Source organism: Mercenaria mercenaria, chromosome 16, assembly GCF_021730395.1.
Source record: "Mercenaria mercenaria strain notata chromosome 16, MADL_Memer_1, whole genome shotgun sequence".
Taxonomy (NCBI): domain Eukaryota; kingdom Metazoa; phylum Mollusca; class Bivalvia; order Venerida; family Veneridae; genus Mercenaria; species Mercenaria mercenaria.
Genome location: NC_069376.1, coordinates 43,530,033 through 43,590,980, shown reverse-complemented (window position 1 = coordinate 43,590,980; position 60,948 = coordinate 43,530,033). Strand labels below are relative to the sequence as shown.

Below are 60,948 nucleotides of genomic sequence, written 5' to 3'. Positions count from 1 at the left end.
TGTTGAAATGAAAATAAAAAGCCGAAGCTGTGTTTCTTAAACAGACCAGTGTCAACGCTTTTAAATTTTACATTTAGATACATAGGTCACGGGCTTCGTTTCCATGGTAACATCAGTTCAATTCAAGAAACCACAAGTTTCTACTGAAATTTGAACAATTTTAGATTTTAGTTTTAGTACATAAGTAACAAATTATCAACGGAACCGGAAAAATAGGTATTACAAATCAAACTGTTAGATTTTTTATTTGAAAATGTCTGTAACAAGTAATCTTTCACCCAACTATATTCCAAATAATATTGCTTATCATCATCCATTTTCTTACATTCCGCATAACATTTCAATATAAGTACATAAAAGAAACAAAATTTTGATTATTGTTTAGAGCAAAAGACTCATAATAAATATTTCAGCAAATAATGGTTATTTGAAAATAGTTAAAATAAAGAAAATGCACAGAATTACGTACTTTCAGGATAAAAGCTATTAATTTTGCGCGGTAACTGACACGTAATGTCATGACGTCAATGACGTCATTTTAAGGTAACATTGTTTTGAAGCGTTTCTGCGGCAAATTATTCATTATTTCTGCATTATTAAACCATAAAGCATCAGATCGAAGACAGGTTCATGATTTGTTTTCAGAAGAATGAATATACAAACACATTTAGTTTGTCGTAAACGTCGTCGTAAATCGTCACGTAAGCTTCCGGTTGGACATGTGCACATACAAATATGAAGGTAACCTACCTCCTTAAGGTAGTTCTGCACGTTTGATAAACCGGAAGTGATTGCGTAACGTCATTTATCCGGAAAACGTATAATAAAGCCTGGATTCGGTGAACGGAAATGAAAATCATTTTATGAATTAATGGCAGCCTGTGACTTAATTTATTACAATGGCTCTGTTACTAACTTTCTAAAGTTAAATAAGATATTAAAACATCTGACACGTTAAATAATTCAAAATAATGTCTTAAAATCAGCGTGAAATGTGTGGTTCACTTTCATCCTGGTCAAATATTTCAAAAATAAGCACACGGACCTATGCATTTTATTTCACCACATTTTAGGCCACATCTTTTTTACAACTGTAGGAAGTTTCATTAAAATCTACAGTGTAGAAACAATTCTATTCACGAAAATGTTATGAAAGCTATGATTTTGCCATAGACTCCTATGATGAAAAAATGCGTGAGGTCCAAATTTTTCAAATCAGTCTAGCAAAAAATCAAGCACACGACCCTGTCTTTTTTATTTGCTCAATTCTCTTGATGTATTATGAAGCTTTGAAAAATCACAGTTTAATCAAATTCTACATTGTAGAAAAATTTTTGATCCAAACGTGCAGAACTACCTTAAGCGGAATTTCGAGGTAAGAGAGTTTGAAATAACCGAGTTTCGACTGTATATCGAAATACGTATACGAGTACGTAGTCGTGTACATTTCCATTTACGCCGTAAAGGTCTATTTGAACACATCGGATAAAACGGTAGAAAGGACAAATACCTATGTAGGGTACTGATATCGGAAAATGACACGAAAACCTTTCAGACATTATCAAAATATTTTCTACACACTAATTGCCTATTTACCGTGTTAAGGTAGGCTTTAAAGGCTACCCAAGGTGTTATGACACGCTCGTATTCACAAATCATAAACTATACATACACAACTATATAATGTATATGGTTTGTATACAACTTTCTTAAAGGAATTTGAAACAGAATCAAACATGTCAGAAACATAATCGAAGTCAAAACAATACTAGGAGACCTTCTATGACATGTTGTTCCTACTGGTTAACGTTTTCCTTCACTTTCATTTCACACTATGTGCATGCCTGCGAGGAGGGCATCATAACGATGCGGAAATGCAAAGGCACAATGAAGTTCTTTCCTGTAAATTTTCCGTTTTGTCTTAAATCCGATTTGGTCTCATTTGTCTAAAACAATGATATCAGTATGCTTTGAGAGTCTTTCTTGCTTTTGCTTTTGAATGATCGAAATAAACTATTAACTAATGAATTAACATATCTTTATTTCAAGTTTGCAGTTATCAATTCAGTTATTTAGATTTATTGTACCTTTCGATATATGAAATCAATAACTTTCAAAAACTATTACATGAAAGTAAAACAGTTTTTCAAAAATCAATCAAAATGAAAGAAGCAGATCCGATAAATAGGTATTTCCCGCCGAATGTGTTTTTTATTGAGGAATGGCAAAGAAATATACCCGGTAATACGTTAAGAATGTTACTTAGAAACAAATAATTTCAACACATTTGAACTTAAAAGAACAGAAGTCCTTAAAAGATCTGGAACGTGTGTGGTGGCAGGGGGTAATGTTTACAACTTCACATATTGATTAATAATCATGGAATGTTTGAAAAAATAAAAAAGTAATGGTTTTTTACATCTCTTTGTGGGAGTTGGGGGCTGTGACCTTGTCTGATGGTGGGGTGCATAACTGGAGTGGTGGAGGTGACTGAGTGGAGGAGCGAGGTGGGATGAGGATACAACATTGCACGATGATAACTATTCATGGAAGGTTTAACATTAAAAATAAGAAAAAGTTAAAAAATGGGATGAGGTCGGGCGTGGGGGGACCAGGGTGGTGGAGTGGCCGGGTGTGGCTTCACATTTTCACATGTTGATAATAAATGTTCATGGAAAAACATAAAAGAAGTTAAGAAAATACCACTGATTGGTTAGTTTGTTATGTACAAATTTATGGATTTTTAAACAGTTAAAGAGATATAACTCTTTGTGTCCTTATGTTACATTTTATAAAGCAGAAATTGATGCGTTTATTGCACCCTATAGAGTTAACACTTGAAGCTACTAAGGGCCATAACTCTGATGTTACTCAGGCAATCTCACTGAAACTTACTGGGCCGCATTTCTCTATAGTGGTGAAATGTGTATGAAATTTTATTAAAATATTCAAAACCACTCCCTAGATTTGGGTCCGGACATACGGACGGACAGAGATACAAAGCTAAAACTATCTTCCTCCGCCTTAGGCGGGGAATAAGAAATGTTGTCAAATATCTACTTATTTTATATTACTAACATAAACTACGTGATGTGGATATAATTTTACGATTCATAAGGAAAACGTTCACATCTTTATAATAAATTAAAGATAAACACTATACACATTCACAAGGTCGGCCTCCAATAGTCAGTCGCAACAAAACTCGCATATTTTACACTCTGTCAGTAGCTGCTGAGTTGAACAATAGCAATTTACATTTCTTTTACAAAATGATCATTGTTCGTAATAAAATGGTAACTTTGTTATTTCGTGCAATAATCGTTTCCTGGCTCGCCGTGCAATAAATGTTTTCTGGCTTCTCGTTCAATTGTAGTATCCTGGCTTGCCGTGCAATTAGTAATGCTGGGCTTGCAATTAGTGTCTCCTGTCGTTTTTGAAGTTCATATTGGCCAATTAAAGATTGATATTCAGACTGCATTTTATTACCAAAAATACACTTCACCCTAAAACTTTACTATGAACTCAGTCGTTTAATTTGTGGTTTACAGACTAAGAATAAAAAATACAGCAAAGGATAACGATACTATACAAAATATATGCTACATCTAAAAGCATAAAAAGTTTTAATGAATGTAGCGATTAATGTATTCACAGAGATTTTTTAAGTAGTTCAAGTTCAGTTCAGCTTGAAAATTAAAGCAACGATAATGTTTCTGTATTTACTTATTTTAACTTACATGCTTCCACGTTCAAACAGGAAAAATGTTGTAACATAAAAAAGTATTTTAAAAAAACCCAAAGAGTTTTTAATTGCGGCCCATCACAATATCGGAAATTGATTTGTATGTTCCCTTGATGCTTGCAAATGAAAAAGACAATTCTTCACTATAAGTATCATAATCAATCGTAAAGTCTGCCTTAATTTTTCTTCCATGCGTACATGATGAACGTGCATATAATCGGATGGTATCCCGTAGTCTCATCAGTATGATTGTATTGCCTTGGATTCCTGAAAACATCACACACAGATTAATTTTACATTTCCCCGCCAGGATGTATATATTTCTTCAAATATGCACACCCTTGTATCACTTAGTAAAATAATCTAGAAATGATAGAACAAAACATTCATTCTCTTTTACAGTTGAATTTTCGGAACTCCAAATCAGTTACTATTTCATAATTGGTCAACTGTATCATACCAGCGAAGTAATAATTCAGGCAATGTTTCACATATAGCTTACATCATATACTATAAGAATGTCGGTAAGTAGAGCCTACACTCTATCTTTTCTCATTCTGTTTATGTTCAACATAACTTCTGTAGCCTCTTGATTACTAAGTCAGGTCAAAGGCTTTTGCATATTATAATATCATTTTTTAAACACAAGGTATACTTGTACTTGACAATTTTGTTACTCTATGACTATACATATTGCAGTCCAAAATGAGCACTGTTTACCTGTAGTACGTTCCATTGCTTTTCTCGTATAGCCATACTCAGAAAGTATAATTGTGTAACGACTTTCAACTATCTCTGAAGCCTTGGTGTATTCTGACCATATATCATAGCTCTGCAGTTGTGATTGGAGCTCGCTTATAAATTTGCTTGTAAGCGTATCTTCGAGAGGGCATACAATATTCACACTATCGCTGTATTCTAAAACAAAACAGCTACGTTAAAATAGAACATGTTGAATATATTTCTTATTAAGTGTATGTATCTATTTATATTGTTTCTCTCAATAATAAGAAAAGAAGTCTCAATCAAAACAAAAAGGCTATTTTCCGAAATTAACAAAAGGAAATACATATTATTTCAATTCATATGCATTTGTGCCGTAAGCATTTATTAAAATTACATACTTTTTCATTGCATTCAGTAGCAGCCCCCTTTCCCAACCCCCTTTGAAACTGTTGTTCTTTTATGGAAGACCACTTGCAACAAAACTTTTACGATTGCATTCGTAAGAATTAAGTCGTCTACGAAGTCATTAGCCTTTGGAATATACAGTAGGGGCTCTGCAAGAATCGTGGCGTAGATCTTAATCTATTGTCAAACACTTTGGTTAAGACAAATGTTTCTAAAAGACGGCCTTATCGCACAATATGCATTTATACAGTTTTATGTATTACATTAAATGATAAAATTTCCTGATCAAATAAATGTGTTTTTATTTAGTTTAGTTGAGGAACACAGCTTGTCATCTCTAGAATGCATGAAGATTGAGTCCAAATTCAAGGCGCTCGTTTCACGTTTTGCGCCCGAAATTTGGAAGCCCAATTTCCCTTTCTCCAAAGTACGTTTCCCCCAGTTTGGAAAAGACATCTATAAAATACTATTTTCAAATACTCTTCCATCTGAAACTATTATTATATGTGTTAACAACATAAGGCAGTGTGCTTTTTGAACTATTTCTTTCAACTGTAAAATAGTTTTGGACGTCCCATTTATTCACCATATTCGTTCAAATCCTCACCCAGTACTAGTACCCCTGCTCATTCACTCTTGTCGGATATCCGTTAGAGTGCAGTGAGGACTCTGCGTATATAAATCATATAACAAAAGATCCATAGTAGTCTATATTGCTCTTCTGATATAGGTTTTCAAATGTTAGTAACAGGATATGGAAAACTAGCCACGTCCCAAGAAGCCATGGTTTTAAAATAAAACATAGAATGCTTCTGGAGGAACTTGGTAGAGGGTCATCTAAGGCCAGAGTTCGTTAATTTTTCGTTACTCAGACCCGCCGACCCTATTTTCCGTCATTTTCGAAAAATAAATTTAAATTAAAAAAAAAATATTTTCAGGCGATGATCGATGTTTCGCTGCGTTCTGACGATGATAACGTCAATATTCGTCAGCGCATCAGCCGTCAGTGTCATATAGGCGCGAATTCTCCTCAAATGAAATCATCTTCCGTACGTAAACAAAAGCGTGTGTGAAATTTAAGGTTCTCTTTGAACGATTTATGCGCGATGGAAAAGCGGAATCTTCGGTTCTTTGATTTGGGATCTAGTATGTAGACAATAAAACAAGGAAAATCAAGTTCTGTAAAGGCCAAGAAGATGAAATCTAGAAAACTTTAGCGAAATGTAGACAACGAAATGGTTAATGTTAGTAACGGTGTTTCAAAATGCTAGAAAAAATACCTAGATTTACCCGACGCAAATAACAACGGCAACACTAAATGTGAATTTGACATGCATTTGGCAGTAATATATCACATGAGGATGACGTTTAGGAACAACAAAGTGCTGCTAAACAAACATACGAGGAATCTTTCAAAATATGTGCCACACTTAATTTATCCATCATACAAAACTTTTTTACAATGATAAAACGATTATGTAAAATAAATAGACTTTTAAGATCGGTCGTAGAAATCTAACGGTGTGTCGTAACCATGGGAACGGCTACTGAAGCTGGTAATCGCGGAAACTGAAAACAAAAACGCTTTCTTTTGTCATAATTCGACAGTAGTAGTATCAGAAACTTGATATTTTCACATTTTCATTAAGCTGTGAATACCTTCTAAATATCTTTTTAAATTTCTTGTTTCAGCTCGGGCAATTTTAGTAATTAGCACGTGCATTCAATTGTGAATCAACAAAATGCCTTTTTTATCAGAAATTATTTTCTGGACTTAATTACAACTATGGCTGAATTTTGGCTTGAAAATATTGTATAATACGCATGCAATTGAAATTCTAAAAACTTGGATACATCAGTTTAACATCATTTTAAACATAATGCAGCGGATTACAGTCATATAGGCTATTTTTCAATACACGTGGACAATGAAGTTAAGGAATAACACGTTAAATCTCGGCTTGGAATATTTAACGTATATTTTTACTAAACATTTTTTTTATTAAATTAATTGTTAGAAAACATGTGGATAAATTATGTTTTGTGACACTGTTAGCTGCAATCGAGAGATCTCAGCAAGTACATCATGGATTTCATACATTGAATTATCTTTAACACCTCCATACACTTGAAGAAACACACGATCTAAATGATATGTTTTGTTTTCTCATTTCATACCTGAAAAATGCTGCTTGTCTGCCGGCAAAAAATCACGATGGACAAGTTGGATACAGGAATTCCACATCCCTGCAGGGGTGGGTGGGTCAAAGAACTTAAAGCATATAATATTATAATTCATACATAAAGCACAGATGAACAGCTATGTGTCGCTTGGTTAGGTGTTTATCCATTCTGAGTTCGTATTTATCCAGCACTATTTCCTATACCAGTCAGGAATTATCAGCAAATCTAAACCCACCTCATAATCAATACAGCTTTTAAGCTATAAAAATGAATTTCAAACTTTGATACTGTTAAACATTGTCTAAGATATGTTTATTGAACTAATACAGTTGATAAGTAAGGTCTTATTGCAATTTCTGGTATTTTAAAACAGTTAGAAACATAAAACATGTTCATTTTGAAGACTTCTTTGAGTACATTTTGATAAATTCCAGTCATATAATGTCAATTGTCGATTGAAATATTTAGTACACAAAACATTTTATCATTACAGGATATTATGGCTATCAAAAGTTTTACGCTAACATTGCAGACTAACATAAAAACATGAAAAAAGACAGGGAAATTAACTACATACATCGTCTATCTGTCAGCCATATTGGCACTGAGTTAGAGTCGCTGAACAGAGTTAGGATTATTCGGGTACATAGTGTGTTAATACTTTTTCCACAATCTACGTTTCAGAACTAAAATATTTATAGCTTAACTTATAAATGCTTGACAAACTGGAAAAATATGAACAAACTTGTTAGAGGGAAGCCGAATTCTTTAAAATTATTCCAAAATCAGACCAGCCATTCAAGAGACGATTTCATTTAACTTAGGTCTCGTTGCCATGTTTTTATGAACTCAAAATGATTTTTAAAAAACTTTGTGGTAGATTCTCCAAGAAAAATTTCTGTAATCATATTAGCAGTTGAAGGAAGAGGTTTTCGGTGATGATTTTCCTTCTTGAGCCTCTCTTGGCCGAGTTTTCCAAGCAATCTTAAATATTTTAACAATATTGGTAAATGGTGAATCAAGGAACATTTACCTAAATTCATTTTAAAATCAAACATAATGACTACTATAACCATATAAGGAAATCTCTCACCACCACATTGCGGCCATGTTTTATTATCATTGTATGAAATTTACTAAATTGTACGTAATTTGTTTTGAAATGAGGCAAGCGATTTCAGAGAGCACTAGGCCCGCTCACTTGCGGCCATGTCACGTAAAACATGAAAAAATACTTTGAAGAAATTGTGGGTGACGTACAGACGACGGGCACTAAACGATCCTAAATAATCACCTTGAACTAAACACATCCATCAATTTTCCTCCTTTAGAACCTTGTGATACTTTAAGTAAGTTTTGAAACCATGACGTTTTCAACTTGCCTGAGAATACATATTAACATTTATAATTACATTTATAATTATTTGCACCATTCAGTTGGGATCAAAATGTTCTCGTGTAATTGCATCTTTTTTCAGAGAGAAGGTTTTGCTCTCGTTTCTTTTTCTTCGGATTTTCGGGGAGGTAGGGATGGAGAGGTTGGGCTGGAACCACGGTCAATGCGGGGGTGGGGGGATGGGGGCGGATGGGGGAGGGGACTTCGCATGATTTTTAAAACAAGTTTCTTTGGAGGGGGGATTTCAGTTATACCGAACGATAGAAGAAAAAAAAACATATACAAACATTTCTTTCAACATTACTGACCCAAATAGGTATTATGTTAATATGAACTCTGCTGTATGAATTCTGCAAATTATTAACTATTCTTAATGTATCAGGGGTCGAACGTATTTGGGATTGTTAAATTTCTAGCGAGAGCAAACTGGTCAGTTAAATATCAATGGGGAAGTAAAAGTAGGTAAGTACACATTTAACCTCATTTATTTATTTTATTTTGTTTGATTTAACGTCGCACCGACACATTTATAGGGCATATGGCGACTTTCCAGCTTTGATGGTTGAGGAAGACCCCAGGTGCCCCTCCGGGCATTACTTCATCACGAGCGGGCACCTGGATAGAACCACCGACCTTCCGTACATGAAGAATTCAACGCCCCTAGTGAGGCTCGAATCCACAAGTCAGCGACCTTAACCACTCGGCAACGGAGGCCCCTCATTTGACCTCATTTATCTCAAGTCTGCTAATTTAAAAAGTCGTCCGTACATCATGTGACGGCTACATTGGTGCGTATGTTACAAGTTAAAACAACGCGCGATGAAGCGTGTTAAAAAAGTTATTGAATGCATAAGTCGTTGTGATTATAAACAATACGTGGACACGCCACCTGAAACCATGTTCATATTCGCAAAGAAGCAATCAAATTATATTTTAAAATATATCTGGTAATACAGTTTTCAGTGTAGATATAGACTTTAACAAAACTAAATTTTGTATCTAGCGCCCTTATTTCTTAGAGCTTGACTACCAAGAAAAAGCTCAGTTTAATATTATATTTGATTAAAAAGACATTTTTTTCCAAGAAAGCACGTAAAACTTAAATTTATTTCCATTCTAACACGTTCAAATTACGCCTGAAGGGATACTAATCTAAAGTCCTTTTTTGGAGCGGAATATCCAAAAGTTTGTCATTTTGCGACACGTGTTTTAATCGACAAGAAAATACATGGTTACATGTACCATGATTGTAAAATCCTTTTTTGTTTATAGAAAAGAAAATCTTAAAAGTGAATACAATTCTTATATGGTTAACAATGCTTAAATAATCACAACATTATGTTGACGTCACGTCGACATGAAATTTTGCTCCATATTATATATCGTAGTTCGAAATACTTTCAATTTGGCTTCGCCCTCGTAAAATTAATACGCCTGGCGTATATCGCCCATCGTGTAAAAACAGTGTAAAAACGGTTTTGGTATAAATTATTTGTTAAATACATTTGAAGAGGATTTAATATCTTAATTGTTAAATATTATGATGGAAGATGGCCATTGATATCTTGAACGTTTGATGAATTATTTTAATTTTACTTGTATCACCGTTTTCATAAATAACTAGTGAGTAAATTGATTTGTTTTTCTTTTTTCAGTTTATAGATGTTATACTGTTATAACATTGATTTAATTATTGAAACTCCCCTCCCCCTCCCTTGGTATCTGTTTCTTCCTGCTTCAGAATTTTTGTATGTGCATAGGGATATTCTTAAAATGCATTTCACAGCATTATCGTTTGTCACACCGTCTATTTATCACGTTTCCCGTATTGTATTGTTATGACGTTACGTCATGTAATATTTTCAAGTATAGTGTTAGTCTAGATTTTTTCTTGTAACGTGGAATGTTTCAACTGAAAAAAGATAACTTGACAAATAAAGCAAAAGTCAAAACTTTAACGGAATGGAATACCTGTCACAAAGGAACATGATTGAAGCTGACGCAAAATAAATTGACTGTGCTATCATTCAACTTCAAATAAATGTTTTGAAATACCCTGAGTCTAAACAAATGTATATTCTCAATACGAAAAATAACCCTGGTAGTGCAAAATATATGTACACAATTAATCTAACACCAACCATTTTGAGCGTACATAAAGTTTATCCAACTTATGTGCATTCGTATTCCACATTTAACTACGAAAAACGGAGAAAATAATCGTTTTTGCTTCGGTGATGTTCTACAGAAATATTATTGCTCGACTCAACTGTGTAAAAATAATTTGAAAAAAATAATCAAGACTCGGGCCGACTCGGAATTTTTCGGACTTTTTCCGAATGCGAGCAGACGACTCGGTATACAGGTAGTTTCCAGTTACGGTAAATTTTATGTAAAAGTAAATTTTCGTTTATAAATACCTGGATGTTATCATAATAATTTATTAATTATTTTGCGTCTTTGTTTTTTTTTTTATTATTATTATTTTTTTTTATAATAAAAATGGTTTAACGTTATACATATTTTGACATGCAAATACGTGAAAGAAGGGACTAGTGGTAAACAGAAGTAGGGATATTCTCAAAATGCATTTCACAGCATTATCGTTTGTCACACCGTTTATTTATCCCGTATTGTATTGTTATGACGTTACGTCATGTAATATTTTACAAGTATAGTGTTAGTCTAGATTTTTTCTTGTAGAAGGGATCTTTTATTGGCGGAAAAAGGCAGACGCAAAGATGAAATTGTCTTTCCTTAGAGAAATTGTCACTTTGATTATTCGTCCAATTGTTTTCTTAAGAACATCAAAATATAACCCTTTGGATGTGCACAGTATTCACATGTCAAAAATGTGCGATTTATTTTTGTTATTTGCGCACATTTTGACACGCAAGATTCCATAAGCTTTTTTTTAAACAGTTCGCTTATAAATACATTAGAAACATCACAGCTTGAAGTATCTACAAAGCAAAAAGCAAAATGTTTGTAATTTATTCAAATTACACATTTAGTACCAACTGATTAATTAAATTATGACTTCATTAATAAATCTAGCAAAGTGTTTAAATATGGAAGAATGACAATTTATACATATTAATGAATTATAAGATGGAGAGAAATTTGTCCGTATTTCAATCTTTTAGCATGTTATTTAAACCTTTGTTAGCGTAAACACGCCATGTACCCGGATAATCTTAACTCTGTTCAGCGACCCTAACTCAGTGCCAACATGGCGGATGTAAAGCCGATACAACTTTGTTTTCTGTTTAATTACGATGTATAAAGGAATGTTTCTGTTGTTATATCTATATACATTGATCAAGTGTATATTTATTTCAAAATGTATCATGTTAAATATATCAACCCTTGTGTTTTCAGGTGGAAAAACGACGAACAAGGCAACTTTTTCAATGAAAACTTTTACAAAAAATCTTTAAAAATACTTCTATGCTTTTGATGCCTCGACTATTTTGTTGTTTGAAAGCAAAGATATACTGCTTTATAGGCCCGTTTACACTATGTTGTTAACCCACTACATGTTGACACAATACATGTTCAAATGTACTGACAGCGAGAAAAGGGATAAAAACCTAACTTTGATTTGATAAAAACCGAACTCGGTTTACATGAGGAATGGATAAAAACCTAACTTACACGAAATTGTGTGACGGATAAACACCTAACTGACTAGTATTCTATAGAAATGAATGAGTTGACATGTACATGGTCTGATTATTGTAAACATTACTTTATAAGCCATGTCTTCAAACTTTGTCATTAATTTTACAAGATGTTATATGTATGCCCACTACAGTCAAATATTTTTTCATAATTTTAATATTATGCAAATATCAATGTTTGGGAAAATCTGGATAAACCCTAAGAAATAACTCAGTATAAAAGTCAAAATTATTATAATTACATAAGAATATATTTAATACCACCGATGTTCGAAGTTCTGTAGTCCCCAACCCTCTCTCCCCCTCTCTCTCTCTCTCTCTCTCTCTCTCACACACACACACACACACACACACACACACACACACAACCACACACACACACACACTGTTTCAGAAGAATTGTGTTTGTTTCAAATCTTGTATATCGTATAGTGTAAGAGATTTTTATAGAGGTGCTAATGGAATATTTTTGATATTGTTTAAATGGGATTAGATTTATGATTAATTATTAAATATGATATTTTTCAGACGCTAAATAGGGAAGAAAAGTGTGTGTGTGTGTGTGTGGTGGTGGGGTGGGGGAGTGATGCATGGATTGACGGGACAGGGGTGTGGGTATCCTTACATTTTTCACTTGTCCACGGACACTTAAAATCCACTTGTCCATAGTCAAATTTCATTTGCTCTGATTTGTAATATCAAACCTTCAAGAAAGCGCAAATAGACTGGAGATCGAGTTCTTTATTTAGGACAATGAAAAGAAAAGCATACCACAGTAACTGTGGTAAAAAAATAAGCTGTTGAAATATTTGCCTTTTAACATTTATAAAAGTCTGAAATCGCGTAAGCAGCGTTCGGGATCTTTTGAGGTCATGCCCGAAACACTGCCCACGCAATGGTGCAAAGCCAGATGAATTCAGAGAAAGACTCTTAAAACGTTCCGACTTGTTTTAGTCATACATGCGATCTCTGTGTGCTTTTGATTTTAATTTGGCTGACTACTGGGTCAAATATTTCCTTTGACAGTGACTTATTGTCTCAGCAGTTGGAATTCTACTTACAAACTTGTCATAATACTTTTTTTTTAAGTTGTTTACGTTTCTGATGTCTTTAAATGTCCTTTTAGTTCTCTGTGTGTAACCCTTGTTTTCCTTTTTCAGTTTTAGTTACAGAATGCTATATGCTGATGATGCAAATATTTTTCTTCAGCTACTTTAAGTAGTTCTTATGTTCCCTTTAGCATGTATATGATTTCTTCTTTTATGTTTTTTTTAATGCATGTTGTAAAATGTGACTCTTCTTATTTTTGTGTAGTGTCAGCTAATTTTTTTTATGTTGCTTTAAATGTGCTAAATCTGTATGTGGTAAATTACTTTTTCCTTTTATTTGCTAGTACATATGTGCTATTTTGTTTTAATGCGCTGTAACATATATGTGATAATTTGTGATTTGTTTCTTATCTACTTAGAGCCAGATGCTTTATTTGCTTTAATGTGCTTTAACATATATGCATTTTATTACAGCTGTTTTACTTATGTTGAGCTTATTTACATGTGTTTGTCGGAAAATAGCTTTAAGCTAGTGTTATATGTTTATACTTTCCCGACGTTAAATAAATCTTCTTGTATCTAAATCTTCTCTGATATTTTATCATAGTCACCGAGTTACAGTGTGCGTGAGAACTAGTCAAAGAACCCATTATCTTTATCACCTCCATACACTTGAAGCAACACACAATCTAAATGATATTTTATGTTTTCTCATTTTATATCTGAAAAAGTATGCATGTCCGCGGACACACAGAATGAAAAATGCACTTGTCCGCCGGCAAAAAATCACGAGTCGGATAAGTTGGACATAGGAATCCCACATCCCTGCAGGGGCGGGTAGATCAAAGAACTTCGAGCATCAGCAGTCCATAAAAAGCACAGACGAACAGCCGTTTTCGTTTGGTTAGGTGTTTATCCATTCTAAGTTCGTATTTATCCAGCACTGTTTCCTATACCAGTTAGGAATTATCCGCAAATTTAAACCTACCTCATAATCAATACAATTTTTAAGCTATAAAATCAATTTCAAACTTTGATACTGTTAAACATTGTCAAAGAGATATTTATGGAACTCATATATTTAATAAGTAAGGTCTTATTGCAATTTCTGGTACTTTAAAACAGTTAGAAACATAAAACATGTTCATTTTGAAGACTTTTTTGAGTACATTTTAATGAATTCTAGCCACATTATGTGACATTTCGATTGAATTATATAGTACACAAAACATTTTATCAATACAGGATATTATGACTATCAAAAGTTGCATACTCACATAAAAACATGAAAAAAGACAAGGAAATTAACTACATACATCGTCTTTCGGTCAGCCATGTTGGCACTGAGTTAGGGTCGCTGAACAGAGTTAGGATTATCCGGGTACATGGCGTGGTAAAGGAAGATTAATTTAGAAATTGACCATTAAATTATTATCACATCGGGATTGTTATATCAATAAGATGTAATAGATGTCAGTTTTTGAGTAAGCCCTAATTGATACTTAATTAGATACATATAGTCCCTTGCTTTTTAATTTTATTACCATTTCACTGTAATAAAATTTTAACACCATGCATTGATAATTATGGGGGTGATAATGGATATTTCGTACTTTTATTGCACATGTCTCTTTGAAAAAAAAATGGATGCATTTAATAACGGCAATAAAATAGGAATTATTAAAAAGAAAATGATAATGTTTTATTCTTTATTAAAGTAAACAAGACATTACGAATGATTATGCTTATTTCGACTGCTTCATTGTATCTCATATTCAAGATCATAATTATCTGTTCTGTTTAAGGCTTATTCAAGAGACACTTTTGATTTTTAAATTAAATGTTACAAATTCTGAAGTGTGCAGGCTTCCGTACATGTAGAGTAATGAGCAATAAATATCGATTTTGTAGATAAGGAGATTTATTGCATGACTGTATTCTATTGTTTCTCTGATTGGCTGAAAACGGTTCGAAAAATAATGACTACATATCATATCAACTTATCTTGGGTTATAAATAGTACGAAAATAAAAATAGATCGAAGTAGGTTCTTTGAAAACCAATATCAACATGATTTGGTCCAAATTTATTCCTTATTTCTTTATTAAAGTTACAATTGTAATAACAAGACTGACTTTACATTTATTCACGTAATAAAACAATTATTGACTTTTTCATAGGTTGATATCAAGATTTATCAACCCTCAAAAAGTCAAAAAGCCTTCGGCTTGGTGAATATAACTCTTTTCGGGTTGATCAATCCTGATATCAACCTATGAAAAAGTAGATAATTGTATATTATGACCCCCGCTTCTTCTCGGAAGTTTATGTAAATTTTACGGACGATAACGATCATACCTGTTGCATTAACGATTTTTCTGCAGCTAGGCTTAAGCTGTCCCGCATAATACAGAAAGTTCGATATGATAATGTAAAATATACAAATATACAAAGCAAAGATTACCTGACCAAAACAGATCCAAACTGATGGATTTTTTATAGACATTTCGTTGACAAAAAATCAGCTAAAGTTGTCAATTTAAACTCAATAACTTTTTATATTTGACATTATTCTTCCTTGTAGAAACGGCATTACATAGCTAAAACATTTGTCCACTCAAAGCACAGTTTTAATAACCGAAAAAAAACATATTTCTTTAAAAAATACTGAACTTGCATCTGGTTTTACTACTACTGATGTCAGCCATTTTATATTTCGCGAAACGTTTCCTCTCGCTTAAACTTTTAACGAGCTCAAATACGTTCGAAGCCCTCCCCAAACCCCTCCTCCCCCCACCCCTGTGTATGGTAGTAATATTATTTTTACAGAAGGTTAAAGGTCAGTAATTCCAATCCTTCTTTGTTTCATATAAAAAACGACAACCTCAGGTCGTCCTTACGTATCTTTAGAGAATATCACCTTTTCCTACACCTATTTTTCATCAAAGTTCTATCACAAATTAACGACAAAATGAAAAGAAAATAGGGGGTTATGTAGTTCCTAGTGAAATGCCAGTCAGTTGTGGTCTGCTACCCTAAAAATGGCGCATATTTGCTCTCGTCCACGCAATAAACACCTACTTCCGGTTTCGATCTGCAAAACTTGCCATGTGGGGTGTATGAACGTGAAAACCGTCTCATTTCATGCAGAATGTATTTTAGTAGTGAAAAATGGTGATTAAAGCACTCGTTCTATACAGATTTGCGCAAAAATGGGAAAATTAGGATCTATTTATTATGGACTTCTTTCGACTACACCAAAGAAGCACATTTTCGACCGAATTACTGACCTTATTCCAGAACCAGGGAAGGTTATAGGCTGATCACTACCAAATAGAATGTAGGCCTCCGCAGGTCTAGTCACAAGTAGTCCAAATATAAATAGTACTAATCTTTTTTCCTTTCCTAGTGCATTTTCTCGGCAGCAACGTGCTTACTTTTACCCTACCGCGTTTCAGTATGTATCACTTTGCATTGTAATGAAATCGGCATGTTCCTATCGCATGCTAGATAAAAATGGCGGCGTAAGAATTTAATGTCACGAAAAGAGAAATTGAAAGAAGCGAAAAGTAGTAAATTCAGCGGGTTGTATTTAACGAACTGTAGTTTTCTTATATAAAAGTTAACACCCCCTTTTCTTTTTGTTTTTCTAAAGTAGCGATCTAGCTCTTTATGGGAATATAAGTCTCTGAAAATCTGATATGCTAGAAAATGTCGAAACACCGTTATGAAGTGAGTGGATTTTATATGAAATATAGAACAGCTGGATTTAGTGGTGTTCAGCCTATAAGGGGCAATACATGTTATTTTCTGAAAGCCCTCGAAAATGAATGGAAATGCCATTAATCTATTCTTTATGATGTAAAACGGTAACAAATGGCTGAAAACGCTTAAATTTCTTGTGTTTTTGGAATTTAGATCGAATTTTCGACCAGGTGGCACTATTTTGGTTCGTTTTAGGACCTAGTAAATGTCTTTTCTCGCATTTTAGCACTTCATTTGTCTAAATAATATTGAAATTAGCATGTTTCTGAATGAAAATGACAAACATCGTAACGATTAAATGGATGGTAAATGTAAATTCCACGAATAAGGTAAAATTAATTGAAATATTGCTTGCACAGGGCTAAATTTTGCATATTTTTGGGGATGGGGGTGACCTGTAATGAATGGTTATTTCTCTACATTTTCTCAATATTTTGCACCAAAACAAGGCAGAATCATTGTGAAATAGGTGTACCTTGAGAATGAATGCAAATTCATGGAAAAATCAGACAAAAATTTTCTCTTATATACGCTTGCACTAAAATCTGTCCTTATCGGACCGCGGTAAGTATAAAGTGCCGTTGACGGTACATGGCGCGTACTAGTTGATGTCATCCCTCTGTCGGCTCGCCATTTTTTTTCGAGGGGAATTTGTTTTGAAATGGGGGGACAAACTATTTTGAGTGGCGATAATGGGGCTCCAAAGTTTGCAAAACGAGAATCCTGGGCCAGTTGACGTCAGCGTAATTTTAACTTGATAGCCATAGCGAAAACGCTTCATCTTTTAAATGATATGTCCGATTCTTATACAATACTTTCGGGTATAATGCAAATATTCTTAATATCATGGAGATGTATATGTCTGGCATCAAACATTATGTGGCTCAAGTATCAGTACTTTCTGGGTTCCTCTTTTATAGTCATGATTTTTAAACAGATAATTAACATCTACATCAACAGGCAAATTGTAAACAAACGTAGGCATGTACAATTTCAACATAAGCTTACCTTTGACTGACCCAAGAGATCGTTCCTTACTTAAATACTCCTCAATGGCTATATTTATCTCAGATTTCATGACTTTCAACTTTCTCAATGTTGTTTGTTTTGCGAGGTCAGTTCCCTCCAACAACTCTTTCTCTCCCCTTTTCACGTCAACAAAATTTTGGGCTTCATTGACATCCTTGGAATGTGTGAGTTTGTGCAGTCTTACATCAATAACTCTCAGGAGGCCATCAATCTTCTTGCTGTATGCGTTTATGTTGTCTGCCAGCTCTTTGTGTTTAGACCTTACCTCTTTTAATGACTTTCTCTCCAGTTCTTCAACTCTAGCGATAATACGCTTCTTAAAATCTTGTACGTCATCAATAAAACCATCCCGTTGTTTATCTAAATGTCTGAGGTCATTCTCCGTTTTGGACTTCAGGTCTTTCAGATCGGCCTTTACCTTCTCGAGAGAAAGTTTGGTCTTCTCCTTCCCTTGTTCCTTCAGCAACTTACTTGCAATATTTGGAATATACTCTACTCCTTCACATGACCTGTAATAAGTGATAGATCAACTCACTTATAGAGTCTTAATGTTAGACATACATGTAAAATCTTTTATGTAAATATTGTTGAAAAACGGTAATAATATAAAAGACGTCGTAATTTTCATTTCCGCATATAATTCATTTCCTTTGCATCCAGGTCATAGTTGTGGTTCACATTTACTCGATAATAGACGAGTTATAGTCGAAAAATCTTTGTTATCTCTAAAAGAAAGGTTGTATATAAAGTAAACTCTCAAAGTCATTAGCTTGTCCTACTGTTTGTTCCGACGAACGAAATGGTGTAGTACTTATAGTGTAAGATAGCTTTTCTATCTATAAATCTTTCGTCACTTGAATATTTATCTGCAGTCATTTGCATGTTTATTTTTCTTTACTTCAGCCATCAAAATTCAACTTTACGACTTCATGGGACCATAAACTACCTTGAAATGCATACGAGTGTTTATTGTAATTCTAATACTTTTTCAACAATTTCATAAATCGAGATTTATCTATCGCTCACTTTTCACATCTTTTCATAAATGGACTAAAGGAAAATAACATATTTATTGATACGCTCGCATATCAAAACTTTACAGTGTAGATAAAATCAAAGCCCTAATTGGGATAAATGCAAGAATGCGATTAACCAGGTACATCTTATCAGACCTATCTCCTTTTACTAGCTCACCAGTTCCTCTCAAATGATTTAGGAAAGACATTGACATAACACACGTTTTATAAATTTAATATAATCTAATTACACTGTAAACATTCTGTTTGAAACAATACGAATAGCTCAGTATTTGTCACTACTATACACTGGAAATCTTACAAACTGTAAGCTTGTTGTAGTGTAGAAAATTAAGGGAAAGTTATGCTAGCCAGAATATTTCTAGAATGATCCCTAAACATTTTTAGATGAACGGGTGAGAAAGTAAAGTTGATTATGTCTCACAGTGCTGAATATCATTAACAGTTAACTTTACCTGTCGCTTTAAGTCTATTTAAAGCTTTGATTAATCATATAATCTATTCAAACGTATTAAATGTATGGGGACGTGTATTTGTTTTTAAAGATTTACGAATTTAAGCTGACCTAATAATAAAATTATAATTTCCGAGTTTCCGCTTGGCAACATCTTTTTATTTATATGAAATTTAGAAAGGTAGACATGTTCTCACTTCGTTCAATTCATACATGGACAGTTATTTATCAAGATTATGAGAATCTTTCAAAACATTTTATTCTGTGTTATCCGGAGAAAGAACGTGACGTCATATGACTTTCCCTTTTGATTAAGTACTTAATAAAATTGTGAGATAAACACTTACCTGTGTTTCACAGCGATACAAACGGTACAGCACACAAGATCATGGTGTCCGCAATACATTTTCACCTCCTCCCCGTGGTGTTCCTCGCATACATCAGTCGGCAAAACTTTGGAAGACTTTGTCGCGGATTTTCCGAATTCTTGTCCGAATGCATCCGAAGTCCTGTCAGTTACACTGTGATTTTTGGTAAACTTGTTGTGAAAATTAACACATGTCTGACAATAAAAAGCCTGACATATGATGCAATGATACAATGCCTCCGTGTTTTTGCCATCTTCCGAACATGGTGAGCATGAAAAGTCATGAAACGCATCAGATGCATCAATTTGTGATCTACCAAACATTCTATGGGAAGCCATTTCATATATGGAAATAACCTAAACTTCCCTGTTCACTACACTAGGAAAACGAAAGTTGAAATATTTTCAATGTTAAATACTACTAAAACGAAAGTTGTAATGAATTTATATAGAAAACGAAACTAGGCAATGAAATATACAAATAAAAATAATTTTGATATTAAGGTTTAAGGCAGTGTAGCTCTAGCCTTCATTTTAATTAAACATTAGACTTATTAATAATTTACAAAATATCCATAAACTTGAATATCAGGGGAGGCCACTGCGTAAGCTATTGTTTATTAACCGGTTGATTTTATGTACATTTAAGCATTGATTCGTCAAAAGCGGCTAGGCATAAATCCCTTAACAAATGCGACAAACATAACGGGAGTGGCATCCATCTATCAATACAAAATTAATAACAAAAAAAAAGAACCATCGTCAAGCCAATAAATATTAGACGTGCAAAAGAGACCTAGACCTACTTCGTTTTTATCCTATAAACGTCTAACCTAGCAGACTGTAAATGCGTTTTATACAACGTGTTACAAACATCCATGTACAAAGTTCATTTTAGCCGGACTTTCAAATTGTCACGTGAATACATTTATGAATATCAAATCAAAGAGAAAGCAACAAATATACTACTATATTTATCTACTTTGTTAATTTATGGAAAAAATGCATATCATGTGCAATTAAGATAATGTTTAAACTTTTCATGATCTGAAATTGAGTATAATATATGGTTATTTTGTGGAACATTAAGAAATATTTTATGTGCTTTGATTTTACGAAGAATTAATTACACTTTCTTGCAATTGCCTAATAATTATATCCCTTGTAGCATTACATATATTGGAGCATTATCAACTTCTAGAAACAAAATAATTTCTTTGAACACATGCATCAGACTATCTTATTAAAACAAATGATATTAAAAACAAATGTTAAAGTTAGTACTCATTTACCCTAAGGGGTACAAAATGTTTTAAGATTCTATAGTTTTCACTCAGTTTTATTAATGTTTCGGCCTTAAGGCCTTTATCAAAATAACAAATTCCAAATTCCGAGAATTACTCTACATCATGGCGTCTCCACTGGCACCAGAACAGAAAGAAAATGCCTCTGTACCCTACCCCTAGGTATTCCGTAAGAACCATGGTCATGAACGGGAAAATATACTAAGTAAACCCGTTTCAATCGTAAACTTCTCAGCTTAAACGCGCAGTTCGGTGAATGGGTACCTAGTTTATTGAACATGCGATAATTTATCTTCCATCTTGCAACTGTCACATTGTCTCAATATTCCATATTGCTGAGATTATCAACATATTTTATGCTTTCGTCAACGTTACAGAAAAAACTTGCTTGACTTTCCCTAATGAACATCCGGTCTAGAGGTCACGGCAGTGTGCACATGTTTGGCGAAATGTAAACAAACAAAAACAGAATTTAAATAAAACTCGAAACGATGAATGAAATTCATCTTGTATATGATCTTTAACTTGAAACCGTACATGGTCTGCATCTGTTCTGTTTATTTTATTCATTTTGCACATTTATGCTGCATTTTCACATTTTAGCGAACACGTGTAGTAAAATGACGATTGACATACATTTTCACATTAGCCAATCAGAATGGTTTTGAAATCTAAAACGGAACTTCACCAGGGAAGTTCAAGCAAGTTTTTTGTGTAACGTTGAAATAACTATAAACGACGCGTCGTTTTTCTAAGATTAGATGTATTGAAGAAATGGGACCGGTATACAATGGAAGATAAATTACCACTTGTTTGATATCCATAGTACACTTTTACCGAACTGCGTGTTTTAGGCATGAAATGCGCGATTGAAACGGGTTAATATATTTTCCCGTTCATGACCATGGTTCTTATAGAATACCTAGGGGTAGGGTATAATATGTACAGAGGCATTTCTTTCTGGTCTGGCGCCAGTGGGTGTCTCATAATATAACAACATTTGAACAACAAAACCGGAATTGATGTCAAATCCCGCTAAAAAGCGATACACATTTACGATACACAAAGACTGTTTACTGGCCATATAATTAAAAGTTTATAGACTTAATGTGCAGAAATACATCAAGCTAGTGAAGTCCCCTTACTATCATGGGAGACAAATTAAATTAATATCCTATTCAATTCGTTGGTAGGACAATGAAAGTTTATATGCCATAGATATATTACAAAAAAATAAGCTAAAGCAAACAAGAGTTTCACCGAGTTTCAAGACCGATTTCTTTGTAATCAAAGGGGGGATTGACCAACAATGCCCCTCTGCCAGGCTCTGGGTCCGTGCATGTAAAGAATGGAGTTATCCCATACGGCTAACAGGAAACTTCTCGCCTCATGATATCATAGATCTGAAATTGTCTTATACTTAGAAGAATTTTCCGTCTTACTAGTACCATTTTATGTTTATAATTAAAACGCAATTGTCGTATTAAGTGTTCGACAGCAACGGATTGATTTTATTTGGAAGTGAAAATAAAATGTTCCACCAAATGATAATTGCGCGTTATTATTCATTTTTCAAGTAAAATGACTGTCATGCCCTGTGCCTCCTTCCAGATTTCAGTCTTTGATGCCGAGTTTGTGGACATAGTGGATGTAAAAAGACTGAAGTTTTGACTTTCGTGATATCACATCATCGGACGTTCAAAACTTCACTTCCTACGACAAAAAGGCCCATCTGGTATAATCGATACCGCCTGGGGACACAAATATGCCGTAGAAGTTAAAGTTTGAACAAAATCTCAAAGTTTCTCAAAATCAGTTGATAACTTCATATTACCAGGTTAAATTCAATGTATTTAGTTAAAATCATTAGCCATACAAAACTTCATTATTCTTATACTTATTGATAGTGTTTAGCATCAAATTTAATCTAATTATACATATGGATAATCGAATAACTTTACAAGCAGAAATCCCGAAACTAAGCTTTTTATTTCACATGGTAATAAAGAAAAGTCTTAGGCTTACTTGATATTACATGGAAAACTTTAGTAACAACGTCAGATATAAATAAAATACACGCATATCGGTGACGTTTTACCCCAAATATATATGAGAGACGTTGAATGGGAAGGCGAAGGCTGAAATCTCAAACTCTCTATTATCTCGCGTATAGCGACCGTCTCACCAACATAGTAACTGAAAGTTATGTTGTTTTTTTATATATTTTCAGCTTTGCTTTAGTTGCAGTTGCACGCTCTGGTCGATTTTGTTTCGTAACACACTCCATTGTGGGTCTTTCTTTATCACTCGGAACAACATTTTTGTTCAACAATTCCACAGGAAATAGCAGGTTTAAAGGCCGACAAACAATTCGACCAGATGTTGATTTTAACTTTGCGGATCTAATTTCACCGTCACTACTTGTATGTAAACTGATTATTAGTCCCATTTTCCAATCGCCTCTTGGAATATCTTTCTTGATTAACACTACATCACCCACTTCTGCTTCTTTCAATGTTGTAACAAATTGAACGCCGGTTAAGATTTTCCTACCTATCGCTTTGCGTAATGATCTTTTTACTAGTCCGACTAAGCTCTCATAAAACTCTCCCATCCAGGGAGCAAATTCTACGATGAATGACCACCTGATATTTTCAGTTGATGCATAGCTTTGTACGTCGTCACATTTTATAATACCTTGCCACAATAAATCTATTGTCTGCCTAGCAAGTTTAAACTGTAGTGCATTATCACTAATGACTTCAATGGGTTTACCCCTTTGAGCTATGAATCGCCTCAAACACATAATAAACTCATTTGCAGACAAATCCTGTATCATCTCTAAATGAACTGCACGGGTTACCAAACATGTGAAAAGACACACCCATACCTTCTTTAGTCTTTCAGAAGTTTTAATGCTAACACCCCCAAAATATTCTAAACCCGTTCTAGATAACGGCGTAGATTCCGTGACTCTTTCCTTAGGTAGAGATGGTATTTGCGGCATTTTATAGGGTCCGCCCTCCAAACGACGACACACGACACAATTGTTTAGGACATTTCGTACGGTTGCTCTGCCTTGAGGAACCCAATATCGGTGTCTAATTTGGCTGAGTGTGTGAGAAACTCCACTATGTAGTAACTGTTTATGTGTTCGTTTTATCGACATTTTCGTGAATTTTTCTTTTGAAGGCAACAGAAGTGAAAATCTAGCGGCTTCGGTCAAACCTGCATTTTCAAGACGACCTTTGCAACGAAGCATCCCGTTGCTATCAATAAAAACGCCAAGTTGAGTTTTAAGGTTGTTTTTCTGATTTCTTGTAAAGGATTGGAACACATCTTTAAAGTTCTTCTTCTGAATATGCAACGTCCACAATTGTTCGGCTGATTCTATCTCTTCCAGGGACAGTGAACTATTATTGAGGTTTTCCTTTTTCAATTTCTGAATAAATCTCATGGCAGTAGCGGTTACTCTGAACAGTTTCGTCAAAGACGAAAAATTTTCATAGTCCATTTCAAAAGGAGCAGTAACCGGAAAATATTCCGACTTAATTTCTTTTGATTCATCACTCAATAGCATCTTTTCTTCTTCTCTTTCATCTGACCTATCATTTTCATCGTTTGTGTCAATATAATCAGTCCCAAAATACCACTCCAAAGTTGGTTTATTTAACCATTCAGGTCCATTCCACCCGTTTGTTTCCAGACAGCTTCTCTATACTGCAACCGCGACTAGCTACTTTAGCGGCGTTATCGTTAGTGCTGACATAATGAAAGGAAATGTCTTCATGACTTTTGATTTCACGTATACGGTTACTGACGTACACTGACAATTGTTTTGTAGATGAGATCCATTTCAAAACACATTGTGAATCTTTGAATAAATTAATGTGTTCAATCGGCACATCAAGCTGGTTCCGCACGAATTCAATACACCTTACTCCTATGAGCACACCCATAAGTTCCAGCCTTGGAATTGTAGTAGCTGTAATCGGTGCGAGCCTTGTTTTGTTGAACATAAGTTCCGATCTACGTTCGATTCCACTAATTTGTATCAAATACACAATAGCTGCAAAAGCTTTCGTCGAAGCGTCGCAAAAGCAAACAAGATAGTTCTTGACTTTATCACAGATTTTAAGAGACACACATCGTTGTATCCGCTCATCTGAAATGACATTCAAATCCTTTCTCGTCTTTATTTCGTTTTCATCTAGGATATCATCCAACAGAGTTTGAAGTAGCAACTTCCCTCTTAGAGTAACGGGTGAAAATAGACCAAGAGAATCGAAAATGGCTGCAACTTGTTTCGGAACTGAGCGTTTGGTATATGTATTAACCTTCAAGGTTTTTATTTGTTTCAAGCCAATTGTGTCGTACTTTTTGTTCCATGTTAGGCCTAAAACATAAATTGTTTCCCCATCTGTTCTATCATCACTAGCGATTGTACTCAGGACCTGATCGTTGTTTGAGGCCCACTCGCGCAAATTCATTTTTGCTTCCGAAAATATCTTCTTTGAGTCCTGTACCACAAAGATCTTTAAGGAGCACTGGACCTCGATATAAACATTCGTTTAAACTTTTATATCCTGACTTAGATTTTGTGGAAGCGTCATAGACTATCCTTACTTTTGTTGTATTTTTATCAGGTTTGATAACAGGATGGTGGGGGAAGTAATGGGCTATTCCATCGCGATGATTTCTATCAACCTTTTCAATTATCCCCTTTTTAAGTTGGTCTTCGATGACTGAATTATATTTCATCACAATATCTGGTTTTCTTTGAAGACTGCATATCATAGATTTCAATCTCCCCAGTGCAAGCTGACGATTCTCAGGAAGTTCTGGATTTTCCTCTTTCCATGGCCAGGTAACTTGATATCTGCCGTCTTTGAAGGTCAAATTCTCTTTAAATTTTTCCATACCCTTTTCATCATCAGTATTCTGGAAATTTTCTGTGATTCCAATGGATTAAATATTCCAGAAATTCTCCAAATCTGGCTTAGTAGGCAGTGAATTATCAACATCAGTAAATACTTTGGTTTCTGTAACGTTATTTCCACGTGTAAATATCCAAAGGTTTATGTCATTCATATCCTGATCTACTTCATTTGTCATTCCTGTTAAAATCCAGCCCAGTTTGGAAGACAACAGGTAAAGTCCACGCTGTACTTAAAGTCTGTCTGATTGAATGATATCCAAGTAATAATCATTTCTATTAAAACATCTATTTTGTCTGTTTCACTTTCTGTTGGTACACTCACTGTCTGCGAGACTAAGACTTTGTGTTAATTGTTTAAAATGTTCTTTCTCCGATATATCTACTGATCGTCTTTGTATAGTACCAGTTATATGCGGAACAATATTTGCGGTTATCTTCATTTCGTCTCCAGTTTTAACTTTCAAGTTAAAACTTTGTTGATGAAGTTTTAACCACTTTCGACTTTTCGCTACCAAACGTCGAGAAGAATTCTTACTTCCCTTTCTGTGTTAAGCAAAGGGGTTTTTTTATTTTTGAACGGGCAGTCTGCATTAACACTATTTCATTTGATGAAAGTAAAACATTTTCTCCCGCCAGCGAACTAGACACCGATACATCAGGCTCTTCTTCACAAAAGTGAACACTTTCATTTTTTCACATCTTTTTTAATTTTTTTAGGACACAAACTTCTGTGGTGTACGTTTGTTTCACCACAGTACACACAACTTTTCCTACTTTTGCATTCATTTTTTTAATGCCCTTCCCTCAAGCATCTATAACAACTTTTAGACAATCCTTTCTTTCTTTTATTGTTTTAAACTTGGAACACTCATCACTCCAGTGATATCTAGAACAGAATCTACACTGCACTTAAGGTTTTTCCCGTGGTTTTGGTTGGGGATTGACAGTGAGGGCTTCTGCTGTACCCTTTGCTTGATGTCGGTTAGAGTCCAAGTTTTTTGGTCTGTTATACCGCTGATCAGGCTTTGTTTGGTTGTTGAACTTGTTCTGGGTTACTTTCCCACTTTCTGTATTCGCCTTTTCTGCCTTTTCACAAGCAATAACATACTCATTCAACAAGTCACGAAGTGTAGACGTTGTCCATTTCTGCTTTGCTCCTTTCTGTATTTCAAGGTGTTCGATCACAGCACTAGGTAACTTAGACTTTATCACAGATATGATCAAATCTTGGTCTACATTCTGGTCAAGTACTTCCAGACTTCTGAGATGTATATTTTCTGTTTCCATGAAACTTCTCAAACTGTCTACAGAATTGCTAGTTGTTCTTAGATTCATAAGTTTGCTGTAATGAATATCTATGATCTCCTGAACATTCCCGAACCTTTCTTCCAGGATTTTGATGCCAATAGTATAGTTTTCATGTGACAGTGCTAACCCGGCTATAGCACTCCTAGCTTCACCTACTAACTTGTTCCTCAAATAATTGAATTTATCAACGTTGCTGAGGTTATAATTCTTGTGAACTGAATTTTCAAAGGATTGCCAGAATTCTATCCATTTCATTTTGTTTCCATTAAAACATGAGATTTCCAATTTTGGAAGTTTAACTGATTTTGTTGATGCGTCTGTCGATCACTTTGATTAGTTATAAGTTCTCGTTGCAACTGCATTTGCATGGCAAACAACCTGCGCATCTCTTCGTGCATGTCCGTCTGTGTTGTTTCTGTTCTAGGCATTGGTAGTTCAGCTTCCTGTTTTATCAATTCTTTTAACTGAATTTCAAGCTGCTGAAGCTGACAGCTTATGTTCATTGCTTCATCGCAAACGATTATGTCCTGTTTCAAAATATCATCGATAAGGAACGCTTCATCTTCTCCAACTGCTGCAGTAACCTTTTCAGACGTACTTTCAAGCTTTGCACAATACATTTGCAATCTTTCAACACATATAGAAATTTTTGATAGAGTTTCCGTTTTATCCACTTCATGAATGTTTGATTGTATAAGCAAAGATCCTTCCCTTACCTCCTTTTTAAGGATATTGAAATACCGCGTCCTTACTCCTTTCAAATATTTTAGATTCGACATAATGAATAATGTTAATCAATACAACACTTACTTTCCAATTTTTTCACATTAAATTACTTTCAGAACTTTCACAAGACATTTTTTAATGTTTTGCACATCAAATACACATCCACTTTTTTCCTTCCTTGAAAGAATGTTTTCCAATATTACTTTAATTCACTTTGATTTTTTCCCGCTTATCCCGGGTTCCTGTGCCATGTAATGTAGTGATGGGAGAGCGTACTTTTCACTACATCAGAAATTAATACTTATTTTTAACACGTTTTAATTTGAAAGACAAGGGAGACGTGAGATTCAAATAACAGATTCAAGGTTAAATTCCAAATATATTTTAATCACTATTACAGTATACTAAATAAATTCCACTGAAATATATATCCAAACATTATATTAATTCCATAATTTGATAACATCGCTTTTTAATTATGTTTTTTAAAAGTCACTTAAATGCTCTGCACTTTAGTATTATCGAAGCCCTTCTATAGGACAAAGTTTTCCCAGCAGCATGAAATTTATGATTACAAATCATAATAAAACATGAGCAAATCATGTACATAATAACATAATTAGGAGAATTCAGTATATATTTAGGAGTACAATGTACTATATAGCATAGAAAAAGGAGCATTGTGATACAGAAACGTGTAACAATAACGTCAATAACGCTTAAGGAGTATTTATATTATATCATAAACAAGTGTTCTTTTAACATAATTCGCACTTCGCGACACTAGGGTTCAAGCTATAGGGCCAGCGAATAACAGTTATACCTGTACGAGATAGTCAAATGCTGTAGACGTTAACAAATATAGGCTAAACATCGGAAATCTGGAGTAGAGACGCATAGTTTTGTAGTCTACTGAGACAATAGGAGAGTTCCAGATTACATACAAGGTTCAGCGTTATCGGCGAAGTACAGCCAAGGCATCGGGATTGTACCTTTATGGTAGCATAATACTATAAGTGCTAGTGCGTAGGCGCTAAACATCCATGAGTCAGAGCAAACATTTTTATATGCAGCTTCAATTCGAAAGACATAGGCTGAACATCTATGCGAAAGGAATCGCAAGCTGTTGCCTTAAAGACATCGTCTGACGGGAACTTCAACAAAAGGACAAGTCAAATATAGTATCTCCAGCCTATAGGAGTTTTGGCTGAAGGTTGTTAGTTTAAAACATTGAGTCATTAGCCCCATCCTTGGAATAAAATAGCTCATAATTTATGGATATCAACTAGCCGTGTTATACTTTTAATATAAGGCAACTAACCCTCCTCAAGTTATTGCAGACTTTAAAACCTTTGATCGTTATTAAGGTAACTTTTGGGTTTACTATATAAGTAAAATAGAAAAAAGTGAAAAACCACAGGTCCACGCCGTCTAGTCCTGGGTTGAAATGTATTTATGCATGGAATACAGCTGAATCTGCTTAAATGACCACATGTATGAAACAATGACTTGCTTTAAGAAGCCAGTCAGCTAACTTAAGTAATTGACATTTTGTTATAATTTCAACTAATCATGAGCTGCCAACTCTCCTGTTTGCTCTCTAATGTACGTTTTTGGTATAAATGAATTGCAATTAAAAGATGTGAAAAGTATACGGGCTGTAAGCCTTCCTCTAGTTTTTCAGAATGGTCTCCTCCTTGCACTATTTTATACACAATATTTAAGGCAAATCAAATACATATTTTAGTTAACATCAGTTTAGATTTTCAGTTGGACGCAGCTAACAAACTTGCAATTCAAGTTCCACGTTTCCCCGTCTATAATATTTTTGCCGTTTCGCCTTCTTTTTTGTTGAAGGACTACTTTACAAATGCGTGGCTCTTAAGCTGTGTTTGTGGTGCTTCTGTTCTTCCGAAAAATCTACTCCTACCTTTAATCTTTTGGAGGTAAGTTTTTAATTAAATGGAGCTTTGTCAAAGAAATAACCTGTACCTGTATGAGAATTTGATGGCAAATATTTTTGTCGTGCAATTTGTACAAAAGCAAATAAAAAAGTGTATGTTTTGTTTCAAATGCTGAGAACTACCCTATTCTCTACGATTTTGAGCATTTTTTCGACACATTTCTTTTCAACAAAAGAAAAATATCCTAGGCTTCTAAATCCTGTGCGACATACTGTCACACATACGCCGTAAATTTAAATAACATTTTCAAGTGGTCACAACAAATCACATCGATTGTATTTCTTGGAGCGTCATTTTTAACGTTCGTTTGATCAAAACGTCGTTCGAAGGATTACTATTAGTTATATCGTGCCAAACAGAAATATCAGGATACTAAAAATAATCAGTTTCAAACAACTAGCCACTAAATAACATTATGATACGCGAAACAAAACGTCATTTTAAAATAAGTATTTTTTTATTTTTAAGTTGATAATTCAATTTCCAGTACATCAATGAAATTTAAATATAAACTGTTTAATCATTAGCATTCTCAATGGTTGTCAGACTTTTCGCCAGGGCAATATTTATTTATCGAATACACTTAAAATCAGCCAAAGCTAATAAACTTGTTATTTCTCTATTCAAATATTTAAAAAGCATACCAAAAAAGAGCATAGAATTATAAAACTGGCTAAAAGGTTACAATTTTAAGTCATTGACAGTTATTGTCAATATCGAAACATACGAAATATCGTAGACATCGGAAACAAATATACATAAAGTAGGCTAAAATCCTGATTGCAATTTCAAGTTATTGACAGTTACTGTAATTATCAAAACATACGAAATATAAACAAAATTTACAGACTTTGGATGAACTTTCTTTAATACTTATATCTGATACTTTGATAAGGGCTATATTGTATGGTTACATTATAAATAAATACCTGTCTTTTGAAAATACAATTGACCCGTCTGTCACAAGCTCGGCTGATCTAAATTCTTCAACTTTTTACAATGACAACTGCAACATGTACTGCAAAGTCATTTATATACATTGTAAGCTTAGCCTAATAGACTGACTCCCGTCTCTATTATTCTGTCATAAATCTTATCTATATTTTTTTCAATAGTAGCTGAAGCAACTCCAGAAGGTTGTTTCTGTATTGACATTCTTTCTTGCCCGTGGCTCCAAACATAGGTATGTTTTTGCCAACAGATAAAATGTGCTATCTTAGAGGCTTAAAATTTGCTTGTAAAAGGTTTGCAGTATTTAAGAATAAATATGTAGCCAGAGATCCGGGCTAGTTGTAGCCGTTGTCATGCTAAAGACATTTATACTGCCAACTATGATAATTGTAAATTACTACTGTATGACCTAAACTTCCTGAAAGACAAAATTCCTCTCGTTCAATTTGATTCAGTCGACATATCACTAGTTTGATTTTCAAACAATAAACAAACATGAATTTAAATATCATGCGAGTATTATCAATTTAAAACGGGATGGATTGAAAATATAATATGTTCTTTAAAAACGAAGCAATTTCTAACTGAGCACGGGTTTATTGACCGGTTGAAATTTGTCCGTACTTGTTTTCTTGGATTTCGAGGTAACGTTTATCCAAAGCAGTATCCAGTTTTTCCATTCATCATCACTTTGAAATCGATGGTTTAAAGCCCTCAAAAATTAGAAAATTCATCCTATAAGTACATATCCCCGGCTAAATTGAAACTATGCGTTCTTTCACTGTGATATTCATAATCATGATGAAGTTTATACAAGGACAAGAACGCTATATTCTGCCCAAGGCTAAGTAATTTTGTGTAGCCATACAATTTCATGATTTTGGTCTAATTGGTTTCTCTCTGAGAATATAAATTTGTGGTTTTCAACTTGTAAAGATAAACCTTGTGGAAATTCTATGTGTTCGTTTGGATTTGATTTCGAGGACTGATCAAGAAATTCACGTACATTAATCGCTACTTACTGATTTCGCTTGCGAGGATATGTGTTAATTTACTGGAAAAATGTCTGAACAATTACCAGCATTTAAGGGATTTAAGCCTATTTACCAGAAGTAACAAATTCGACAACAGGTTCATCCTTCTGAACTCTTCCTACACAAGACTGATACTAAAGGACTGCCAGTATACCAGTGTTCATCAACTGTCAATATATTTTCAAATTCTAAAGAACTAGAACTGTCAGTAGTTTGTGAAAACAATATTATTGTTTATAACTGGATTATAAATAAATGTGATGCTTGTTGATTCGAATGTGAGTAAAGTGTTAGTTTGTTATAAGACTCAACCTATGGTGAGTATATTCCTAACTTTGATGTCATGTTGTAATGTGTAAATGGATGAACGCCGGTATTTCTGTCATCCTGAACAGTCATAAGACTCATTGCTTTAGATTTTTATCATTTACATTAGCCCTGTAGAATTTGAGGAATTCATATTACATGATCAGCTGGGGCATTGTCCCAAACGTAAGTTTACTGAATATATTTTCAGAATACAAGGTTCAGAATATAAGCTTTAGTTTACTATCATCTTTGATAAATAGAAGTTCAATAGTTGCAATCAATACATAGTTTCGCATTCACAATTTTCTTCAAAAACTATGCCTACAACTCAGCTTTGCTATAGTTCAAACGATAATGTAGGTTAGTAAACGCATTTATCCCTCAAAAAATACTGACTCTTGGTAACTTTCTTTGAGTCATTTCGTCCTTCGCCTATGAATCATGTGGATAAGTTGGCAGTTAACAGTAAGTACTAGGACAGAATCCAGGTTTGGTTAGTTGCACGCCGTTTCAGTCCTGAAATACTGTTAAAAATGGCGCTAAACCCAAAACAAACGAAGTCTATTTCAAAACATATGCAAATACTCCACTCAAGTATAAGCACTATTTTTTTCTAAGAAGACACTCCAAATATATGCATACATTGTGCATAGATCCTTTCTTTAAAAATAAAACAAGCATTATGCAAAAACCATAAGTAGCCTAATCCTGTCATAACGTTAAGTCAACCGCTCATACAAAATATTTAAAAGATGTTTCCAGATTGATTCCTTGCATCTGAGAAGTTAATTAATAGAAACTGTTTTAAAAAGTGGTTTGACAATTAATTCGTCAAAAGGTCGACATTGTGGTAATGTATGACAACATAAAATTATCGATAATGAGCAATGTTAACATTTATTGTTTTGCGCAGAATTTATAATTGTTCGGTACGTTGTAAGTCGGAAGTAGTCTGATATACACAATATCAAATGAACATTCCTGATTGTGTCAGACATGGAAGTATCTATTAATTGAAATATTTACAGCAACCTATGGCTTTGCTCTTCATGTAATGCGAATCTTTTAAATACTACGAAAATAGTAATTGATACAATACTGGTTAACAATAAGTTTGATGACGATTCAGAAGTTCCTGCTTCTGACAACAGTAAAACGGACATTCTGCCAAATACGCAAAACAAATTGTCGTCAAAATTATGAATATTCTCAACATAGACTTGTCCAATTATCAGAACACAGTTTAAACTTTCAAGCCAAGAACCACCGCACATGTCAAAAAACAAAACAATACAAACAATACATGTTCACGGGTATTTCACTTATACGTCAGTGTATATGCGTCCAAGTTCACTAATGAATGGGCACATACAACATTTGAAAAATCATTTAAACAGTACATAGAGACTTTGCTTCTGTACGACATTAATTTTTGGTTTTGTTTTATTGGGTATACCGTCGCACTTAAACAGTTATAGGTCATATGGCGACCGTCCAGCTTTGAATGTTGAGGAAGACCTAAGTTGCCCCTCTGTGCATTATTTCAGAGAGGGCACCTGGGGAGAGCCTATGACCTTCCGTAAGCCAGCTGGCTGGCTTCCTCGCCTGAAAAATTCGATGCCTCGAGTGTGGCTTGACCCAACATCGATGGGGGTGGGGGATGGGGAAGTGGCAGAGACTTTATCTATTTGGATACGGAGGCCCCTTCTATACAACATTAGATTTAATAATAGAACATTTAACGACACTACTAAGTTCAAAAAAAAAATTCGTAAAATAAATTATCTGTCATACAATACAAATGGTATGCCTGTCAATATACATTGGCAGAAGAAGTTATAAATCTAAAAGGTAATACAAAAATGTAATGACGTTCCGGCCCTTGTTGTAGAACTTTGTCCATGATGATACCTAACTTAAGCAGTTAAGTAGCTGAGAGGTTTTGTAAATTTTTTAGAGTCCACTTATCATACACTAGGTTTTATCTGTTATTTTGATAAAGTCTTTCACTGAATGCTTGCAGTTCAATCCTTCCCAGGGGTATTCAGCGTGTTCTAACATTCGCTGTACATCATATAATTGTAAAGCTGACGATATCATGTCTGTTGGTAAATATCTATGTATATGTAGAAATGTCCGGCACTCGGATAATTTTTCTCGATAGGGCCTAATTACCGCCTAAAATGTTAACCTTTAACCAGATATTTCACTCCGTGCCATTAACTTACAAATTTTCACCGGATGAACACTGGATGCAATATTTTACGAGCGGCATGTTTCAGCGCTTCTAGTGAAAATGCAAATTCTGGTGTCCATGAGCAAAAAAGTATTTGATCTTTTAAAATAGCATGAAACAATGAAATCAGTGAAAAGATCCTTTGGAAGCATAAAACACGCAAGCAGCATGACCATAGTCTCGGTTCGATTGAATCTTTTCATATAATACAAACATTCTTTTTTTATTTCATACCTTTTAAACGATTTCAACATAATTCAAATGATTTTAACAGAATCATACACATTTTGCTGGCAATTAACTTTACGTGCAACAGCATGATGTAGCATAACAACAGTTTGTCATGTTAAATAATTCTGTTATTTTACTGATTTTTATCACATTTTGATTTGAAGGCGCGTACATTTTCATGTTCGTTTACTATGTCATTTCACTTATTGCCATGGCAATTTCAGTGAAAATTGTGTAAAAGAACAATGATAACAAAATAATATGACTTGGAAAATTTTAGTTATATCGTGACTTAGACGAAGTAACATGTCATCCTTGTTGTTGGATTTGTGCTGAAGCCTGAAATAAAAAGGCAGGCATGTAAACACAGGAGGGGATCCAACATATGTATTCCCAAATGGGCACCGCTTAAAATCATATGTTGTGCTTCCGGTAGTACATATGTTGTAAACATTTCGCAGAAAAATACGTGAGATTTTTATTTGTGATTGAATATTGTGAAAAAGACATTGTTTTGTCAAAAAATCGCGATGCAGTGCAACCGAGTATAGTTTACCTAGCATACAAGTGCATTTATCTTACCTGTATTTGTAGAAATGACGGAGAAAAACGTATCCTCCGTGAAGCGGTATAACTGAAAAATATCAACATTTTTATCAGCAGGTGGAAATATGTTGTTTAGTTGCCCTGCGCCTGCTAAATTTTGCCCTCATCCAGAAGAAAAAGTATTTGGCGGTCACTTTGCTAGAAAAATATTTTCGGGCGAAAAACTGTAGGGATACATATGTTGTGCATGGGCTACATATGTGGTGCATTAGATTTTTTAGAACTCCACAGATCTTGAGCTTAAATGGTACCTGGATAAAGAAACGAACAGGAAATACGTGCCAAATATATGTCACATCAGTCCAAAAATTATATACATGTGTATGAAAGGGAAAACTTATAAGAAACGAGCACAGCTAAAGCTTATATTATATGTTGTAGAACATTTCCACTTTGGTGTCAACGCACCTCTCCTAAATCCGAAGGCGTTTATGTGATGCTTATGTGTGCAGAACTGTGAATGTCGGAAACATGCATGTATAGTTTTGGTGTAGTATAGTAAGCGATACAGTAACCTAGTGAACCTAGTGTTCTTTTCATGTTTGCTTTACCCGTTCATGTGCGCCTCTATAAATATCTTCGGCGGTATTTTGCATCGTTAACTGTGGAAATTGTCTGTCCGTGAACTGAGTTATAGAGCAAAATATCTGTCTCGGGCAACGGACTCAAAAATAAAATGTAATAAATACTTTACGGTCAGGGTGTTTCAGGAGGTATGATGGTTTGCCCGCTACAGAACTACTGACCCAGCCTCTCCACGCGTAATTCAACACAAGTAAGTGCAAGGTCCACAATATCATATGTATTGGAGCGGCCGGGCCAATAGTTCTGTATCCAGCAAACCAACAGTATCTCCTGAATTGAATTTTCTAGTCCGATGCCCGAGACACAGATATCTGGTTCTATAACACAGTTCACGTAGGCTACATGATTCAAAGACAGATTTCCACAGTTAACGATGCAAAATATCGCCGAAAAGAACACTAGGTTCAATAACATATAGCAAAGAAGTATAAAATATTATATTATTTTTATAGCTCTTAAAGTAAAGACTTTGCATATAGTTACGAAGACCGTATCGGCAGTTATATGCTATACACCAACTATACATGCATACGATTTCACACATTCACAGGTCACCATACATAAGCAACACGAACGCCTTCGAATTTAGGAGAGATGCGTTGACTCCTAAGTGGAAATATTCTACATCATCATATGTAAGCTTAAACCTGTGCTCGTTTCTTATAAGTTATCCCTTTAATATACATGTATATAATTTTTGGAATAATGTGACATATACTTAGCACGTATTTCCAATTCGTTTCTTTATCCAGGTACCATTTAAGCTCAAGAACTGTGGAGTTCTAAAAAGTCTAATGCACCACATATGTAGCACATACACAACATATGTATCCCATTCGGTGTTTTGCCCAAAAACATTTTTCCAGCAAAGTGATCAATTTTCTTTTTTCTGGGTGGGGTTTTGCATACGGAAGGTTTCGAGGGCAACATTTAAGCAAGCGCAGGACAGTTACAACATATTTCCATCTGTTGATAAAAATGTTGATATTTTTCAGTTATACTGCTTCACGGAGGATACGTTTTTCTCCGTCATTTCTACAAATGCAGATAAGGTAAATACACATGTATGCTAGGTAATGTATACTCGGTTGCACTGCATCGCGATTTTTTGGCAAAACAATGCCATTTCCGCAAAATTCAATCACAAATAGAAACCTAACCTGTTTCTCTGCGGAATTTTTACCACATATATACTACCGGAAGCACAACATATGAATTTAAGCGGTGCCCATTTGGGAATACATATGTTGGATCCCCTCCCGTGTGTAAAGGTAAGGATCAAACAATTAAAGTTATGCAGATTGTGAAACTCAACAATCAGTTTAGTACTATTTAATTGTTAAATCCATTTGCATGGAGTGGATTACAACATCGTTAAATGTTTAAGTAGGAACTTAACAATATTTTTATGTGACACTTGTAGTTTCGATCTCTCAGTCATTATTTACACATTTCAGTGAAAATTGGACAAAACGTTTTAATGAGTCCATGTTGGTGCTGGTGAGTTGGTGAGTTGTCCCACCGCAAACACCTTAACAGTTAAAACAAAGTATACTCTGAGTCTTGATACTATTCCGCATTATCAAACGGCAGACTTTTTATCAAGCGGATTTTTCTGAAGTATTATGATGTTATAGATATAGGTTTCCGCTATTTTCCGAATAAAACCAACATTTCCCGAAAACAGATTTACGGTACGGGGATAAGAAACAACGAATTATCACGCTGTTGCGGTAAATACATGTATCGACCTGTCCGAAAATACTACCGCGGGCGCCTTTAAATCACCGAAAACGTTTGAAAAAGACGTTAAACCTAAACATAACCACCCCGCACCCCATACACTCCAGTTGCTACTTTGCTATTTACCATCGCGCTTAGCTTAAGAGTTCGATCCTCCTGAGGGCCGTATCTTCTCCGCGACTATTTGATAAAAGACATTGTGTCTGAAATCATTCGTCCTCCACCTGTAATTCATGTTCATAGTTCATCCAAAACTATCGAATCATACAAAGATAACTTTATTGATTTTACCTCTTCATTCTACATTTAAAGAAGTCACGAAACTAAACATCAAAGTTCTGCTCGCAGAAAAAAAGGTGAATACATTGTTTTGAGAGGTGTAAATTTTGATGTTTTTGCTTGAAAATGGTGAATTACCGAGTGAATATCAAACAATATTTTTCATATTGGTTCAATATCGGCGTTATTTGGTTGTCAATTTTTCTTCCGTCCATCACATTTCCTTTACGTTTATCGCTATTTTGAAAAGTCTAGACTTTTATTTATTTTTATGACTTCGCAAAATAGGTTAAATCATAAAATGAATAAATTTGTATTGCTTTTTTTGACATTTTGCAACAATGGATTACCTTAAGGGTACGCTGAATGTCAAGCAATGTTCAAGATATTAAAAAGATAAGAAATGGCGAGTCAGTATATAAATGATAATGTATGTCTGTATACACTAGTTACATTTGGCACGAGGATGCAATACTGATTCCTGTCCATGATCTAGAATGATTTACAGTTGTTAAACATTCCTTAACACGTATTTAAAAATGTAATAATTGTTACAATTCGTGATTCGCAGTGTCCTGATAATTGTCTGACAACAAGCCTGATGACTTATGGTATGAAGAGGAAATACTTTAATGGCCAGTCTTGGTGCATTGTCGCATACCGGAGGTCTATCCTGCTTTTTTCAAACATGAAGATGTTGTTAAGGTAAGGAATATTTGATAATATGCAGTAAATATTTTTCTGGACAAAACAACGGACTTTGCGTAAATCAGCTGGTTGGCTTCCTCGGACCCACAGTGACTGGCATGTAGTTCGAAGTCAGCGGCATTTGCTACTCGGCCACTGAGGCTCCTTAATAATAGAAATACGTATATACGTGAATACAACATTCTCATACTAAAATTATTTCGTTAATAAATAAACCGAAGACGGCATGAGAATAAGCTGAATTCCTCTGGTGAAAATTGACAGGTTGCGATGTCGCGAAAATATGTGATCCGTGGAACTATGTAAAATAATCCAATATGAAAAATGGCATGCTGGAACGACAAACCTCTAGATGTCATTTTTCCTTTATTTAGAAAGTGCACACTTTAGTCTAGAAAAGTGAACATAAGAGGATTCAGTGAATCAAAGTAATTTTTTATCGAGGAAATATTCTCAAAACAGATGGTTTAATGTGAATCGGGATATGTTGTTTCTGTGTGTCAAAATACTTTAGTTACACTGAGCTCTCATTCCGCTGTCACCCAGCAACCGAAGACAAATTCTACCTATTGGTATATTATGAGGAAAACAGAACTGCAACTCAACTCTGAATTTGACAAAGCTAAAATGTGGGCGGGCTAGGGATAGATATAGGACATCAGTAATGTCGTTCACTGGTTAAGGGTTTTATTGTTATGCTCAAATTTATAGCAACCAATGCTTTTTTTAAATCTGTTCTTTGGTACCAGCACTGAAATAAAAACAAAACAAGCTTATGAGAATATCCTTCATAGCAATCATTTATTGCCGATGTTAATGGTTTTGTCAGTCAAGAAAATTTTATTTCTTAACTTTGTCAAACTGTATAAATTTTAAATAATTAGATATTAATAGAGGGTACGTAATGTTTTCTGTGCAGAATCACTTAATCCCACGTGTTGATTACTCTGTTGGTTGAACTACAGCTGAATCTTTTTCTTTAGGTTAAGTTTTAACAAGGAGTAAATCCACTCCAATATTTTGATATTATGTAGACCGGTTTCCAATTGTCAGAAATGATCTTGAGCATACATGACCATATGATTACCTTTAGATCTACCCATTTTGATTGCTGATTGAAGAACGTCAACAGAAATAAAGAGGATAGAATATTTGTTGTTGTTTTTTTTTTTTTTTTTTTTTTTGTCTTGATTCAGCTGTGTAAAGGCGGAAAGCTAAACAAACCAGAGTCCCTGGATTCTGTACCGATACAAACCTGTTCTCCGCAAGTAAGTGCCAACTTTCCAACATGAAACACATGTGTAGGATGAATGCTTTCAGATCAAATTGTCACGGAGAACATATGCCTCGACCGGGGATCAAACTCAAGACCCCGCTCTCCTTATTAAATTAAACGGGCGGGCTGTAGAACATTTACAAAAAAAAAAGTTTTTTCCCGCTTATAATGTAAGGCATGGAAAATGTCATTTCTTTTGTTTGATATTGCATTAGAGTCCGGTGATGTGTCTATAAGAGTTTACTTCTAAGAAGATGCCGTTTTGATTTGACTACTCATATCGCAGAAATCACCCGTTTTATCATAGCCCCGTCCAAAACATGTAGAAAATAAAGATATATCTTATTTCCTATACAAACATAACTTATTTGGCCATTTCCGAAGCAACTGATTCAAAACTAATTTATGAAGTGAACATACAGCACTTATAGAAGAAATATAATTTCTAGATAATGGTGATACGAAATATGATACAAAACTGCCGAAAATACTAAAATTATAGTAATACATAAATGTTTTCTCAGATGTTGTAGAAAACTGACAATAAGTTACTTACTAACATTCTTTGTGTTTCTAGCATTGTTTAATTAGCAATATAATCAGACGATGATGTTTCATTGCAGTTGTCATTACACATGTCGGTGTTGCAGCACTTCATACATCCATTACCTTAAATGTAAGTATACTTGTTATTTTAGGCACACATAACACACCTTGCAGTATTTGATATCACATAATTAATTCGTCTTTATGCTAGTTACACAGGTTTGAAACACATAATTTAAAAGATAAACACTGAACAGTGTACCACACTTGTGTCAAAGCAAAGAAAATTTAGAAATTAAAAAGGGTTATGTGCTAGATTTTTGGTGAAATCAATTTGAAAATATTGGTCCTTCAATCATTTTTTTCTTTTTGGGTTTCGGAAACGTCGGCTATAGTTTTTGTCTGTTTTGCTCAGGCTACAAAAATAAACTGAATTATATTAGTATATTTAAAAAAAAAATACACAACGAATTTAGAAATCTGATAATAAAGGATGTAAAAAGCTAGCAAAATAAAAGTCTTTCTGAATTAACCTCTACTCTGCTAAATCTAAAAAATGGACTGATTCATTATTCAAATTGGCAGTTCCATTTATTATTCGAATGGGTGCTTACTGAAAATTCACTGACTGAAAAGCGAACAGTGTAGACCATGGTTTGTCTGTACGGATATGCAGACTGATTTTGCCTGCACTGGCCGCAAACGCAGAATCACTTGCCGCCAGCAGGCTTAATATGAATCACTTTCGCAGGTCGTATAATTACATGTAAACGGAATTGTTCGCATATGTTCTGTTTTCTTCCTAATTCTGTTACGAACAGAAAACGATTTGAGATTTATTACACTATTTCATAAAATTCAGTACCGTTCCAATTCGAACTTTAGTATTAATCTTAAGGAATCAACTCCTGAATATCACGTTAAAGAGATCATGATGGCAATAGACTTCGCACAGCTCAAACAGGTAAGAAGTTCGGTTTGAAGTCATGCAGGAACTATTTCTGCCAAATAACTTTATTTTTTATTCTTTCGAATGTTATTGCAACCAAAACTCTGCATATATGACCTAATTTACATAAAGGTGAGAGGGCACAACAAAGAAACATATTCAAAATTAATGGTTAATGATAAGATGCTCATTAAAGTATTTGCGGATTACAGATAACGACGGACTTTCAATGACTATGAGCACATCAAGCTACAATGTGCACGTGATTGTCCATAAAATCCTACCACAGCTCAAACAGGTACGAAGTTCGGCTGGGAGTCATGCAAGAAATATTTCTGCCAGTTAACTTTGAATTTTAATGTTTTATTCTGCCATTGCAACTAGAACTCTGTATGCTGTTTTCTCATATTCTTAGGGGCCTAATGGGTTGTTTTATTTCCAAAAACAGATTAACCATTTCATAAACAGTATTTAGTAAAGTTTTATAGAATATTCTCTTGTCTTTCAGATGAAGCCATGAGAAGTTACAGAAATTAATCCCGATTAATCTTTAGATACAGTATTTGGTTCCACTCCAAACTCAGAAACAGACCAATAGTTTCCCGTATTCCCGTGGATTTAGAATTGACTTTTCAATACAAACAACTTGTAGAATTTAAAGGATCTAAACAACCATGGTGTACTAAAAAGATATATTCTATGATGAATGCATGAAGAAATATGACAATAAATAGCATTATGAATAATTTATGGCAATTTTGCTTACCTAAACGGAAAAAATAAGGATTATTTTTTACAATTTTGTAAAATGCCTGTATTTTCATCCACTTGCGTTTATAGCACTTGAAAATTTACAATAAATATGTTTTGTCTCATACCTGTCTAGAAAATAGCAAACATTGTATCATTTGACAACTTTAGGGAAAAAAAAAACAACAACAAAAGAGAATATGAGAAACCCTGATAATATGAGAAATGGGGATATGACCTAATTTCTATAAAGCGGAGAGGGCACAACCAGGAAACATATCTGTGAACTTTGGTCAAACTCGGCTCGGATGCTCATTAAAGTAATTTGGGACAACTGATAACGGATGTACGACCAGACAACTGACTTTCAGTGACAATGAGCCCCTCAAGCCACAATGTGCGCATGATTGTCCATAAAATCCTACCACGTGTCTTTCTGTTTTGAGCTTCATTCAATTTTCTTTTCAAAATCAACAAAAATATTCTGAAATCAAAACTGCTTCAACAACGTAGGAAATTCGTAAACAATTCAAAAGAAAAATGTCTGTACCCCATAACAACAAAGGTAGAAGAATAAAAAGGCAGCAACTTGTTCTAGCTTTACAAGCGGCTTATTATCATCTTAAAGTGAAGCAAAGATCTTTAACATAGTAAGGATGATGTATACTGTACTCCCTTTATGATACTACATAAACATTAATACCAGACACTGAGTCTTTGGACAATAAGCCAATGCCATCTGAGACGGAAACTCTGCCTTGCGTGTCTTTTTATTTTTTTCGGAGAAAAAACAGTTAATTGTATAGTACTTTAACTGAATTTCACAAATAAAACCAGCAATGACCAAACCATATGTTTGAACTTGAAGAATCGACTGATTAAGTTTGAAACATTAAATTAACAGTATAATATATTGAGAATATAAAGTTTTGCTGTAACTAAAGGAAAATGAAATAGCTAGTTGTTTTGATCTTTGTTTAATGAAAAGTTTCGTGATGAAATGACAGCTTGGATATTGAAAAATACCTGTATCAGCATAATTCGCAGGTGTCTTATATCAGATCCGAGATACAAGCATTTTCCATTTCTTTTGTGTATTTGTGACACTCGAATCCATATTACTAGGATAGAAACGCCCCTTTTAAACTATCAGTGATATTATATTAAGAAGTATTGTCATACGATGTGAAGCGCTTAGTTGACAAAATAGGTGTTTGTGAAAATTTTTGAATTGTTAAATTTCAAACAGATTATATTAAATTGTCGTTACATATTTTCTAAAACACACGATAAAAGAGAAAGTTAAAAGTCTAAAGAATATAGCATTCATATGTGATTACGTCAGTTACATAAATTTCCATAATTTAGGTAATAACACGATTAGCAATCGGCATTTGTAATCAATTCCGTTCAATTTCGGATTACTTATGACATTACGTGAGATTTTTTATGATAACAGCCGAAGAATGCCGAAATCCCATACGGAAAAAAACGTGAAGAAACAGAAATTGTCGACATATTACCCCATTTGAACGTGTTCTGTAATTGTCGCTTTCCAAGTATTTCAATGTTAAGCCACAGATCGTGAAGATTTCTATAACAAACCTATATCAAATAATAAAAGTAAAACATTTAGCAAATTTGAAGAAAAAGTTGTAGACAGGTACTACAGACTTCTGTTGATCAAAATATATTTATGTGGCTGCAGAACTCGAAGATAAATTTAAATGTGTTAATATTTATTTTTGGAGGAATGTTCATTTTCATCGAAGGAACATGCCTCCAGATCAACATGAAAATTAAAAGAAAATTAAGACAGGTTATAATTGAAATTAGATATTAAAATTGGTAAATCAGTATAACTTAAACAGGTATTGACACAAAATATAACTAATCGTATTCAACTTTGTATCCAATTGCAACAGCGTGACTAATGCTTTTGTACATGTTTTATTGATTAAAAGTGTCTCATTGGAGATAAGAAGTTCCTAGATCTTACGGGATCAATGCTATACTACAGAAATTATTTTTCTTAATTGCCAAACAGTTGACTTTAATCTTAACAGCTTTAAGAAACAAACGATGTTAGTATTAACCACTGGGGTGTAACTGATGCTACCAGTCATTGTCACATCAAATACAGGTAAATTTAATATATGTACATCAGAGGTTCGACACAGTCCGAGAACATGTTTCATAAAGCGTAACTATATTTGTAGATGGTCAGTTAACATGTTTAAATGTCATGCAAATGTTCAAATCGAAGATGAAAGCATAGGCTTTTAATGTGGTCTCTGTTCATCAGCAATAAAACGCATAGAAAACATAAAGGAAAAAAACGATTACCGTTTGTTTTTCGCATTGTGTACGGAAACCAAACTGCCCATGAAAGCCCAGCATACATACCTACAAAAGTTTGTGACTGCAATCAGAAATCAACACGAAAGATTCATTGCGATTCCAATAAAATTACAGCTGTTTCAAAATGAATGAAAATATGGGAGCATGTCATTTCCATTTTACGTCTTGTGATGTTCAGTTACAAATTTAGATATGTTCGTGAGTAAATATACTGATCAAAACAACTAACCCATCACTTGCTATTTAGGCAATGTCTATTTTTCCATTTAGAATACATTTAGACCCAGATGTTGTTAACAACATTTCAAAATTAAAAACCTACGCAAAAATATATTTTGATTCATTTTACGACTACATTCTGTTATTCAAAAGCCACAAAAATGCACAAAAAATTGTTTTTAGAAAACGGATTATTCCAATTTATCACAATAGAGAGGTATGAATATAGATTTATTTAAAAGGAAATGGTTAAATAGTATACAAAAATCAAATTTCAAAATGTCAGAAACTACGCCAAGATATATTTCGATTCATTTTACTAGCATATTCTGTTATTCAAAAGCCGCACAATTTGCATTAGAAAACGAATGATTACAATACATATATAAGAATACAGAGGTATGTATATCATGAAAATGGTTAAACAGTATACAAATATCAAATGATCCGTTTCGAAAGGGCACAGCAAGGAAGTTATTTTGTTTCTGTTGTCATTTTCTTTCCTCATGATATTTTCCCTGTAATTGTACATGACTTGTCATTTTATTGTATTGTCGTGACTTTTCAAAAATGGATCAAAGTCGTAAAATGAGTAGGTTTATTTGATGCCACTGTTTGATTTCGCCTAGGTTAAGTTATGGGCAAGATAACAAATGGTTAGCTGTTTTGTTCAGTGCATAATTTTGACCTTGAATTTATTTACGAACAAATGTCACGATACAAGTAAGTTTATGGTCTATTTAGGTCTACATTCTATAAATGAACACTGTACTTTACGATGTATCGTAATATTATTTGGCACATATTGTCTGTTTCCTACAGCACATTTAAATCTAATACCAATCTACCTCATCCTGTTGACACATTGTTATATTGTCACAGCCGTCTACATCAGCTTGCATCGGGCAGTTAGTACATATCGGGCCTCGAGGAGAGGGATAACCTTCATAATATAAATACATCTTACTTTTTTAACTAAAGTATGTTACTACAAGTTCGAAAGAGGTATTTATACTTCAAATTTAAGGTCATTCGTCCGGTAAAAATTAAATAACAATTGTTTTATCTTAAAGCTACTGCGCTTAATCAAATATAAAACTATTAACTTTATAACAGCGCGTTAGAAAAATAGAATGTAAGTTTTTTGCAGTCAGACACAATTAAGGTCACTTCATAAAAAGTAGTCAATATATGATGCGTTTGTCATGTGTATTTATTCTTTCATAAAACTATTTACTCCGCCAGCACAAAATCCGTGACGTAAAAGAATAATGCTCTTGCGTATGAGAGAGTCAGTGCACTCAAATATAACATTACTGCTTCCTCGGTCTGTATGTTATGTATGACCGCTCTATATATCAAAATATGTGTACTGTGGTAATAGATGAAACATTTAAAAATAAAACTGTTAAAGTTAAACTTTCCTTCGGATCTAGAGCAATAATTTTGACATCTATTTACCTTTATATTTGCATCCAGCACTGTTACACACCTTTCCGGAACAGCATTCACTACATACCATTGTTTTTCCGATGTCCTTAAAGTCAGCTTGTGAGCGTTTGCATTGCTACATTGTAAAGATATATACTAACTGGTGCATTTTGAGTAAGAACTGATTGGGCAAAATGCCTAAAGGTTAGTCAAAATAATTGCTTTCTAAAAATAAAGCACAAAATGTATATCGTGGCTGTTCTTCATAAATCTTTTATGTCAGTTTTGGTGAGAACAGGATCCAAAACCATCCATTACTTTTAGGAAAGAACCGAGCTTACGCGTTCATGTAATGTTAGCCTGTCACTAATATATTACTAAAAGCTGTTTACAGTCTGCTGGGACTTTTTCTTCTTTTTGTCCAAATCAAGACTTATATTAAATGTGCAACGCAATGGAATTAAAATATGAAAATAGAACAAAAAATGGCAAAGAGAAATCTCTTAAAAAGAAATATAGCGGTTTTTTGTCTGACAGCGATTGTCTGATACCAAACAAAATCCAAATAGAAAATGAACTGTAAGTGTTTGGTTTAGCTACTGAAAAGTGACGACTAAGACATGCCAAAACAGCCGCTGTTGATATATTTTAATCTAGATCAGAAATTTGAAATGATAACTAGGTAATGATCCAAATATTTTCTATCTTGTTTCGTTACGTATATTTTACTTATACACATAATTATCTTTTGCATTAAGCTTGACTTCTTTTATCCTCTTTCGTTTAGTCTTGCAGGGTAGGGGTTGGTGATAACGTAAAAAGGAACAGCATGTATACAACTCAAACTACGACAAAGGATCATATTTCTTACAGTGATAATTTCGCTACGTCATGTTTGCATCAAACACGATCCTCGATTTCTTGATGTTTATTTAGTATAAACATATTTCTCTGTGACACTTTAACTCGAAAGGTCATTGTGGGAATTATGATCCTTTGTATGTTTATTTTGTAAATAATCTAGACGATCTACTTAGTTAGCTTTTTGTTGACTTATTTCTGGTACTCGTGGATCATAGAGTCTAATAAATTGTTACATGAAATGACGCCCTGCTTTAGACTGTTTCAATGCCTGTGGAGTGTTTCATATTACGTTGCCTCCCATGAACACTCTCATTCAAACCTAATTTGTTTGAACTCGGCAGAGTTACATTGTAGGCGTAGAAAATATCTTTGTTTTGGTTTTATTTAAAAGTTTGTCCGACCGCTCAAGGAAGCATGGTATTATAAGATATTTGTGCTATCAATATGCTAACTTACCTTCGTGTCTCTACAACCTAAGTTGTATCGTGTGTCTCCGCCTGCAGTTAGATACTTGTCAGTCAAACACTCCTGCAGTAAACCAAATAAGTACCTGCTATTTGTGGTCAGCCATTTTCACTTTATAATGTTGAAATTTTGTTAATTAGTTTTATTTTGTACCGCATGGAAACTTCAATTTGCATATTACTCATTATAAAAAAGCTACACTACTTTATCTTAAGTACGGGGGTCAAGAAAGGCTCTAACTTCAGAACACTTTTGCATGCGGGTTTATAACTATAAATTACTATAGAACTTCGAATTTTAGTTTTCTTATGTAAGAGCTGCAGACGTCTTGTAAATGTTTACAAAATTATAGTTTCTCGTTAAACTAACCTCATATGGACCACATCTTTGTATTTTTGAGCAATCGGTTGGTGTAACGGCATCGGAACAGAACAAGCACTTCCAAGCTACAAAAAAGATCAGAGTATTGTACTTAGCGATTGCATACGCAGTAATGGCAAAGAGATTTGAATTTTGAGACCTGCTCGGAACATTTATACTCTTTTCTTAAATAATCAGTATGTTCGCAGAACTGAGTGTGCCACTTACTACGGTTAACATACGCGTAAAACAAAATTCAAACGTTATCTGAACATAAGCTACTGTGGCGCTTTCATTGGTATAAAACGTTTATTACTGGAACATTTAACAAAATTGAATTTGGTAGATCAGGTTAAATTTTAACTTATATAACTGGAACCGTGTGATATACCGAAATCAAAGGATTGATGAGTTTGTTTTGTTTTGGGTTTAACGCCGTTTTTCAACAGTATTTCAGTCATGTAACGGCGGGCAGTTAACCTAACCGGTGTTCCTGGATTCTGTACCAGTATAAACCTGTTCTCCGCAAGTAACTGCCAACTTCCCCACATGAATCAGAGGTGGAGGACTAATGATTTCAGATACAATGCCGTTTATCAAATAGTCACGGAGAACATACGCCCCGCCCGAGGATCGAACTCGCGACCCCGCGATCTGTAGACCAACGCTCTTACCTACTGAGCTAAGCGGGCGGGCTTCAAAGGATTGAGTTCTGTCTTTTTTATTATTATTTATTTATTTTTATTTTTTTATTTATTTATTTTTTTGTTGTTGTTGATTTTGTGATGTATTTTATTATCTTTTAAAATGGCATAATGTTCAATACAATAAGTATCATCATGTATGAAATAATTAAACGTAATGAGATATGTATCAAGATAAATCTTTCCATAAGATACTTAATTACACAGAATATCATAGGTCTACTGTTAAATGATGTCACACAACCGAGGGGTCTATAGACGGAACGCATGCAACGTCACAAGCAATCTTCAAGTTTGCTTAACAGCATAATAGAATTTTAACAGAGTTACTTGCCCTTTTCGAAACATTTTTTAATCATATTAATGAGACTTTATTAAAATGTTTATACAATATACTTTAAAGGTATTACCATATAGTGTCTGAATACTACTAGCAGCTATCCAAAGTAAAAACAGCATGGTTTGATGCAACTGTAAGTGAAAATACTGACGCAGCTAAGCCATTGCACAACATATGTTAACAAAAGACATGAAGCGAAGTCAATATTTTTTTCAAGATTTTTACGTCTTTACAAAGAGAATGAAAACGGGATTCTTTCCATTGTTAAAAATAGACAGAGCGATGTGCCAGGAAGAGGAAATTTATCTACATTTTCGTATGTCAGTTGTCAGGATAAATTAATATCTTGTAAATATGTCATTTACTCTAAGATACATTTAAGAAAAACAGTCTTACCTTTGTACGATTGCGTCAATGATTAAACTTTGACCTGTTTTCGACTGCTCTTATCTTAAACAATTAAGGATGAATGGCATAAACACAGTAAATACATATTAATATGTTTTCATTGGTATTTATCAGTTGATCATAGTGAGGCATTGTTGTTTGACGAAATACGTTCGATTTCAATTTCTGATTGATATAAAGTGATTTCCGATATGCTAGAATGTTGACATTTGTTATAAACATTCATCAATGCATTCGTTAATATTTTCAAACTATATCATTGTTTAGTTTTACACACCTCCTATAAAAACCATTATCTTTTGTTGATAGTGTAACTCGGTTTTAATCAGAATTATACCTTATCTTTATTTAGCGGAATTTTAAGACAAATAGCAACGTATTAATTATATTGGGCAAACAAAACCTGTTGCGCATTTAATACGGAATGTAAGAGCAAAGTTTTTGCATTGGTATTCCCTATATATAAAAGCATTTACATATTATTAATATTGAACAAGGATTAGTGTAATCAGGAAGCCGACGATCGATGTAGAAGAGCTCTCAAGACTCGATGCAGCTAGCCAACCTACTGATACGTTTGGTGTGTTGTTTCATGCGTCTGGTATTTATACCTTTAATGAATAAGCCAGTTCCAGCCGCAGCCGCATCTATGTAAGCTCATCTCAACTAATGAAGAACTAACTTGGTCGATAGGAGTGTCTTATGAAAACGCAGAAGAAAGCATATAGTATCGCTATTTAGAGCGATGTTGCAAAAATATATAGCACCCAATCGAAACCGGTTAAGTTGTATTTTTCTTAACTTCCCGTATGCAAAAGCTTTCTGGCGTAGTTCATTGTTTGTTCACTGACTTTGAATGGGTTTCAAAAGATCCTGAGCGAGTTAAACACACACGCACTCACTCATACACGCACACGCGTACGAAAAAGGGAACATATGTAAAACGTCTGTAAATAAAATGTATTTTGCAATTACAGCTGTAAAAGACCTTAAAAGGAAAATGACCAGAAATACAGTTGACAGGCGTAAAACATGCAGTTCTCAAAAATACACCAAAAGTACAATTGAAAGTTTCAACTGTAAAATGGTCACGTCTTAAAATTACAGCTGTAACTTCTTTGGAGGGAAACATGAGTACTGTCAGCCATATGTTTTAAAGAAATAATTTCTAATATTTCTATAGCTGTAATTTTGATGCATTTTTAGAGCTGTAGCATTTTACTTTTTACAACTATATCTAATTTGCATAATTCGACCTGTTTTACAGTTGTTTTGCAGATTTACATTTCAATCTTGAAAGTGTTGCAATAAGTGAAAATCTTCAAAGAGCATACGTGGTCCCATGTGCGAGACACACTGTCTATTTGCCTATATATCTATTGGTATCTATATTGATAAATCATTTATAGGCATATTCAGTAAATTATAAAAATTGTGAATATAATATCTATAATTTACTGAATGTGCCTATACTCGTAAATGATTTATTAATATAGATCAACATAAAACTATACAATTATATACATACATTCACTTTAACTAACGTAACTGTTCCTCCATGTATGACCTACCTGGAGGGTTATTTAAATTACTAGAATATAGTCTCAAACGATACATGTAGAACCATGTATAGTGTAATAAGGATATATGTTTTAGTGAGTCATAGGTGCCAGAAACGTGTTGAAAGCCTTTCAAACAATGTAAAAATAATCAGATTTCTCTTCATTCGATCACTACATCTTCTATGGTATGCTCTGATTAAAAGGGATAACTCTGGTACTTGAACACATGTAGAACGGTAGAAAGAACCTATACCTATGTATTGGAAATGAATCGAAAACTTTTCAGATATGATCAAATTATTTTCTACGCACGAACTACCTACATACGCGACCATAAATTATAAATGATTTGTATACAGCTTGAAGCAGGATCAAACATTTCAGACACATATTATTGCCAGGTCTCCTTCTATGACTTGTTGTTCCTACGAGTTACAAGTTAACATGATCCTTCATTTTTATTCAATTTTATTCTCATGTCTGGTAGATGGGCGGCAGAATGATGCCGAAGTGCGAAGACATAATGTCGTTCTTTTCTGTAAATTATCCGTTATTTTCTCAAATGTTTTGGTCTTAGTTGTTCAAGACAATGATATCAATTTGTTTTAACAGTCTGTGTTTCTTTTACATGTTTTGCCTGAATGCAATTGTTGCCTTCATATTGATAATATTATTTTGAGTACATAAGACTATGCCGTATTTTAGTTAAATAAAGAACTTCAACAATTAATTCTAAAAGCATTTCCAAGTCAAGGTAATACCTTTGCAATTTTTCTTGAATAATACCTAAGTTTCAAAGAGTGGTATTTAAAACTTCATGTATTAAAGCATTCTTCATATGATGCAAATAAATAAACGTCACCTAATTTTCATTCAAAATTATTTATTTACTGATTTACATTAATTGTTAATATATATTTTTCATACACGGAACATCCATACATAGTAGAATTACTACATTATATACAAAACAAACGAAATCTTCTTACTTTTTACTAATCCTGTGATTATTTCGTCATATGGAAATTAGTTTCATATACTTTCACAAACAAATATATGTAAGCAAGACAGACTGTCAAACACAGTATTAACATATATACTTATATTGATATTACGTATTATGTTCCTGAACTTTTTGTTTTAAAGATGTAGTTAATTTGAATTTTCCGACAGTTTGTTTTCATATACAGTATAGTGTAAAGCTGAAAAAGTTACCATCTTGATACATTATAATAAAATTGTAAACATAAGAACTATTCACACTTAAAAGTCCAGCAGTCAAACTCCCTAAAACTCGCATATTCTACACTCGGCCAGTAACGGCTTAATTGATCAAAGCATTTACTATTTCTTACACAAAATGATGTTCAACTGAATTTCGCTGTCGGTAATGAAATTGCTTCTTTGTCATTAAATGGAATAATTGTTTCCTAGATTTCCGCACAATTGATATTTCCTTTGTCGTGAAATTGATGTTTACTGGTCTGTCATTCAATTGATGTTTCCTCAATTGCCGTGCAATTAATGTTTCCTGTATTGTCCTGCATTTGCTGTTCCCTGGCTTTTCGTGCAATTGATGTTTCTTGCCTTGCCGTGGAATAAATGTTTCCTGGCTTGTCGTACAATTAATGTTTCCTGGATTGTCATGCAATTGATTTTTTCTTGTATGTAGTGCAATTAGTGGAACTTCTCTTGCAACAAGTGTCTCCTGGCGTTTTGTAATTCATTTTGGCCAATTCTAGGCTTGTATTTTAAGTTCATTTTAAAACCAAAAATACACTTCCCGTTAACTTTTCTCTGAACTAAGTTGTTCATTTTTGTAATTTACAGACGTAACAATAAATATACAGCAATGGATAAAAAACATAAAAAAGTTTTAATTATAGCGATTAATTTACTCATAAAGATTTTTAAAGTATTGCATGTCTAGTTCAGCTTGAATACTAAACTAACTATAACATTTCTGTATTTACTTGTTTTGAATTACACGTTCAGATAGAAAGTACGTTGTAATACAGAAAAAGTATTTTGAAAATATTTTTTACTTATAGCCCATCACGATACCTGAAACTGATTCGTATCTGGTTTTGTTCCGTTCAAATGCAAATGAAATAGACTTGTCATCCCTACGTTCTGCATAATCAATCCAAAAGTTTGCTTTAACATTTCTTTTAGAATGAAATAATGCATATGTTTGCCGTTCATTACACAGTTTCATCAGTATGATTGTATTGTCTTGGATACCTGAAAACAGCATGCAAAAAAGCAATTAATGTCACATTTTCATCCCTTGATATCTTTTTTCAACTATGTACGCCAGAATATCAGGTAGAAAAATATTCTAGAATTATCATTATAAAACATTAATTTTCTTGTACTATCTAAATTTCGGAACTTCAAATCAATTACTATTTTTTTCATTTAATTTGGTCAGATGTAGTGTATTACTGAAAATTGTAATTTAGGCAACATTTCACATAAAGCTTAGTACAATACAACAATGTTCGTAAGTAGAGCCTACGCTCCGTCTTTTCTCTTTCTGTTAAGGTTTAACATTATTTTTGCAGGATCTTGATTACAAAGTCATGTAAAAGGGTTTTATTTGTTAATTATGAGGAAGGACTGCAAAATATATTTTCAAATACATGGTATGTTTTTATTCAAATTAGCCCTTCCTATGACTTAACGTTTATACAAGGGCATAGGCAGTCCAGTATTTTACATTTTTATCATTATTGTATGTTCTGTAGCCCCAAAGGAGTAATATTTACCTGTAGTACGTGTCAGTGCTTCTCTCTCGAAGCCGAACTCACACAGTACAATTGTGTAACGACCTGCAACTGTCTCGGAAGCCTTGACGCATTCTAACTGTATATCATAGCTCTGCATTTGTGATTGAAGCTCACTTATAAATGCGCTAGTTATCCGTGTTTCAACAGGACATACAATATTCACACTACCGTATTCTACAACAAAACAGCAAGGTTAAGATGAAACATTTTAGAATATTTCTTATTGTGCGTATGTATCTATTTGTGTTGCTTAACTCAATAAAGAGAAAAGAACGCCAATCAAAACAAAGACGCCATTTTGTGAAATTAGCAAAAGAAAATATATAATGTTTTGATCATATCCATATGTGTCGTAAACATTCATTTTAACAGTTAATATATTTTTGCTTTGCATTCAGTCTCTCTTCCCCCCCCCCCCCCCCCCCCCCCACGCTCATCTCCCCATTCCTTTTGAAAGTGTTATTTTTTATGAAGACCACGTACAACAAAAATTTTTACGCTTGCAAGAAATAAATCGTTTATGAAATCAATAGCGTGTTTAATATACTGTAGGGGTCCTGCAAAGATCGAAAGAACGTGACGTAAACGATACTCCTAAATTAATTGTCTAACACTTTGTTTGAGGTAAATGTTCAAAAATATGGCTACTTCGCACGATATGCATTTATACATCTATACGGCTTTTATATTTTATCGGATAAATTTAACTTTAAATGTCGAACAATTCCTGATCAAATAAAATTATCTGTATTTGCTTTCGCTGAGGAACACAGCAGACACGACACTGATTGTAATCTCCAGAATATGAAATGAATGAAAATTGAATCTGAATTCAAGGCCCTCTTTTCACTTTTTCGAAGCCGAAATTTGGAAGTCCCATTTCCCTCGCTTCCCCTATTTGGCCTATTTGGAAAAGGTAGTAAACGATATTTTTAGAAACATTTCCATCCAAAACTATTATTACATGTGTTTACAACAAAAGGCAATGTGCTTTTGGAACTATTTCTTTGAAGTGTAAAATAGCTTCTGGAAATTCGCTTATTCCTGTATTCGTTCAAAACCACACGAAATACCCGTAAACAGTGAATCTGGTCAAACATTCGATAGAGTGCAATGAGGACTTGTATATAAATTATTTAACAAGAGGTCCATAAAAGCGCTAGATTGTTCTCCTGATATAAGTTTTCTACTAGTACTCGTATATGGAAAACTAGCCACGTCCCATGAAGCCAGGCTTTTAACCAAATAGAATGCCTTGAAGGAATTTGGTAGAGGGTCACCTTAAGACCATTCCCGAGAAATTATTTTGAAATCGAACCGGGAGATTTTGAAAGTCGCCACTTTTGGTTCCCTACATAAGCATATGTTTGAAGAATTCCGAAAGTGGACCAAACGAGGAGCATTCCTGTGAAGTTTGGTTGAAACAGAACTGGAAGAGATGTTATTTTAAAAGATCGTAGACAAAAGACGGATATACGATACTATGAGTTCTTTAACCAAACTGAGGTCCTACAACAAGAGGGTCAATATGTCTCTAGATCGCTCACAGCAATTTAACAGTGGGTTAAACAACTTTAGTAGAGAGTCACACAAGGAAAATTTATGTGAAATCAATCTGACTTATTCTGTGATTCAGCTAGTGGTTTCTGACATAAAGATTTTTTCATTATATATATACGTATACGAACTACGATATGGATGGTTTAACACATAAATGCTTGACAAACTGGAATAATATTAATAAACTTGGAAGAGGGCAAACGAATGAACAGTTTGCGACGAGCCATTTACGAGACAATTTCATTTGATTTAGGACTCTTGGCTATGTTTTCATGAAATCAAAAATAATTTCAAAAATCTTTGTTTTGGATGATCCAAGAAACATTTCTGTGAAAATATTATGAAATCATACCAGCCGTTAAACGAGGAGATTTTCTTTGATATTTTTTTACTTTGAGCTCAGGAGGCCCTGTTTTCAATCGAATATTCAAGCAGTATTGGTAAATGGTGAATCAAGGGACATTTTTCTGCATCAATTTTAACAGCAAGCATAGTGACCATAGTGACTATATAAAAGTACTTTGCGGTAATGTTTTTTTGAAATAGCAGATTATCTGAAGGGATTTGAAATAAGGTTTCCCAATAATTAATTCTGTAAATTATTTTAAAATGAGCAAGCGAACTTGTATATGTGTTAAACGATGGCGTTCAAATTACCAGGGACTTTCAAAATTTATCATTATTTTCACCGCTTTGTTGAGGTTAAAATATTGTATGTTTCAGAGATGAATGATTTTTGATGAAGTCAAAGTAATGTTACCTTGATAGCACGGAGTAAAACAATTTAATTTTTAAATAATATGTCCGATCTTTACATGCTACTTTCAGGTGTATTGCAAATAAAGCAAATGTTCTCAATATCATGTGGATGTATATATCTGTCATTACGGTTCACATATCAATACTTTCTGAGTCCCCCTTGTATATTTATGATTTTTACACAGAATGTACTTGACATGTATACAGTTAATCTCTACATAAATAAGGAAACTGTAATTACACATAAGCATGTAAAATGTCAACATAACCCTACCTTTGAGTGACCCAAGAGATTCCTCTGTACTTAGGTACTCCTCAATGTCTGTTTTTATCTTAAATGTCATGGGTTTTGCATCTCTTAAAGGACTTTGTTTGACGAGGTCATTTCCCTCCGATAACTCCTTCTCTGCATTCTTCACGTTAACAAACGTCTGGGCTTCATTGTCATCCTTAGAATTTGTTAGTTTGTACAGCCGTGTATCAATAGCTTTCAGAAGTTCATCAATCTTCTTGTTGTATGTCTTTAGGTTGTCTGCCAGCTCTTTATATTTAGACCTTATCTCTTTTAGTGACTTCCTCTCCAGTTCATTAACTCTAGCAATAATTCGCCTCTTGAAATCTTCTAAGTCGTCAATGACACTATCCCGCTGCTTATCTAAGTATTTGAGATCATCCTTCGTTTTAGACTTCAGGTCTTTCAGATCGGCCTTTACTTTGTTGAGAGAACGCTTGGTCCTCTCCTGTCCCTGTCTCATCAACAATCCTCTTGCAATATTTGGAATATATTCTACCCCTCTACATGACCTGTTATAGAAGATAGCCTAAATTAACAATTTTTAAAAGTAATATTTACACTCGTTCTCAAATTTACTGGGACTTGTGAAAATTAAGACAGATGTGAGTTATAAATACAGGTAAATTCTATTGCTAAAGGTTAGTATATATACCTTAATTTTGAACATCACGAAACGGTTTGCCTTAGCAGGTAATAGTAAACATAACAAAATCCCTTAAATTGCATTGTGAAATGTACAAGATATTGCAGTCTTGCTAGATATATGTTAGTGTATTTTCAATAACAGTCTCATTTTTAACCTTGCTCATTTTCATTTCCCTACATCAGCATTAAAACCATCGAATAATACTTAAATTTTTATCCTTTCGGTACATTTTGACTCATGTTAAAGTTACAAAGTTATTGGTATGTTTGAGTAAATTTATTTTTATGAAAACAGTATAAATACAAATTTACATCATGCCATCTGTTTCGATATACGTTTTGTAACATAACTTTTATCAACAGGAAAAGTAATCACATTTTCATATTTTTTCCTTGTTGGATTTAACGTCGCACCGACACATGATAGGTCATATGACGACTTTCCAGCTTTAATGATGGGGGAAGACCCCAGGTGCCCTTCCGTGCATTATTTCATCACGAGCGGGCACCTGGGTAGAACCACCGACCTTCCGTAAGCCAGCTGGATGGCTTCCTCACATGATAAATTCAACGCCCGAGTGAAGCTCGAACCCACATCGATGAGGGGCAAGTGATTTGAAGTCAGCGACCTTAACCACTCGGCCACGGAGGCCCCACATTTTCATATCTACTGATACATTCATGAATAATATTCCAGTGTAACATAAGAATAGTAAGAGACTCAATTATAAATGCAATTTGAAACTTTTAAATTTTTAGTCACAGGAATATCAGTGAATAACAATTACAAATATGATAGAAGATTCAATTATTTTATGTTGATCTGTGTATAATGGTGAAGCTAAAATGATAAGAATAATACCAGTCTTGTTGTATTAGGCTATGGAACTTGAAGAAAATATATAAATGATACATATAAAAATAGTTAAAATATCCAAGAATTTCGCGATCTAGTCACAATAACGTAATACACAGTTCCAATTGAAGTGTCACGTGCGGTTAATTGCAGATTACCATATACACAAAAAATGAGTATGTCCTTTCAAAACGGAAATTACGTAGTATATTTTGTAGAAACATAACAAAAAAATCAAAACATTTACATGTATTATCCCGATATATTGTCAACTTTAACAAAACACTCACATACGCATGTTATCATTAAGTTAATTATACAGCTGATTTGCAACATATATCTATTTGTTTTAATTTATGATTTCTTTAAAACATTCATCAAATTGCTTTGTTTAAAACACTCTGTTATGAAGTTTGGTAAACTGGCATTGTTATTATGCAAATTAACGTTGAACTGACATTGTTAGCAGCATCGTAAAGTATCTTAATATGTAAATATACCTCAGTAGCGATAAGTATAACCCAACTATCACTTGTGCATTTTCCTGAAAAATACCTTCGTTTTACCCTTTGAATCAAATTATTTAATTCTGTTGATTTTAACAATATGAAAAAAAATCCCTAAACGGAAATAGTAAATTAGTTATTAAACTATTTCTAATTTAACTTATGTACATAATTATAATTGTTGGAATGTGCAATGTGATAAATAATTCGTTAGCACATAAACCGTCTGAAACCTTGTTAAAGAACATGTGAATGATCTGTCCTTTCTAGATAATGTAGAAGCCTTTGAATACTGTATTCGAAATTGTTCAGTTTGGAAATGCGAGTATATCGACTTTGCTTAATTATAATAGCATGCTGCGGGGGATTCTTTTTTGGGAGTTGCTGTCAATATCTCACGGTTTAGTCAATTTTTTCAGGATATGTTAAAACTATGTACAAAGTGTGAGGTGCCGGTAAGAAAATTTGGTTGAAAGCAGTTGCGCTTCCATTTTTTATTATTTTATGTGTTTTGGTCTAACTGGGAAACCTTATTGTTCATTTGATACCAATTCCGTTTGAATTGCACTCGAAAACATATATTCTTTCTATAAAATGGACGAATTACTTGTGACGATGCAAAATTTAGTCATATCCGTTTATCTCATATTAACACATACTGAGCATTATTTCTTTCCTCATTTTTACTACTTAGATTTATATGTAGAACAATATTAAATTTCCATAAAATACACCGACATGTCAATATCTGAATCAAAGTCCGATTAAAGTTAGATTACGTCTGCATTTCTAAAACTTTCAAGAGGCATCAAATTAAGCTCACACTTTCTTGATATTCACAAAAATCTCGCACTTGTAAATCTATCGAATTTTTAGCCTTTCTACCAAAGCTGTCATACATTTCTTGTAAAATTATCATAATTTAGCTGCTTTTCACTATCAAGAAATATTTGTTCACAATTACTTGCAACATTTAGAATAATAGAAATGTTATACTTTTCATCAGCTATTTTATTCAACTTATCAAGAGCACGTTGACGTGTCAGGATTTTTTTTTAAGTTATCCGGAAAAAAAAGATCGTTACAACTTATCCCATTACAAAATGTTTGTTAGTACCAGCGTAAGAAAAATAATTACCTGTGTTTCACAGCGATATCAAAGGTACAGCACACATGATCATGGTGTCTGCAAAACATTTTCATAACCTCCCCATCATGTTCCTCACATACATCAGTCGGCAAATTGTTGGAAGACTGTGTCGCCAAAGTATTGTCAGTTACACTGTGATTTCTGGTAAACTTTTTGTAAAAATTAACACATCTCTGGCAAATTGAATAAAAAGCCTGACATATGCTGCAATGATAGAATGCCTCCGTATCTTTTCCATCTTCCGAACATGGGGAGCATGAAAAGTCATGGTACGCATCAGACGCAACAATCTGTGATCTACCAAACTTTCTACGGGTTGCCATTTTATTTATGGAGATAACCTAAACTTACCTGTTCACTATACTAGGAAACCGAAACTAGAAATATGTTCGATGGGAAATACCAATAATTTAAAAACGGAAGTTGTAATGTTTTTAATAAATACCATCATAACTTCCGCATAGTAAAATTAACTAAGTAATTAAATACTAAGTATGTATAATGAGTTTTTTTATATTAAGGTTTAAGAAAGAGTATATGTACATTTCAAATGTACAAAGATTAGATCTATTATTTTTACGATTATTTTGAAACGTGTATGTAAGGGGAGACCACGGTGTAAGCGACACCGGGTCAACCGGGTCGACTTTTGGAATATTGGCAGATGCGTTTATTTAATCATCATTATATTTGATACGTTTTCCCTAACAAATGTTAATAGCATTGACTAGTCAAAAATCTCTATCAATATATCTATCAATACAAAATTAATAATCGTCTAACAAATATTAGACGTGTAAAAGAGACCATTGTCCTATTAGACCTACCTTGGTATCATCATATAAACGTCTAAACTTAGTCTAGCAGACAATGAATGGCATACGATGAAGTGCTTTGCAATGCAAATAGTGTTTAAACTTAACATGATCTGAAATGGAATATCAGAAAAGTTGATAGATAGTAATTACTTGCCCTGTGGTACACTAAGAAATATATTATGTGCTTTGATTTTACAAAGAATTACATTTTCTTTACATTTTCTTAAAGTCATATTTCTTTGAACACATGCATCAACTATATTATTAAAATGTTAAAATAGTAAAATATCATTCTCTGGTATGTCTAAAACGACCAATATTGAATTTTTAGCCCCAAAATCTGCAATAACTCATTTTATTTTAACAGTCTGTAAATAAATTTGAATGTAAGATTTGGTTTCAATAGTTCCAGTTTATTTTGCATATTTAAGAAGATCATAACTTTTTATTTAGAAAGAATCTTATTCCCCTATCCCTAATCAAGTTATTGACACACAATTATTATATAAATGTTTTTCAAGTTAGTAGTTCACTTTTTAAAATGTTCTGTACTTTTTCCTGAAAAAAAA

At 33.8% G+C, this 60,948-nt stretch overlaps 6 protein-coding genes across 6 annotated transcripts; all 6 read right to left on the bottom strand.

The window, feature by feature from the left end:
• Positions 1-2,029: 2,029 nt before the first annotated feature.
• On the bottom strand, positions 2,030-20,313 carry LOC128549668 (probable E3 ubiquitin-protein ligase MID2). Its single transcript, XM_053526885.1, has 4 exons — positions 19,821-20,313; positions 17,962-18,491; positions 4,466-4,663; positions 2,030-4,012 (listed from the first exon to the last, which is right to left on the bottom strand). The coding sequence occupies exons 1-4, from the start codon at positions 20,177-20,179 to the stop codon at positions 3,810-3,812; spliced, it is 1,290 nt and encodes a 429-aa protein (XP_053382860.1). The 5' UTR covers positions 20,180-20,313; the 3' UTR covers positions 2,030-3,809.
• A 3,034-nt stretch (positions 20,314-23,347) lies between these two features.
• On the bottom strand, positions 23,348-24,724 carry LOC128549324 (uncharacterized). The gene has a single exon (XM_053525913.1). It carries the CDS (start codon positions 24,722-24,724, stop codon positions 23,348-23,350), a length of 1,377 nt encoding a protein of 458 aa, XP_053381888.1.
• Positions 24,725-25,578: 854 nt separating this feature from the next.
• LOC128549323 (uncharacterized) lies at positions 25,579-26,523 on the bottom strand. The gene is made up of 2 exons (XM_053525912.1): positions 26,406-26,523; positions 25,579-26,096 (listed from the first exon to the last, which is right to left on the bottom strand). Exons 1-2 carry the CDS (start codon positions 26,521-26,523, stop codon positions 25,579-25,581), a joined length of 636 nt encoding a protein of 211 aa, XP_053381887.1.
• Positions 26,524-26,992: 469 nt separating this feature from the next.
• Positions 26,993-27,646, bottom strand: LOC128549322 (uncharacterized). The gene has a single exon (XM_053525911.1). The coding sequence runs from the start codon at positions 27,644-27,646 to the stop codon at positions 26,993-26,995; it is 654 nt and encodes a 217-aa protein (XP_053381886.1).
• A 12,931-nt stretch (positions 27,647-40,577) lies between these two features.
• On the bottom strand, positions 40,578-49,621 carry LOC123540804 (uncharacterized). The gene is made up of 9 exons (XM_053526893.1): positions 49,425-49,621; positions 49,099-49,159; positions 47,994-48,070; positions 47,616-47,687; positions 46,326-46,431; positions 45,713-45,807; positions 44,631-44,690; positions 43,808-43,889; positions 40,578-40,708 (listed from the first exon to the last, which is right to left on the bottom strand). Exons 2-9 carry the CDS (start codon positions 49,145-49,147, stop codon positions 40,623-40,625), a joined length of 627 nt encoding a protein of 208 aa, XP_053382868.1. The 5' UTR covers positions 49,148-49,159; positions 49,425-49,621; the 3' UTR covers positions 40,578-40,622.
• Positions 49,622-51,861: 2,240 nt separating this feature from the next.
• Positions 51,862-59,957, bottom strand: LOC123541240 (uncharacterized). The gene is made up of 5 exons (XM_053526875.1): positions 59,550-59,957; positions 56,384-56,913; positions 53,770-53,964; positions 53,063-53,242; positions 51,862-52,736 (listed from the first exon to the last, which is right to left on the bottom strand). Exons 1-5 carry the CDS (start codon positions 59,882-59,884, stop codon positions 52,642-52,644), a joined length of 1,335 nt encoding a protein of 444 aa, XP_053382850.1. The 5' UTR covers positions 59,885-59,957; the 3' UTR covers positions 51,862-52,641.
• Between the last annotated feature and the right edge of the window lie 991 nt (positions 59,958-60,948).

Excerpts from the sequence above, each read along its gene's own strand:
- LOC123540804 (XM_053526893.1), bottom strand. The coding sequence starts at position 49,147 with ATGCTGTTTTTACTTTGGATAGCTGCTAGTAGTATTCAGACACTATAT. Across the intron at positions 46,432-47,615 it reads TAGGTTGTAGAGACACGAAG|CAATGCAAACGCTCACAAGC; the intron begins GTAAGTTAGCAT and ends TTTACAATGTAG. Across the intron at positions 44,691-45,712 it reads CAATGTGTCAACAGGATGAG|GTATGTATGCTGGGCTTTCA; the intron begins GTAGATTGGTAT and ends AAACTTTTGTAG.
- LOC128549668 (XM_053526885.1), bottom strand. The coding sequence starts at position 20,179 with ATGGCTTCCCATAGAATGTTTGGTAGATCACAAATTGATGCATCTGAT. Across the intron at positions 4,664-17,961 it reads ATCTCTTGGGTCAGTCAAAG|AATACAGCGATAGTGTGAAT; the intron begins GTAAGCTTATGT and ends GTTTTGTTTTAG. Across the intron at positions 4,013-4,465 it reads AGCAATGGAACGTACTACAG|GAATCCAAGGCAATACAATC; the intron begins GTAAACAGTGCT and ends TGATGTTTTCAG.
- LOC128549322 (XM_053525911.1), bottom strand. The coding sequence starts at position 27,646 with ATGAAATGGATAGAATTCTGGCAATCCTTTGAAAATTCAGTTCACAAG.
- LOC123541240 (XM_053526875.1), bottom strand. The coding sequence starts at position 59,884 with ATGGCAACCCGTAGAAAGTTTGGTAGATCACAGATTGTTGCGTCTGAT. Across the intron at positions 53,965-56,383 it reads ATCTCTTGGGTCACTCAAAG|AATACGGTAGTGTGAATATT; the intron begins GTAGGGTTATGT and ends GTTTTGTTGTAG. Across the intron at positions 53,243-53,769 it reads AGCACTGACACGTACTACAG|GTATCCAAGACAATACAATC; the intron begins GTAAATATTACT and ends TGCTGTTTTCAG.
- LOC128549324 (XM_053525913.1), bottom strand. The coding sequence starts at position 24,724 with ATGCTATTGAGTGATGAATCAAAAGAAATTAAGTCGGAATATTTTCCG.
- LOC128549323 (XM_053525912.1), bottom strand. The coding sequence starts at position 26,523 with ATGAAGATAACCGCAAATATTGTTCCGCATATAACTGGTACTATACAA. Across the intron at positions 26,097-26,405 it reads AAGTCTTAGTCTCGCAGACA|AAAATTTCCAGAATACTGAT; the intron begins GTGAGTGTACCA and ends TTGGAATCACAG.